General features: G+C 46.0%; 2 protein-coding genes across 2 annotated transcripts; one reads left to right on the forward strand and one right to left on the reverse strand.

Annotated features, from left to right (window-relative positions):
- Positions 1 to 204: 204 nt before the first annotated feature.
- ACSF2 (acyl-CoA synthetase family member 2) lies at positions 205 to 54,499 on the reverse strand. The gene is given in 17 exon segments (XM_049772883.1): positions 205 to 336; positions 705 to 773; positions 912 to 1,025; positions 1,153 to 1,294; positions 1,499 to 1,650; positions 2,841 to 2,947; positions 8,562 to 8,645; positions 8,820 to 8,911; positions 9,135 to 9,292; positions 9,378 to 9,473; positions 9,868 to 10,033; positions 10,147 to 10,265; positions 10,955 to 11,008; positions 11,135 to 11,263; positions 11,490 to 11,647; positions 11,650 to 11,684; positions 54,259 to 54,499. Coding segments are annotated over 17 exon segments (1,854 nt in total). The 5' UTR covers positions 54,387 to 54,499; the 3' UTR covers positions 205 to 285.
- On the forward strand, positions 4,825 to 8,295 carry CHAD (chondroadherin). Its single transcript, XM_049772862.1, has 4 exons — positions 4,825 to 5,692; positions 7,253 to 7,416; positions 7,604 to 7,749; positions 8,018 to 8,295. The coding sequence occupies exons 1-3, from the start codon at positions 4,919 to 4,921 to the stop codon at positions 7,743 to 7,745; spliced, it is 1,080 nt and encodes a 359-aa protein (XP_049628819.1). The 5' UTR covers positions 4,825 to 4,918; the 3' UTR covers positions 7,746 to 7,749; positions 8,018 to 8,295.
- Positions 54,500 to 71,564: the final 17,065 nt, after the last annotated feature.

Here is a 71,564-nt window from a genome sequence, read left to right on the forward strand (position 1 = left end):
GGATAAACAGGGCAATGTGTCGCAGCCCTCCCCCATTAGCTTGGTATCTCAGAAGGATTGATGAGGCTTAGAGTGAGTAAACAATGCACTCCAGCATGCACCATTGCTGACAAGGCCCAGGAGATCTGAAAATGCCCGTGGCCCTGCCAGCTCTTCCCTCCCCACCTCATCACAGCTGGCAAGAGAGCACGCAGTGCAAGAGCAGCCAAAGAAAACGAGCTCTTTATGCCAAATCACAAAGACAGACAAGCATAATGTGGGACACAAGGCACCCCACCCCCTTATTCACAGGTTTAGATGTTGTTCCATCTGTGCTCGAAGTTTATGTTTCTGGATCTAGAGGAAAGAGAAAGAAATGAGAGTCAGGCTTGGGATCTCTGCCAGTTCACCTTTCTCCATCTATATGGAGCCCAAGAGTTCCTCAGGCTGAAATCGGGAATGTTTGGAGTAACCCAGGATGAACTGACTGATGGTCACTCTCTGCCAGGCACTGGACAGACCCTTTTGGTTCTGTGCTCAGAGATCACTCCTAGAGGTGATCAGGGGATTATATGCAGTTCTAGGAATCAAGCCTGGGTTGGCTGCATACTAGGCAAGCATGTTACTCCCTTGGACATTTTTTTCAGACTCAGAATAGACTCATGCCTATAGCTTTCTGAGCAAGGGCCCCAGGCCGCCCTGCTCTCCCCTGTTCCTCCACGAACCTTTCCTGAGACCGTGAGCGGGTAACTGGTGACAAACACGAAGTAGCGGGGAATCTTGAAGTGGGAGATCTGCAGACGAGAGTGAGGGAGAGTGTCAGATAGGCACACCAGAGAGTGTGGAAATGGGAGGTCAGGGCAGGATGGCTTGGTAGAGATAGAGGGGTTCAAGAATGGGGCTACTGCAGCTTGGAGGGGGGCCTGAGACACCCACCTTCCCTTTGCAAAAGCCTTGAGCTCCTCGGGCGTGGTCTGCTCCCCTGTCTTCAGACGGATACAGGCACAGATTTCCTCTCCCATCCGGTTGTCCTTCACTCCCACCACCTTCCAAGGGGAGAGAGACAGAGCTCAAACATGACCTCTGTCCCCATGCATGTATCCTGCACCTGGAGACCCAGCACAGCTCAGGGGGTGTTGGGAGGACCAGGGTAGGGGGAGTTAGAGGCCTCACCTGTACTTCCTGCACCTTGGGGTGTGTGTGTAAGAAATCCTCCAGCTCAGCCGGGTAGATGTTCTCACCGCCCCGAATGATCATGTCCTTGGAGCGACCCACAATCCTGCAGAAGCCTTGCTCGTCTATGGTGGCGATGTCACTGCAAGGAAAGCCCAGAAATGACCTTTCTTCTCGGCCTCGTCAGCTGGCTGGATTGCTCGTTCATCACACACTCAGAGAGCACCTACGATGTGTGTGGTGCTGCCTTAGACTCTGGGAGAGTACAGCAAGACAAGACATTCCTTGGGACTCGAGGGAGGAGGAGACCAACACAGAGACACCCAGCCTTGCTCTGCCTTCTCACCCTGTTCGATACCACTTGTCCTGTCCAATGGCTTCACCTGTCTTCTGGGGATCATCCCAGTAGCCCAGCATGACACAGTACCCCCGAATGCACAGCTCTCCAGGCGAGTTCAACTCCATCAGTGCCCCCGTCTTCTGGTCGATGATCTTAGCCTAGGAAACCCAATTGTTTCAGGCTGGGACCTCCAACGCTCGCCTTTCAGGCCTGGGTGTTTGCGTTCACTTGCAACAGAGCTCTCAGCTTCTGTAATGCCATATTCCAGAGCAGGGAGACAATGGCTGGAGGAGACCTACTGGCCATCTACCACCTGAGTCAGCCTCAGGGCACCTCAAGGCCCAGGTTGTAAGGTGCTGAGGAAATTGCAGGCAGGAGACACCAAGGAGTGAGGAAACCAAACGGAGGGCCAGGCCAGCTGCAGAATCCAAAGCTGCTCAGCTGAAAACTGACTGAAAATTTAGGAGGAGTCTCCTCAAACCTCTGTGAAGCAACAAAGAAGCCACAGGGGGCAGCATGAGCAGGCCACATGACAGAGTGAGACAGAGTCTCGAAGCCTCATGAGAAATGTGCTGCTACCCTGGACAGGCCAATGGCAGCCTAAAGTGAGGGACATGCAGGTGGGTATCCCAGGGAATGGCAACGAGCCAGTAGGACCCTTACCCAGACAGAACCAAGCCAGGATAGGATACATGGGCTGTGACCTCTAGAGGCTGTGAGGAGACATGGGGACATAAAGGCATTGGAACCAAAGGGACAATTCGACAGATTCTTTGTCTCCCCTCTGTGTCCTTCAAGGGGCCAGGTTGCTTGGGAAATCCAGTGTTGATGACAGGTGAGAAGAGAACCTCTTGGCCTGAGGGGGGCAGCTTGGAAGTCTGGGCACAGAACAATTTGAGTCCTCAAACTTCAAAGTTCTCTGATTACAAGGAGGGACCATTAAACAGTGAGCCCAGAGTAGCCCCTGAACACCACCTGATGTGGCCCCAAAGCCCAATAGCAAAGAGGAAAAACAGGCTGTTTGGAGTCAGGGAGAGTCAGAGAGAAGCAGAAGGAAAACTCCTGCTCTGGCTCCTCTCTGGGGCTGTCCTGGCTTCCTGAGCAGACAGTGGGGTTTGGCAAAAACACCTCAGACGGGAAGGAAGGCTGCAGAGAAGCCCAGCTGGCAGCTGCTTCTATCACTGCTGCAGCTCCTCAGATCCCACCCCAGAGGAACCCTGTCCAGCCTGGGCTAGTTAAAGAACCTCTGCTTGCTGCTGGGGCAAGTGGGGCTTAGGATTTTGGGTCTGTCACTGAGAGAAGCCCAGGATTGGGGGGGGGTATGACTGCGGTGGGAGTTGGGGCTCACCTCTGTGTGAGGCATAATTCTGCCCACAGTCTCAGCTTTCTGTTCCACAGTGTCCCCAGCAAAGTTCATGAAGGTCACAGGACTATTCTCTGTGGTCCATATCCCACCTGGAGGGGGGCCAAATGAGCTGTTTGAGGGAGTAAAAAGGACCACAGAGGGATGGGGGTGTACTCAACCTTAGGGACCTTGAACGCCCTGGCTCCATTAGCTGGGCTGGAATGGAAGCGGAGCACAGGAGGACCCATTCTCCTGCCAGGCCCTCCCAGTCTCTCTGGGTCCCCAGCCCAGCCAAAGTGTTCTGACCTTACCAGCCCCTCTGCCCTCATCCCCTTCCTGATTTCAGGTCACCCCACCCCTTCCCGCCAAGCCACAGGTCCCGTCAAGTCAACTTGATGAGAAAGCCAGCTTGCCTTGGCCCAGCCAGGAACCATTCAGACCCTCCTCACACACACCAGGCACCTACTCTGCTTCAGCCACCTGAAACCAGGGACAAGTGTCTGGCCATGGGAGCGGGTGGCCCCCCAAGCTCTGGAATGCTGCCTGTGAGTTTATTTCCATCAAAATAAAAATATATAGCCAAAAGAAGGCTTTAGAAGACAGGGCGCCCTCTTCCCTCACCCCCACCCATTCTGCCCCCACCACTTCTAATGGTTGGAACATCCTGAGTAACAGAAAACCAGAAGCCAGCCATAGAGCAGCCCGAAATACCAGCCGGAATGTTCTGGGCCAGCTATAATTATTCCCATCTAGAGGCCATCTAGTGGCAGAGGCAATGTCCACACCTGCATCCTGGGAGAAGGGAGATGGAGTCACCAGAATTGGGTTTTCTCCCATCAGAGACCTCAGACCCACCCTAGTCCACTCTCATCGCCACCCCTCACACCCCACAATTTCTTCTCGTTTCTCAGGGGTGTTGAGGCCCAACTGGGAGCTCATTCCCCCTACCCCTAACCCAAATGGACAACTGGCCTAGCAGACAGTCAACCCTCCCCCCTCAATCCCCTTTCCGCAGAAATCCAACATGTAGGGTGCGGCTGCCCGCAGGACGAACCCAAAAACTAAGGTCCCTCTCACCCTCCTGATGAGTCTCCTGGGGCCACTGCCCAGGTGTGGCCTCTGCCAAGTACACCTTGGCGCCACTCTGGCCACCACCCACTAGCCCCTGGGGGAGATGGGTCTGACCACGGGGCGTGGGGGAGGAAAGCAGTGGGGATATTTTCGGGTGATTAAAGAAGGGAAGTGGAAGAGATGGTGTGACCCGCTTCGTTGCCCCAAACTCAGAGCCTGTGGTCTCAGGTGGCCTGGAGGTTTATGCCACCCTCGCATCACCTCCCAGTTCTCCCTTTTCGGGTTCAATTCTGCGGCAGGGCTAAGGGTGCCAGGAATAGAAAATTCAAAGCCAGGGTGGGAAGAGGGCTCCCTAACCCCAGGAGATGGAGGCCAAGCTCCAAAGTCCCGCTGGAACGGGGTAGCCCGCGACGCCGGGGTCCGCTCAGCTCATGCTCGGCCGGAGCAGCACAAGCGCCGCATTAAAGCGCCGCCCGCGGTGCGACCGCGGCGAGACTCGCGTCCGGCCGTCCGGCTCGGCTTCCTCCCTTGGCGGGCCAGGGCACCGGGCCGAGCGGGGATGGAGAGGCGGGGAGGAGGCTTCAACTTGAGCAAACAAACAAGTTCAAGGAACGCCTGCCTCCCGCTCCGTGCAAAAAAAAAAAATCAATGCACACACCGCCCCCTCTTCTTGTCCCGGCCCCCTACCACCCCAAAAAGCCTGGGGAAGGCGGTAGGGGACCGGGGAGAAGTTGAATGCAGAGCAGGGAGGAAGAAGGAGGGTCCAGCCCAGCAGGGTCACCGGGGCCAGATTTTGGGTGGGAGGGCCAGCCTACCTCCCCGTCGAGGGCGGAGGCGCATCCCCGCTGCGGGAGGGGTATGCGCCTCTGCTGCCTCGATGCTTCACGTAGGAGCTGGCTCGGGCTGTGCGCTGCGGTCAGGGCCGCCGTATAAATAATCCCGGGGCCCCCGAGCTCCCCGGACTTGCAGCCGACGCCGACGCCGCAGCCCCGGGCCCAGGCGTCCCGGCCATGGCCCGCCCGGTGCTCTTGCTCGGCCTCGGCCTCCTGGCCAGCCTGCTGCCGGCGCTGGCCGCCTGCCCCCAGCACTGCCACTGCCACGGCGACCTGCAGCACGTCATCTGCGACAAGGTGGGCCTGCGCAAGATCCCCAAGGTGTCGGAGAAGACCAAGCTGCTCAACCTCCAGCGCAACAACTTCCCGGTGCTGGCGGCCAACGCCTTCCGTGCCATGCCCAACCTGGTGTCGCTGCATCTGCAGCACTGCCAGATCCGAGAGGTGGCGGCCGGCGCCTTCCGAGGCCTCAAGCAGCTCATCTACCTGTACCTGTCGCACAATGACATCCGCGTGCTGCGCAACGGCGCCTTCGACGACCTGACCGAGCTCACCTACCTCTACCTGGATCACAACAAGGTGACGGAGCTGCCCCGCGGGCTGCTCTCGCCGCTCGTCAACCTCTTCATCCTGCAGCTCAACAACAACAAGATCCGAGAGCTGCGCGCTGGCGCCTTCCAAGGTGCCAAGGACCTGCGCTGGCTCTACCTGTCCGAGAACGCGCTCAGCGTCCTGCAGCCCGGCGCGCTGGACGACGTGGAGAACCTCGCCAAGTTCCACCTGGACAGGAACCAGCTGTCCAGCTACCCCGCCGCGGCGCTCAGCAAGCTGCGGGTGGTGGAGGAGCTGAAACTGTCCCACAACCCCCTGAAAAGCATCCCCGACAACGCCTTCCAGTCCTTCGGCAGGTACCTGGAGACCCTCTGGCTGGACAACACCCACCTGGAGAAGGTGAGCCCCAGACCTGGCCCAGAGCGCTGCTTGCACCCAAGCTCCACGCTTCTCTGCCTGCGGACACCGCGGGACATCGTTTCTGCCTTCCTAAAAAATGGCCTCTGGTCCAGGGGCTCTCTCCTAGATGCAGGCACTATCCCCCCCTCTGTCCCTCATCGTGTCCCCTCCCCACTCTAATCCTGACCCAGCCACCCTTACTCTCAGCCACTGCTGTCCTCGGGTTTCTGCTAATAAATGGAGCTGGGACTGCCCTGCTTCCTGCCCCCCATGGCCCCTAAACAACTTCTCCAGGGGGCCCAAAAGCCTCTGGCTATGGGCAGCATCCATCTCTTCCTGTTGGCCTGCCTTCCTCCCTCTGCTGTCCCCCCCCCCCCCCCGCCTGCTCTCTGCTAACCCTGCTACCCAATAAAGAGAGGTTTGTTTATTGAGGACCTTGTGGAGTCAGGCCCACAAAGAAACCCTGTTCCTGACAGGATGGAGAGGTGGGGCGAAGGAGCAAACATGGGGTACCTCTTTCTTCCCTGCCCAGCAGGACTCACACGCACCCTCACTACCTTCTCAGCCCAGTAGCTAAAGCAGGGGACAGGAATCAGGAACCCCCAGAGACCACAGACCTGGCACCTTCACCAGGACACAGTAAAGGCAAGAGCCTAAACCACCCTCAGCAGGATCCCAGGTATTCCCCTGAGGGAGGACAAGCATTGCCTCACTATCTCCTTCACTGCCTTTTGCACCAGAGCCAGCTGCACCCCATTTTCTGATCTTCTCTGTGATTCCAAGGCTGGGCCAGGTGGGGATGCTAGGAGCTGGGGTGGTGGCCTCCATTAATCTGAGAAATTCAGAGGCTTCAGCATGGAGGTAAGACTGGGACGAAGTGGAGAACGGACCTCAGGGGGACTGTCTAGGCTTGGGAAAACCTGGACAGGGGACGGATGGCCTCTGTCTGAGGTGGAGTCTGCTTGCTCTTGTCCTTCCGTGAACTCCTTTCAGTGTGTAACACAGTAGCTTCCAGTGGCAGAGCAGTTGATGTGGGGCAGAGGAGGCCAGGCAGGGACTATGATGCCTGTTCCAAGACATGGACACCCATGAGGGCTTTCCCATGGAGCTTTCCTATCTGGCCACAGGCCTCTCACTGCAGTGGCTCCACAAAGTCTGGCAGGAAGAGCCAGGCAGTGAGGACAGAAAGGGTGGGGTATAGTCCTAGGGATCCGGGGTGGTAGGAGCCTATTGCACAGTCCTTCCCACCCAAACTTGTGTGGGTGCCAGCTTGGCCCTGGGATTAGACTGGCAGTCCCAGCATTTATGCAGGGGCTGCAGTCATTGTGTGTTGGCTGCTGTCACCTGAACTCCTATGGCTTCCTCCTCACTTGCACTCTGAAGTCACACACCTATCTCTGTAGGTTATGGTGTGGATTAGATCAGCGGAGATCATGTGGACACACGCTGAATTTCTGCTGCCACCGCTCGTGCCCATGCACCAGCCCTGACCCTTGGAACAGAGCGGGGATCAGCTGGACAGGGCTGAGTGCTCACCTCATGCTCTTCTTGCCCTCCCAGTTCTCGGATGGTGCCTTCACGGGCGTGAGCACACTGAAGCATGTTCACCTGGATAACAACCGCCTGAGCCAGCTGCCCTCAAGCTTCCCCTTTGACAGCCTGGAGACCCTCACCCTTGCCAACAACCCCTGGAAGTGCACCTGCCCACTCCGGGGTCTTCGGAGGTGAGAACGTGTCCATGTTCCCCATCCCCAGAGCCCGGCTCAGACATTCAGACAGAACCCCCTGATCTGCTGAATAGTTGGGGTATCCCCATGTGAAATTAGGATGGTTTCCCTCATGAGTGCATTGTCCCTTCTTCCAGTGCCCGCACATCTCTTCCTGAACTCCTTCAACTCTCTGTCTCTCTAGGTGGCTGGAAGCCAAGACTTCCCGCCCCGATGCCACTTGCGCTTCACCCAGCAAGGTCAAGGGTCAGCACATCCGAGACACTGAAGCCTTTCGCAGCTGCAAGTCCCCCACCAAACGGTCCAAGAAAGCCAGCCGCCATTAAACAGGTAGGCACTCTACTTCCCTCCAGGATATCTGGCAAACGAGGAAGGGGGCCAGGCCACCCATTTTGATAGGAAGAGGGAGGAGGAGGGCTTCTGCCCATGAGTCCTCATGTTCTCTGTAAGCTTTCTGGGGAGGCTGGGGGAATGCCTGGGGAGTGGTAGGAGGACCTTCACCATTGTCTACCTCCCACCAGCCTCCACCGGGAACTGGCCTCCACCTTCTGCCAAGGGGGCTTCTGACCTCCTTCTCTCCTTCATCTTCTCCCCCCAGCCCCTGCAGCCACACAGAGCTGTCCATAGCCTGGCAGGGCCATGGGCATCCAGCACAAACGCAGCTCCTCCCAGGCGAGAACACGATCACCCCTGCCCTGCCCATCATGGTTCCTCTCAGAAAAGCTGTCCCGGGGACCCCAGGCTTTCTACACTGGGACAGGTGACATCAGCACCATCACCTTCCAGAAGGTTCCCTCCTCTCCTCCTTCCACCCCACTGTCCGGAAGCAACATCAGAGCCCAGCCAGCCCCTTTTCCAGAAATGGCCTGTACAGCTCCTGCCACCTGTTGGGACACACTAGAAGAACCCCTGGGGCGAGGTTGCCACATTCCAAATGCATTTCCTCCTACGGTTTCTAGAACGATAAATGTATGAGCGTATACTCTTGACTCCCCGGGTCCCTAGTTCTGCGACTCCCCCGTGGCTGAGATAAGACTATGCTTTCTCACGTCTGTTCCCTGAACAAGGGTGGAAAGAGAGGGTCCCCTTGGAGATTCAATCTGGGCCCCACCAATTCCTAACCCCACCCTTGCCTCGATCACCACTCACCACCAGTTCTCTCATGTTCAACTTGTTGACCATGCTTCGGACCAGCTCTGGGGGTGCAGAGGACCCTCCGATCACACCTGCATCAGAGAACTATGGACTCAGCTCCCCACTCCCTGTACCCATACCTCAGCCCATTCCCTTGGCCTTGCTCCCCTGAGATGTTGTAGGGGAGGCTCCTCCACTCCAACTCGCATGTCTGAGGTGACCTAGCCCCCTCGCTGAGAAACTGGCCTACCCCTTTCCCTACCTACCTCCACATATGGATGAGATGTCATAGTTGGAGAAGTCAGGCTGGTTCAGAATGTCCACGTACATGGTTGGGGTGCCATAGATGTAGGCGCCTCTGTACAACAGGGAGCATCTCGGAATCAGGCCTGGAAGGGAGAGGGCAGCCCCACTTCACCCCCACCCACTCTGACCCCATGCATAAACAGCAGAGACTGTTAGGTGGGAGCTCCTGGAGACACAAATTGGGGTGGGACCCCCAGGGCTCCCTGGCTGACTGCAGGAGACGTCGTCCTGAAAAAGGCTCTGGCACGGGGCCTTCTCTGCCCACTGATGCTCACCTCTCATTGTTGATGGCCTCCAACACTTTCTTGCCATCAAAGGAGGGAGAGGAGAGGATGAGGGTGACCCCATACATGAGGCTCACCATGGTGCCGCCCACGGACCCTAGGCAGTGGTACAGGGGGCAGGGCAGCACGGTCCGCAGTGCCTCGGGTGGCTGGAATAAGGCACGAGGCTGAGTCTAAAGCCAGGAAGCCAGCCTGGTGCCACCCACCACCATGCCCCCACCCCCCGGGGCCTACCTTGAGGTGGAGTCCCAGGCGCTCCCCGATCATGTTGGAGTTGTTGACAATGTTGTAGTGGGACAGGGTGGCCCCCTTGGGGTTGCCAGTGGTTCCCTGAGGAGAAAGCAGTGAAGAGCTCGGCCTCCCCAATCTGTTGTCCCCCACAGTTCAAGGGAGCTGTCCCTTCACTCCCAGACCAGCCTCCTCGAGATCCCCCTGAGCCTTTGTACCAGAAACCCCTGAGACCAGTCCTCCTGCCACCTCTAGGGGCCCTCTGCTACCCCAAATTCCCTCTTGGGGTTCCATGCTCATCACTGAGGGTTGTGGTGATTCTAACCAGTGGGTTCCCTGCACACTTGTCCTGTGCAGGGGGTAGCAGGAAATGCCATGGTCAGTCCCCAGCTGCAGAGGTGCTCAGGACAGAGGAGCCCTGAAAACCATATCTGCACACCCAGGGCAGATGTCCCTCACACTCGGGGTGGGGGGGAGGTCAGGGTGCCGGCCCTACCGAGGTGAACAGGACATTGATAGGGTCGTGGCAGGACAGGAACTTCTGTGTGTAGTGGAGGTGAGCCAGCTGCAGCTCCGAGGAGCCAGCGGCCACCACATCCTCCAGGAGCAGTGTCCCTGGCAGCCGCTCGTCCACCACGATGACGGTGCTCAGCTCTGGGACCCTGGGGGTGGTGGGATCAGAGGCTGAGGGGGCCCAGGAAACACCAGGTACATTCCTGGGGGTGATGAGTGGAGATGGGACCAGGAAGCAGCACTCGCCTGACCCAGGCTATACCTCTGACTCTTTAAGGCTCCTGGCGGGCAGGTGTCCAGCTCAGGACAAATCTGCTTCAGGATGTTGTAGTACTGTTGAGTCTTGAACTGCTTTGGAAATACCAGGGCTTTGCAGCCCACCTACAGGGAGCAGGGGTGGCCCTGGTCAGAAGGAAGCTGGGCTGGGGATCCTCACTGACTATGGCTCCCATTCATATGTAGGCATCATTGCTTAGATGTACGGCTTCTTGGCACTACTGTGCATGCGAACATGCACCCACACATGTAGCAGCACCACTTTACACACATATACATGCCCACACCAGCACCACTGCACACACATCAGAACCATTACATACACTGGTAGCACTGTACACACATACACACACAAGAACCACTGTAATATACACAACTCTAGCACCATTGCATATACACACGCATCATTGAACACACGCACACCAATACCACTGCACACAGACACACCAGCCCCACTGCGCATGCATAACAGAACTACTGACCTCATATACTCATGCACACATACTGCCCCATACAGACATTACACACAACCAAATACATACAGCCCCAGACACATGCACCACTGTCTGACAGACACGGGTGTCACCCTAACCAACACACACGCTAACCCCTCACACACACACAACCCCTTAGTCACACACACATCCCTCATACAGCCGTACATGCTGCTCTGACACACAGGTAGCCCCACCTCCCGACACACCAGCCCCAAATTTGCCCAGCCATCCTCCCTGCCTCCCCCTAGTGCCCAGAGGGACCTGCTCTGGACCCACCCACGTGTGCCCCCAACCCACCAGCTTGAGTGAATATTCCAGCTCCATCGCCTGGTAGGCTGGGTTCACGGACACCTGTGGGGACCAAGAATGCCAGTGGGATCCCCCACACGAGGCATGTGCGCTGTGTACACAAGCCTGGAGGATGCCCCAGGAAAGCCACCCTTGCCCCCACCATCAGCCGGGCAAGCAGCTCCTCACCAGAATGATGCCTGCATGGGCGGTGGCCAACTGCATGAGCACCCATGCATAGGAGTTGGGGCCCCACATGCCCAACCGGTCACCTTTGCGGAGGCCAAGACTGAGGAGCCCAGAAGCAGCTTTGTCTACCTGATGGACATAGATGATCTCAGGGCTGTGACCTCCCTAAGTCCTTCACCTGGGGGTTCCCATCAGCACTACTGGGAGCCTGGCACAGCAGATTCAGGAGCCTCAGCCAATGGCCTCTGACAGCCCCACCTCCCAACCCATGGCTAGATGCCCCCCTCCAGGCTCTGCACAGCCAAGAAAGCTTGAGCAGGCAGCTGTCCACTTTGGAGTTCAGGTCAGGACCCACCTCCTCCTTGAGTTGGGCAAAGGTCAACCTGACGTTTTCCAGGGGGACAACTAAGGCCTCCCGATCCGGGTACTTCTGTGCTACATCCTCAAGGCAGTGGCCTACTGTCTTGTTGAGGAGTCGCTGTTTGGTTCGGCCCTGGACAAAGCTGAGGCCCCAATGGGTAGGGTGGACGAGTGGTCATCTGGCGTGGTACTGTGGGAACAGGAACCAAAGGTTTGGCTGGAACCCGCAGCTAAGGCACACAGCTTACCTGGGTACATCAGAGACCTGCTCCCTCCCACCAGATCCATCACCATTTATGTGACAAAACCGACCCTGAGACTGTCTTCTTGTCCTTAGCAGATTCCTTTCCCAATTCTCTCTCTCTCTCTCTCTCTCTCTCTCTCTCTCTCTCTCTCTCTCTCTCTCTCTCTCTCTCTCTCTCTCTCTCTCTCTCTCTCTCTCTCTCTCTCTCTCTCTCTCTCTCTCTCTCTCTCTCTCTCTCTCTCTTCTCTCTCTCTCTCTCTCTCTCTCTCCCCCCCCCAAAGCCTGGGTTCTTGATGCAGAAGCTTGGGAAAGGGATACTGAGGTTAACCACAGCCCTCTTACTAAACAGAAGAGGTGGACTAAGAGTGTTGGAAGCAGATTGTGCTTTGAAACTATTTCCTCCTGATAAAAATAGAAGGCCGTGGGCATTTAGCAACACAAGAATCCAACCTGGATGGGCATGATGTGCTTTCATCCATGCCAAGATGTCAATGCCATTCCCTGAAACTGAGGCACACTACTAGGTGTGATGCCAAAACACACAGCAAACAAAATCAGGCTCCAGAGCAGTGGTCCTCAAACTATGGCCCACGGGCCACATATTGTATTTGTATCTGTTTTGTTTCTTCATTGCAAAATAAGATATAAGAATTCGTTCATAAGTTTTGTTTTTACTATAGTCAGACCCTCCAATGGTCTGAGGACAATGAACTGGCCCCCTGTTTAAAAAGTTTGAGGACCCCTGCTCCAGAGAGAGCACAGTAACTAAGGTAATTGTTTTGCACTTGATAGGCCCAGGTTTGATCCCTAGTAACATATGGTCCTGAGCACAGAGCCAGGTGTAAGCCCTGAGCACAACCAGATGTGATCCTAACCTCCCCACTCCCAAGTGAAAGGCAGAAAATCCACAGCTGAAGAGATAGCACAGAAGAAAAGGCCCAGGTTTGATCTCTGACACTGCATGGTCCCCCGAGCACAATGAGGAGCAAGTCCCAAACACAGACTCCCTGAATACTACCAGATAAACCGAAGTAAATAAATAGTGGCTGGAGTGATAGTACAGTGAGTAGGATGCTTGCTTTGCATATGGCCAGCCAGAGTTATGTCCACAACATCCAATTGAGTCCTGCAGGAATAATTCCTGAGTGCAGGAGTAACCCTGAGCATCACCTACTAGGCACAAAACAACAATAACAAAGGAAAGATGGCACTAGAGGCGTATTACAAGGGTTAAGTCAGTCGCTTCACATTGCCACCTACCCTGGTTCCAAATATGAGCTCATGTGCATAAAGCCAAGAGTAGACCCAGAGAACCACTGGATGTGTGCCTTCTCCCTTGCAGAACAAATAAATATACAAATACCCAAAAACAAAGAACAACATGAAACTTTCCAGAAGCCACATGGCACCTAGGACATCCTGTGCCCACTCTTTCTCTCTGGGTGACAGCTACTGTGCTCCATGGATACTTTATAGGTGTGTTGTTGCATTAAGCCCTTATGATGGGCTTGGATGGTGGATGGAGACCTTTGTTCTTAGGTCCCGGCCACGTGGCTCCATCCCTCTGGGTTCAGGAAATCGAAGGGTATTGAACTCACTCACAGGCAGGCTTCCAGAGAGATAACATCTTTATTTAGCCCTAGCCAACAGATGTGGCTGCTAACCATAAACGCATGCTTTAGCTTGCCCTGCATCTTAGCTTTACCTGCCATGTTTCCTCCTGTTACCTCTCCATGCTGGTAAAGACCTTAATCCTCTCAGGTCAAAGCCTTATCTAACCTTTCCAAGACCCCTCCTAGGAATGGGCGGGGTCTTGCAGATAAGATCAAGTTACCCAGAAAGAATGGGGGGATAGGGCTTCATCTCCCCCTTCTCTGAAATATAAATGAAGCTTTTGTAATCCTGACTCCGCCTTTAGCCAAAGGCGGGTAATATTTCCATAGCAACAACGTAATAAAGTGAAAATTAACATACTAGCCTTTTTCAAAAACATAACATTTCTTTTTTTTTTTTTTTTTTTGGTTTTTGGGCCACACCCAGTAACGCTCAGGGGTTACTCCTGGCTATGTGCTCAGAAGTTGCTCCTGGCTTGGGGGACCATATGGGACACCGGGGGATCGAACCGCGGTCCGTCCAAGGTTAGCACAGGCAAGGCAGGCACCTTACCTTTAGCGCCACCGCCCGGCCCAAAACATAACATTTCTACAAAATATACCATACACCTGTAACTTAAAATTTTCTTAATGCTTTTTTACCAAGCACTATCCTGGAACTTCTTTTTGTTCCTATACCTTTAAACTATTTTGGGGGAACTTTTGTTCCTATTAACCTTCCCTAAACACAAGTACTACAGCAAAAAAATGCAAAACATACATTTTAAAAACAGGCTTAATACATTAAAATACACAGTACCATTGGAAACATTAACTATGAACAACAATAAAACACATTTAAATTGGCAAGAGCATGACTTAGATTAAAGTTAGATGCAGGTGGTTAGAAATTAGTTTTAAGCCCTGTTCCCAACAGAAAACATGTGTTCCAGGCTCCAGGTCACTAAGGCATTGAACCCCCAAGGCTAATAATCATGCCAATTCACTTTTGTAGCTGTGCTGTCTGCTCCTTTTGTTCATTTCCACTCTTGCTGCATGGAGAGAATTTCTAGAAAAGACACAGTGTGTAGGGCAGGGGGACAGGGGCCCAAAGTGGGTTTCCCTGCAGATGCTAGATGTGAGGAGAATGCCCTGAAGAGGCAGGTCACGGATGCTTCGACACAGACTCCAGAACTGGGAGCTGGACTCATACTGTGGTACATTACTGCAGCTGCACAGAGCATGCACCTTCCTTGTGCATTTCCCTTTTTTGTTTTGTTTTGGGGTTATACCCAGCAGAACTCAGGAGTTACTCCTGGCTCTGAGCTCAGGTATCATTTCTGCTGGTGTCAGAGAACCATATGGGATGCAGGAGATCCCATACCTGGCCACATGTCAGGCACCTTTTCTGCATAGTATGGCTCTGCCCCTTCTCTCGCATTATTATTTTTAGAGGGAGAACTACTGTGCTCAGTGGTGTCACAGGCTAGCTTTGGTTCGGTTGTCTTAGAAACTTCTTTGAATTCTTTTTTCTTTTTGGGTCATACCCAGTGATGCTCAGGGGTTACTCTTGGCTATGTGCTCAGAAATCGCTCCTGGCTTGGGGGACCATCTGAGATGCCTGAGGATCGAATCATGGTTCATCCTAGGTCAGCCACGTGCAAGACAAAAGCCTTACTGCTTGCGACACTGCTCCGACCCAGTGAGAACTTCTTTGAATTATCTTAGGAAAGTGGATGCATGAACAGCGTATGAAGAAAATGAGAGACCACACAATTCTATGTGGGAGAAAACAGTGTTTCTAAGTTTAATGTGAAGAATAAGGGGTATAAATGAGAGTTTCTCGAGCCACAGTTTTTTCTATGGCACAAAAAAAAAAATGCACTCTTATGTTAAATTACTACATGACTCTCTTGTAAACAGAAACACAAAAACAATCCACATGGCTCCTGATGAGTAGATACATTTCAAGTAAGAATCCAGTTAAAAAGAGAAGATAAATTTTAACATCTTAAAGTAGTTCCTGTCCAGCTAGTCCTGGATATCAATACTGATTAGGGGAATTTTGCAAGGGCCAATTTTTTCTGTTTCCTGAGGGAAAAAGTTTTGTTTTAGGAGCTAATACAGATAACTAACTTCCTAAGGTCTGACTAAGAAACAAACTTATCTGAAAGAGATGCAAATCTACCTGGTGAAGGTTTTCTCAATAGTCTGGACAAAACTTTGGATATAAATTCTGAGGTAAGAATTAGTTATCAAGTGCTCAAAGTCTTTTAGAGATGTCGAAAAGGCAGAACACTCCTTTCTGTTTAAAAACCGCAAGGCATATAGAAGACAAAGAGAAATAAAGTTGCTTTTGATGCTGAATTTTTTCAGGTAAAGAGAAATCAAATCAAGGCTATATTTGCCTGTAATAATCCTTATAAAGAAGAAGGGGCCAGAGAGATAGCATGGAGGTAGGGTGTTTCCTTTGCATGCAGAAGGACGGTGGTTCAAAACCCAGCATCTTATATGCCAGGAGTGATTTCTGAGCATAGAATCAGGAGTAACCCGAGTGCTGCTGGGTGTGATCCAAAAGCCAAAAAAAAAAAAAAAAAAAAAAAAAGAAATAAAATATACACACAAAATACAGCAGAAGGGATATTCATCTTAAGGCCAATTAAATGTTTGTTACAAAGCAAGTATAATGTCAGTATCATTAACATACATCTCCTCAGCCATCCAAAATGAGGGAAAGACTTCTCAGCGGGCCTTCTGGTGAGATATTTCTCAGGAATTTTTGATCAGCTACCCATGCAAAGGTATGAACATCCTAGCGGGTCTTCTGTCTCACTTCCTCTAGAAATATTAAAATTCCTATTATGTTAATGCTGTGACACAGTGGCTACATATGGCTTAGTATTCAAGGAACCATGTGGTGGCAGGAATCAAAACTGGGGCCTCTAACTTATTAGGCCTATGCTCACTCCATTAAGTTATCTCCTCAGACCAGAGTGTTACACCCCACTCAGAAAGGGCACACACCAGAAGTGCTTCTTAGCCTTCTTAGGTGTAGTGCTCTCCTGAAAAAGAATTATTTGCCAAAAAGGCTCGCTTAGAGTAGTCAAATCAGTTGACCCTTTGCGTGGATTGTTTGGCTATAATTCTAAACGTGGCTGTGACTATCTTTCTCTTTATTTTTGACCATTATTAGAAATCAGGCCTCAGTACTTCTTTCTAACAAAGGAAGACAGTATCAAATCCCGCCAAAAGTATCCCACTGACCAGCTCTCTATGATTTCTGCTACCTTGGTGCCAAGATCATGTTTTTTCCAAAACTTAGCTCATGATGAAAGCAATTTTTGGTTTTCCCCAAAACTCTAAAACATTTCTCTCTCTTCCCACTTCCCTGAAAATTACCTGGTTTCTCCTGCTTACCCAAAACAAAAGCTAACCCACAACAGAACTTCTTTTTACCTTCAGTATCGGTTCTTTAATATGCAGATTTTAGCTATGGCCTTCCATTATGCTTCCCTGACCATCTCCCACTTTCTTTGATCCTCCTAAATTACACCCCGCATTCCAAAGCTCACCCCTTAAAAGTCACCCAGCTCAAAAAATAAATTTGTCTTCGTCTTTCCAGACGATTTATTTCTACAATATTGTTCCGTTTTTCCGTCCATTTCATGTTCCCACTCTTTCCCCGTGAAAGGTTCCTGGACTCCACGAAGAAGCGGCTTAGAGGCACTGGCATCTGCAGCAACAGAGTATGTGATTTCCTAAGCACAGTAGTGGATGAGGAGCACCACAATGGGAAGACTGAAAGGTTCTGGTGAATACTAGAACTAAGCATGTAGCCACAGGTCACAACAGTAGCAGTAGCAGCAGAGGGAAAGAAGGAGGGAAGAGAATAAAATTGAAAACATCTTTTTTAAAAGAGACTGGAGAAATAGTATGAGAGGTAAGGCATTTGTCTTGCACACAGCCAACCCAGGTTCACTTACCTGCATCCCATATGATCTTTTAAGAGTGACCCCTGAGCACAGAGCACTTACAGGAGTAAGTAAGTCCTGAGCATCATTGAGTGTAACCTCCCAACGAATAAATAAAAATTAAAAAAAAAACTTTAATTAAAAAAGAAATTTAGGACTGAAGAGATGGGCACCTGTCTTGCATGAAGCCAATCCTTATTTGTCCTGGCACCTCATATGATCCCCAAACAGCACCAAGAGTGATCCTGAGCACAGAGCCTGGCGTAAGCTTTGAGCACCGCTGGGTGTGGCCCCCCCAACAAAAGCTAACGTAGCACAGTAGAGAGTAGGGAAAGATGAAAAGGGAAAGAAAAAGAAACTTAAGGGGCTGGAGAGATAGCATGGAGGTAGGGCATTTGCCTTGCATGCAGAAAAACAGTGGTTCGAATCCCGGCATCCCGTATGGTCCCCCAAGCCTGCCAGGAGCGATTTCTGAGCGTAGAGTCAGAAGTAACCCCTGAGAACTGCTGGGTGTGACCCCAAAACCAAAAAAACTCCAAAAAATAAAATAAAATAAAAATGAAAAAGAAACTTAAGAGGTAGAAAAACATACGGATATCCTTAATAATTTTTTATCTTTTGGGCCACACCAAGTGGTGCTCAGGCATTACTCCTGGTTCTGCAATCAGAAATTATTCCTGGCAGGCTCAGAGGACCATATGGGACGCTGGGGATCAAACCAAGGTGAGTCACGTGCAAGGCAAATGCCCTACTTGCTGTGATATCACTCCAGCCTGATTCTTAATCTTTTTATTTACTTTCATTTATTATGATTATTATATAATCATACACCTTTACTTTCTTTCCCTAAAAATTTAATTTAATTAGAGTACTATCTGAACTAATTATTAATTACTATTTACTTACCCCTTTCTCATTCCTTTGCTGTGATGATCAGGGGGTACATGATTCATCTGTGATACTGGCATTTCAGAGATCACATGCTTTTTGCCATGCCAGGGGCCAGGTGGCTAGAGGCCACCATTGGCACTTGACATGGGGAACAGAGAAATAAATTCTTAGCCTCATGCCAAATGATGGGCACCCTGCCACTAATCTCCTCTGGGCACAAACATCTTCATCTTAAGGTCATGGACTCCTTAGACCCACTCATGTGTGTAGTCTTCTTGTCCCTAGACTTTTTGCTGTCAGAAGTCAATAAATGTTCTGTTTTGTTTTGTTTTGTTTTGTTTTGTTTGTTTTTTGGACATACCCACATACCCGGTGTCTCTCAAGGGTTACTCCTGGCTCTACACTCAGAAATCGCCCCAGGCGGGCTCAAGAGACCATATGGGATGCTGGGAATTGAACCCAGGTTGGCTGCGTGCAAGGCCCTACTGCTATGCTATCGCTCCAGCCCCCAATAAATGTTCTCCTTTAATTTAAGCCTGGAGGTGGGGGAGGATGACCAGAAGTCCATTGGTGGCCACACTACTGAATAGGAAGGTATGGTACTGGGTGAAATAAGCCAGACACAGAAAGACAAGCATACTCGATCTCACTCAGAGTGCAATGCATACATTCAGTGCAGTTTGAATTTGTTTTCTGTGGCTTACAACTGGTGAATCCTAAACACACAGGTGTCCCTTTGATCAGTAGTTTCACTTTTTGGGGTTTCAATTACCCATCCCTAATGGAGGTGGGAAAATATTCACAGTAGGTATTTTGAGAAAATATAAAAGATAGCTAGTTTTTGTTTTTTTTTTTTTTGGTTTTTGGGTCACACCCGGCAGTGCTCAGGGGTTACTCCTGGCTGTCTGCTCAGAAATAGCTCCTGGCAGGCACGGGGGACCATATGGGACACCGGGATTCGAACTAACCACCTTTGGTCCTGGATCGGCTGCTTGCAAGGCAAATGCCGCTGTGCTATCTCTCCGGGCCCAAGATAGCTAGTTTTATTTTTGTTTTATTATTAGTTCTAGGTTGTGAGTGTGCCTAATTTATATGTTTGTTTTGTTTTGGTTTTGCTACACCCAGCAGTGCTCAGGGCTCACTCCTAACCTTGCATTGCACTCAGGGATCACTCCTGGTAGGTTTGGGAGATCATTAGTGACTGTACAGGATGGAACCTAGATGGGCCACCTGGAAGGCAAGCATCCTACAGAAGCCAAACCATGTCTAATATATATTAAATTTTGACATAAAGATGTAGACATAGGGAAATAAAGTACACACAGGATTTGCTCTGAGACTAGGCTTCTAATATCCACTTGAAGGCTTGGAATATAACCCTGTGGGATAAGGAAGGGGCAATGGTCAGGCTTCATATGCATGGCTAATGGGTAACCAGGAGCTCTGAAGGCCTGGTAGATACCTTCCCCATGGCAGTATTTGGATTAGGAGGCAGCAAAGCACACATCTCAGTCACTCGAACAGCTTTGTTGTTAGCAAAAGCATTTAAAGGTGGAGGTACTGCATCTCACTAGACATGCCTCATTCTCACAATGCCCAGGTGTCCTATTTAGTGAGGAACCTGGCTTTTGACTAATTCACCGTAGTTTTCAGACCAGACAGTGACCTTCTGGAAAGTCTCTCTGGGATATCAGCAGATGGGTTTATGTGTATAAAAAGAAAAATCAAATTCATTTGCCATGTGTTATCTCCTTTGTGTTTACAGCAGCTCACACAGTACCATGACAAGAGATCTCCCGATCCCCAAAAGTCTCTTTCCTCTGGTCAAAGCTTTCTGAAACATTGCTCCTTCATTTCTTTCCAAGAAACCCCAAATTTAAATCGACTCTCTGAGGTTAGAAATTATTAAAAGAGACTGGCTGGGGACCGATTGATAGCTCAATGGTAGGGTGTTTGCCTTGCATGTGACTGACCCAGGATAGACCTGAATTTAATTCCTGGCATCCCATATGGTCCTCCAAGCCTGCCAGGAGCGATTTCTGAGCACAGAGCCAGGAGTAATCCCTGAGCTCCACCAGGTGTGCCCCCTCCCCCCCCCAAAAAAAAAAGACTGGCTCATTGTTTGGAGAATGTGACAACCTGTGTTGTAATCTATTGGCTCTGTTTCGGCCAAGGAGGATCCTTAAGAACAAGTTTGCATTGATAAGGACCCAGCTCACTGGCCAGGGAACACTGCAAAGTAGTCAAGTCCTTATTCCTTTTTGGTTCAGTGATCTTCAACCACAGGTCCATTGGCCAGTGTGGGTCGCAGGTGTAATGAAGTTGAAAATCTCTGGCCACCTGCCTTGGTTATAACCACCAGTCCATGGGTATATAAAAAAAAGTTGAACAAAGGCTATTTTCTTTTCATCACCTCGGTAATAGTTCTCTGCCATTTTCTGTACATGCAATGTGTGTTTATTTTATGTTCTCAACTGTTCATGCTTGCTGTTCTCCCCCAAGTATGAGTTTCCCAAAACACTGCTAGAATATCTATCAGCTGTGATGTCACATTACCTCTGCTAGTCATAAACCAGACCCTCTACCACCTCTCTTTGAGACTGTTCTTCAGACATGCTGGCGGACACCTTCCTAACCTACGTTGTTTTCATTTGTCAATAAACCCTTCTTTTCTAACCAATGATTCCTATGCATTTTTTTAGAATGACAATGTTTTTGTTGTTGTTTGAGGGCCACCATGGTCGTACAGGGGGTTATTCCTGACTCTTTGCTCAGGAGTGACAACTGGTGGTGCTCAGGGAGTACTATATGGCAAGAATCAAACTATTGCAGCACCTGCAAGCAGGACACTTAGTGGCTTACCTCCTGCATTTGCTATCTGGCCACGGGATGCCACCTAATAATTTACCTCTGAGGGGGTTAGATGGCCATTGCTATGTGGAATAAAGACCATGTTTCCAAGTTTCCCCAGCAGGTGAAGTTTTGACCAAGTTCTTGGCCAGTTTTTCAATGTGACTAAAATGTTTGTCCCAATGGATGAAAGCAAACTTCTCAAAACAATCCTTAAAGGAAAGGAGGCATCTCTGCTTGTTTTCTGCCTTGTACTGGAAAGTGACCTCACAGGGAAAGATGGCCAGCCCATCATCCCACAGAGTTGTGGATCCTTCAGAGGGTCCAGGAGCACAAGAATGCCGTCTTCCAAATTCCCATTTCCTATATACCTCTATAAAAGTGGGTGTCTCTGGACACAATAAAACTAACCTGAAAAATTACAGGTGGGAATTAGAAACTCCCAGCCTAGAGAGCTGAGCCTGATGTTAAAGAATCCTTATAACCTGCCAGTCCTTTGCCTAACTCTCCCCAAGGCTTTGGATTAATCCCCCAGATTGATGGCCAACAGTTGCCTATCTTGGGTGTAGTTTATTTCAACAATAGTTACCTAATTGAATCCAAGAAATTGAGTTAGTGAGTAGGGACACATATCTTAAATATAAGAACATTTATTATTTCAAAAGTCCCAAAGATTAGGAGCCAAAGAGATAGCACAGTGGATAGGACATTTGCCTTGCATACAGCTGATCCAGGACAGACTCAGGTTCGATCTTCAGTATTCTCATGATTTCCACCTCCCCAGCCTGCCAGAGCGCAATTCCTGAGTGCAGAGCCCAGGAATAACCTCATGAGTACTGCTGGGTGTGGCTCCAAAATCTAAAAACAAAAAATAAATATGTCCAAACATGAAGGCCGGTGAGATAGCATGAAGGTAAGGCTTTGCCTTGCATGCAGAAGGACGGCAGTTTGAATCCCCAGCCATCCCCATATGGTCCCCTGTGCTGCCAGGGTGATTTCTGAGCATAGAGCCAGGAGTAACCCAAACAATTAAAGTGCTGTCTGGTAAGCACAAAATTATAAACTCAAATCTCCTTTGCTGTGACAGCACTGGATGGCCCTGTAGTTGTAGAAATCCCATTCAAAAGAGCCTGGAAGGGTTGGGGAAGCTCTGAGGCAAGGCAGAGGGGCTAAGCACCATGCTACTGGCACATGAACTCAGGAGATTCTGATGACCCCCATTAGGCCTGGGATCTCCTACATGGGAGGAGGGAGTTCAAAAGCCCAAACAGAAGAACAGAACTGATTCTATTTCTCCTCCGCTGTTGACCACCCACTCAAATGCCTCAAGCAATGGGGATACCATATTTTTTGTTTTTGTTTTATTTTGGGGCCCATACCTGGCAGTGTTCAGGGTGTACACTTGGTTCTGTACAATGGAACCACTCATGGTGGGCTGGGAAACCACATGGGGTGTAAAGAATAGAACCTAGGTCAGATGTCTGCAAGGCCCTACCTTCTGTACTATCACTCCGGCTCCTCTAGGTTTTGTGCAGAGCCCCATATCTGGTGGTGTTCAGAGCAACTCTTGGTTCGGCACTCAGGAATTAATCTGGTAGTATTTGGGGGACCATATAGGATGCAGTGGATCAAATCTGGATCAGACTTAACCACTGTGCTATTTTTCTGGCCCCTCTTTTATTTATTTTGCTTTTTGGGTCACACCCAGTGGTGCTCAGGGGTTACTCTTAGCTCTGTGCTCAGAAGTTTCTCCTAGCAGGCACAGGGGACCATATGGGATGCAGAGATTCAAACCACTATCCATTCTGGTTCATCTGATTGCAAGGCAAATGCCCTACCGCAGTGCTATCTCTCTCTCTGGCCCCTCTCTTTATTTTGGTTTTTGGGCCACACTCGGTGACACTCAAGGGTTACTTCTGGCTATGTGCTCAGAAATCATTCCTAGGTTGGGGGACCATATGGGATGCCAGGGGATTGAACAGTGGTCCATCCTTGGTCAGCACGTGCAAGGCAAAGGCCTTACCACTTGCACCATGGCTCTGGCCCTGACCCCTCTTTTTATATTTTAAAAACAAAGTGGCAGACAAAATTCATTTTGTGCCTCTGTTGCCAACATGGCACTGTAAAAGAACATGTGGCAAGGTGGGAAAAAAGTGTAAATTTTTTTTTTAAGCAGGTGTCATTTTTTTAAAATAATATGAATGGAGAAAACAAGAATGAGATTTGGTTTCAGGAAAAACCGTCTATGGGATTTTTGTTTTGTGTTTTTGTTTTGGGGGCACGTCCAGAGATGCTAAGGGTTAATTCCTGGTAATACCTGGGGAACCATTTGATGCTGGGGATCGAACCTGAGGTGTGTGTGTGTGTGTGTGTGTGTGTGTGTGTGTGTGGTTTTTTTTTTTTTTTTTTTTTGGTTTTTGGGCCACACCCGGCGGTGCTCAGGGGTTACTCCTGGCTGTCTGCTCAGAAATAGCTCCTGGCAGGCACGGGGGACCATATGGGGCACCCGGACTCTAACCAACCACCTTTGGTCCTGGATCGGCTGCCTGCAAGGCAAACATGGCTGTGCTATCTCTCCGGCCCCCCGAACCTGAGGTTCTTGCATGCAAAGCACATATTTAAGCCCTTTGAACTGTCTTCTTTATGCAAGTGTTGATTAGGGTTACTCTTGGCTCTGCACTCAGGAATTGCTTCTGGCAGTGCTTAGGGAATCATATAGGATGTCAGGGATTAAACCTGGGTTGGCCACATGCCAACATGGACAAGACAAATGTCCTTCCTACAGTGCTATAACTGGCCCTTCTGCTCTCTCTCTTAACAAGATAATACTCATTCTCCTTACACCAGGTCATTTGGAAGGAGAAACAGCCAACTAGCTTGCGGCAACTATCAGCACAGAAAGAGGCCTTTGGTTCTAATGTAACTGGGATGCTCAGGAGGAAGGAGTTCACAAAACAATCAGGGAAACAGAGAAAAAAAAAAACAGTCCAGCTCCTCTACCAAGTTCCAAAAGAAATGAGTGAAAAAAAGAAAAAAAGGAAAGAGTAGCTACTGGTTCTTCACAGGTAGTTCAATATGGTTTGAAACCTCTGTGGCATTCTCAGAATAAGTGAAGGCAGATTTCCCTTTCTGCATGGAGTACAGCAGCCCAGTGCTACACCCTTTGAGAGAAACCACCTAGCTCCACAACTTAACCTTATCAAACTACCAAGCTGTCAAATTTATTTCAGATTTATAGATCCTGGCCCTACACGGCCTCTTGACCCTCAAAATTTTATAGTGTTAGCCCAGAAGTATCAGGAAATCTGATGCTGATGGGAAAGTTTACATAGTAATCTACCAGGCACAGTGAGCCTAAACAGAAATACAGAAGGCTAAACTAACACCAATCACAGCCCAATTAATCCTTAGACACTGAACTTAGTAACAAAGCAAACACCATGAAGATATGCAATTATTTCATACTGACCCTTGTTGATCTAAGCTTTCATAATTTATTTGCCTTTGTGTTGTAACAACCAATATGAAGTAAAATTTCCTGTGCTTGCAGGGGGGCAGGTTAGGGTGGTGGGTGAGAAATTGGGGACACTGGTGAAAGAAAGGTCTCACTGATGATGGGGTTGATGTTTGAACATTAAATACCCAAAATGACTGTATTATGAACAACTTGGGGAAAAAAATCATGGTTATAATTAAAACATTTTTAATTACTTAAAAATAAAATCCTCAAGGAAATATTTGCTGCAGGTTTCAGCCACTCCTGGACTGGGTGAGGGAAAAAACAAGGGAAGCTACATAAATCAGCCTAGTTGGAAAAACAGACAGAGCACAGCCCCTGCCGAAGGGGTTCCTAGAACCTCAGCGCTTGAGCATCAAGGCCTATCTCAGCTGCCAGATCTGACTTCATAAAGAAGTCAGAAAAAAAAGGAATTCGAAAGAAAAAGAATTATCTTGCCTTGGCAAACTCGTTATCCGTGGGTCTGAAATGACAGAGGTGCTCATTTGAATAAACAAATAAATTCTAATAGCAATGACCCAATTTAAACATAGGCAAAGTGTTTGAAGAGACATTTTTCCAGACAATATAGAAATGGCCGACCAGCAGGTAAAATGCAAATTAAAACCTTCTAGAGGTGCCATTTCACACCCACTCTAAAATCCGATAATCAAAAAAGCAAGAGAACAAACGGTTGCGAGCAGGTGGTAAAATGGAAGCCTCAGAGCCCTGCAGGAGGAGAAAGGCTTGGCCATTCTCCAAAATGCTAAACACAAGAGTTACTGCAAGACCCAGTAAACTCATTATATGCATGTACCTGAAATCACTAAAAACAGGTGTCCAACGACTCTTGGTGAATGCTCACAGTACAACTAGAATGAACAGGACACAATAACAAGAGCTGCAAGGTGGGGACAGTCCAGGTTCTATCAGGGGATGGATGATCCATCCAGTGATGTATGATACGTGCTACCACACAAGTGAACCTTTAAACCATTATGCTACGTTTTGCTAAGTCAAACCCAAAGCCACACATTATGTATTCCACATATATGAGAAGTCAAGAAGGCAGGTCCACAGAGACAGAAGTAGGTGAGAGTGCTGGGGTTAAGGCACTTACTTGCCTGGCATGTGGCTGACTCCTGGGTTGGTCCCTAGCACCATAGGGTGTCTCAAGCATTGTAGAGAGTGGACTCCATCCCAGCATGGATTTTAGAATGGCCCTCAACCACAGAGCAGAAAGTAAACCTAGACCACAGAATAGTCTCGTGTGGCTGGGTGTCACCCAATCTAATTTCCCCCACATAGTCAAAAGAAAGTAATCAGGAGCCAGAGAGACAGCATGGTGGTTCGAATCCTGGCATCCCATATGGTCCCCCAAGTCTGCCAGGAGTGATTTCTGAGTACAGAGCCAGGAGTAACCTATGAGTTCTGCTGGGTGTGCCCCCCCCCAAAAACAAACAAACAAACAGTGAGGTGGCTTGGGAGATGGAGTCTGGGGTTTCTTTCAGAGGAAATTAAATGTCCTAAATTTGATTGTGGAATGGTTGTCTAATCCACAAAAAAAAAGTAAAAACAATCGAGAAAAGGGAGTGATAGTACAGCAGCTTGCCCTGCATGCAACCTGCCCAGGTTCAATCTTCAGTACTCCAAAATGTCTCCCAAAATCTGCCAGAGTGATCCCTGAGCACATAGCAAGGAGTAAGCCCTGAGCACTACTCAGTGTGGCACCTCTCAAAAAAAAAAAAGGCAATGTGTGTGTTCTACTGCTGGGCATTTGTTCAATAGAACTTATTTCTAAAGAATAGAAAGTACTGAGATAAAGCACTTACTTTGCATGCTACTGACCCTAATCTCCAGCAGTACATATGTTCTCCTGAGCATTGCCAAGGGTTCACTGTGGAACACACAGAATCAGAAATAGCCCCTGAGCACAGATATGACACAACCCTGGTTCCCAATTACTCAAGTGAGGCCAAGGATGGGACTTAGTGGTCAAGCATTTGCTTTGCATCTGTGAAGCCCTGAGCTCAATAAATAGCCTCAAAAGGGAGAAAATTACTCAATTTGGACGCTGGGTGTTTGCCTTTCACATGGCCAATCCAGCTTCTATCCCCAGCATCCCATATGGTTCCCCCAAGAATGACTAGATTGGTCCCTAGCTATTCAAATCCAGGAGAAAATCCTGAGCACCATTGGGTGCCACTCCAAAACCAATAAAAGACATAAAGGAAAGATAAACGAGAAGAAATCATCCCCATTGCTCAACTAGCTAGGTGTAGACTTTGCACGCAGGAGACCTGGGTTCCATCCCTGGTTCCATAAACACGCCCAGCACATTACCAGGAATAGCGCCACAACCACCACCAACAAAAAGAAATTATCTCAGTTTTGATTGTAGCGAGATTTCCTTCCGAAACGTTCCAACTAGATGGTAAAGCAGTTTATAAGCCGCTATGCAGTTATAAGGAGACTATTGTCCCAACCAACCAATTTCACACATGGATGCACCCTCCTCCGCTCCGAGCCCAGAGCAGCTCACGACTCTTTGCTTATTGTTCAGGATATGGCTCCCTGGGCAGAAGGCTTTCATCCAGGATGCGTCCAGTGGAAGACCAGGATCCACCCAATAACTATCTGATTCACAATCTAATTTCCAGGAACATCTACAGAGACTTGTAATGACGAACTGGGAGGGTAATGGTTCTGCTTTATGGAGACATGGGAGTGCTCAGTGCAGAAAGACAGACTGGGGTGTGCACAGGTTGTGGAGGGGGAGGTCAACATCCAGTATCTCCTCTTTAATGCTGTCCTGAGGGTGCTCCCAGGTAATTGTCCCTAGAGCTTTAATCTGCTTGACACAAGGAGAAAATTGCAGAGAAGTTAAGCAATTCGTCCAAGGTGCTGCAATAAAAGCTGATTAAAACATTCCCATCAACTGAATCACAAACAACTTTCCTCTAAAACAGATTACGAGTTAGATAGTATAGGGGTTAAGTTGTTCACCTTGTATTCTGCTGTCCTGGTTCAAATTCCCGGTACTACATATGGTCTCTTGAACACCACAGGAGTCACTTCTGAGCAGTCAGAAATAGCCCCCCCCCCCCACTTCCCAGTAATTCCAGATGTGTCCCCCTAAAAACACACACACCAAAAAAAAAAAAAGTGGAATCCAGGATAACTCAGTGGTAGGGTACCTGCCTTACAGACATGAGGCCCAGAGTTGGATCCCTGGCACCACAGCAAAGTACAGTATGTGAACTCCTTTGGTACACAACTGTGTGCAATATTACAATTAAGTGTGTGTGTGTGTGTGTGTGTGTGTGAGAGAGAGAGAGAGAGAGAGAGAGAGAGAGAGAGAGAGAGAGAGAGTAGGTGGGAGGGAGAGGGAGAGGGAGAGACAGACAGAGAGAGACTCCTGTCTTTGCCACAACAACAGAGGGAATTGAAAGGGGGAAGGGGAAATAACCATAATAAAAAGAATAAAAGGGGCCAGAGCGATAGCGCAGTAGCAGGACATTTGCCTTGCATGTGGCTGACCCAGGATGGACCTGGGTTCAATCCCCTGCATCCCATATGGTACTCCAAGCCAGAAGCGATTTATGAGCACATAGCCAGAAGTAACCCCTGAGCGTCAGTGGGTGTGGCCCCAAACCCCAAAACAAAACAAACAAATAAAGGCCAATAAGATAGTGCAGATTTCATGTCTTTTATGTGAAAGGAAGAGCTTCAGGTACATCTCCGCACCCCATCCCACCGAGTCAGGCCCTTGTGGGCCCTGAGCACAGCTGGTATGGCCCTATTATGCTGCAAAAAGAGATCTGCTGTTAGTTCAGCTGGTCAGTATTACTGAGAGTAGTCCCTAGCTGGGAGTAGTCCATAAGAACTTGCTGGGAAGACCCAAAAGAAAACGAACTAAAACAAATTTAAAAATAGTAAATCAAGGGGCCGGGAAGGTGGCACTAGAGGTAAGGTGTCTGCCTTACAAGCGCTAGCCAAGGAACGGACCTCGGTTCGATCCCCTGGCGTCCCATATGGTCCCCCCAAGCCAGGGGCGATTTCTGAGCACATAGCCAGGAGTAACCCCCTGAGCGTCAAACGGGTGTGCCCAAAAAAAACAAACAAACAAAAAAAATAGTAAATCAGGGCTTGGAGTGATAGTATAATAGGTAGGGTACTTGCTTTGCATGTGACCTCCCTGGGTTCCCTCCCCCAGCATCTCATATGGTCCTCTAAGTCTACTAGGAGTGATCCTTGAGTGTAGATCCAGGAGCAAACCCTGAACACAGCCAAGTGTAGTTCAGAAACACCAGAAAATTTTTAGTAAACGGGGTTAAAGAGAGAGTGAAAGAGGAAGGCACTTGCCTTGCATGTGACTGCAGTGAACCTGGTTCAATCCCTTGGCATCTCATATGATTATCCCAAGTGCTACCAGAGGCCAGTCCTGAGCACAGAGCCATGAGTAAACTCTAAGCACTGCCAAGGTGTGTCCCTACCAGAAAAAATACATAAGCCCAAGTGTGGAAAGATAACACAATAGGCTGAGCACTTGTCTTGCATGCAGAAAATCAGCATTTAATCCTTGGCACTGCATGGTACCCCAAGTCACAGGGAATGACTACAGGGAGTCACGGCTGCTTTGTTCTCAAGATCATAAACATAAAAAACAAAGAAACAAACAAACAAACAAAACCCACCAGACTAGGATCAGAGAGACAATATAGCAGGTATGGCACTTGAATAGTCAGCCTGGCTTCAATCCCTAGCACCCTATATGGTTCCCCAAGCACAATCAGGAGTGACTCCTGAACTCAGAGCCAGGAGTTAGCTCTGAGCACTGTGTGTTCCCCAAACAAATAAAATTTAAAAAAGGAAAAGAAAAGAAAAGCAGGCCAAGTGACAATGACACATGAAACACAGTTATGATCAAATTTGCCACTAAGTTCCCTTAGAAGGAAGATAAATGGCCAATACATATAGGAAAAGATACTCAGAGAACAAACCAGAGCAAGTCCACCATGTCTTTGTCCCCAAGAAACCTCCAACCCTTTAACAGTTAAAATTTCAAATTTTTAAGCTCATTTTTATTCATTCATTCATCCAAATTATTATGCTACCAAGCTCCCAACAGTTATTCATACCCAAAATCACCTTGCTATGAACTGATAGCTTGATATGTATAAACATATCTTTACATCTCTATGTTATATAATTTATTAGAGTATCAAAGAAACACAGACAGAAGCAGAGAAGTAATTAAATGGCTGATACTCAAATACAATTTCTCTAGAGGGAAAATAATCAATCACTCTCTATCCAATAAAGATTAATGTCTAAGAGTCCATGTTTTCCTTTTTGGGTTTTTTTTTGGGGAGGGGGCTCAGGGAATCACTTCTTTTTTTGGGGGGGGGGTTTGGGTTTTTGGGTCACACCCGGCAGTGCTCAGGGGTTACTCCTGGCTGTCTGCTCAGAAATAGCTCCCGGCAGGCACGAGGGACCATATGGGACACCGGGATTTGAACCAACCACCTTTGGTCCTGGATCGGCTGTTTGCAGGCAAACGCCGCTGTGCTATCTCTCCGGGCCCTCAGGGATCACTTCTGACTTTGCACTCAGGGATCTACTCCTGGAAGGGTGCAGGAAATTACAGGTAGTTCTGGGGATCGAACCTGGGTCAGCTGCATGCAAGACTAGTACCCTACCTGCTGTACTATATCTCTGGCCCCAGGAGTTCACATTTAACTTCAACCTTCTTTGAAGGGTGTTTGTGTCAAAGAGCCCACCCAGCAGCTTAGAAGTGTGCATGGGAGCCTAAGGACACTGTGGCACCAGTGAGCGTGTGTCATCTTCAGTCTTGTGGACCTGCGAGAGCTCATTCTAGGAGAAGTGGGAGATGCTGCAGAGTGTACCCAGAGTCCAACAAAGCCCTCACCACTGCAACAGAGAGCTCCCCCACTAGAAATGGCTACTAAGGCTGCTGCTGCATTTAAAAACATCAATGCAAAATTGATTAAAGATTTCAGATGACACTATTTCAAAAGAACTGTTTATAAATTGGAGAAATGGCATGACACTGAATAGTCCTTGAAAGGTTCTTACTAAGAAAGCAAACCCTCTGCAAACTACATTTCTCTCATATAACAAAAAAGTGTCCTTCCTTCCTCTCTACAACAGCTACTTCCTAAAGGAATGGGGGGGGGGCGATTATGTGCATGGGGGGCGGTGGCTGGGTAGCTGGGTGGAACTAGTACTGTTTTTGCTACTTCCTTAAGTTTTTATAACATTTTATATCCTCTTATTTTTTTTTACATATACTTTTTTATTTTACTTTTTTTATAATTATCTTTATTTAAACACCGTGATTACAAACATGATTATAGTTGTATGATTACAGTCATGTAAAGAACACCCCCCTTCACCAGTGCAACATTCCCACCACCAATTTCCCTGATCTCCCTCCTCCCCAACCCCCACACCTGTACTCGAGACAGGCTTTCTACTTCCCTCATTCATTCACATTGTTATGATAGTTTTCAGTGTAGTCATCTCTCACAACTGCACTCATCACTCTATGTGATGAGCTTCATGTCATGAGCTGCACCTACCAGCCCTCATCTCTCTTGTCTCTGAGATACTGTTAAAAATGTCTTTCATTTTTCTTAAAGCCCATAGATGAGTGAAACCATTCTGCGTCTTTCTCTCTCCCTCTGACTTACTTCACTCAGCATAATAGATTCCATGTACATCCATGTATAGGAAAATTTTATGACTTCATCTCTCTGACGGCTGCATAGTATTCCATTGTGTATATGTACCACAGTTTCTTTAGCCACTCATCTGTTGAAGGCATCTTGGTTGTTTCCAGAGTCTGGCTATTGTAAATAGCGCTGCAATGAATATAGGAGTAAGGAAGGGATTTTTGTATTGTATTTTTGTGTTCCTCGGGTATATTCCTAGGAGTGGTATAGCTGGATCGTATGGGAGCTCGATTTCCAGTTTTTGGAGGAATCTCCATATCACTTTCCATAAAGGTTGTACTAGGACGGCATTCCCACCAGCAGTGAAAAAGAGTTCCTTTCTCTCCACATCCCCACCAGCACTGCTTGTTTTCCTTTTTTGTGATGTGTGCCAATCTCAGTGGGCGTGAGGTGGTACCTCATAGTAGTTTGATTTGCATCTCCCTGACGATTAGTGATGTTGAGCATCTTTTCATGTGCCTTTTGGCCATTTGCCTTTCTTCTTTTTCAAGTGTCTGTTCATTTCTTCTCCCCATTTTTTGATGGGGTTAGTTGTTTTTTCTTGTATAGTTCTGTCAGTACCTTGTAAATTTTGGATATTAGCCCTTTATCTGATGAGTATTAGCCCTTTATCTGATGGTGAAATAATTTCTCCCACTCAGTGGGTGGCCTTTGTATTCTGGGCACTATTTCCTTTGAGATGCAGAAGCTTCTCAGCTTAATATAGTCCCATCTGTTTAATCTCTGCTTCCACTTGTTTGGAAAGTGCTGTCTCCTCCTTAAAGATGCCTTTAGTCTCAATGTCCTGGAGTGTTTCACTACATGTTGTTCTATATACTTTATAGTTTCAGATCTGATATCAAGGTCTTTAATCCATTTGGATTTTACCTTTGTACATGGTGTTAGCTGGGGGTCTGAGTTCGCTATTTTGCAAGTGGCTAACCAGTTGTACCACACTTGTTGAATAGGCTTTCCTTGCTCCATTTAGGATTTCTTGCTCCTTTATCAAAAAACTAGGTGGTTATATGTCTGAGGAACCTTCTCTGAGTACTCAAGCCTATTCCACTGATCTGAGGGTCTGTCTTTATTCCAATACCATGCTGTTTTTATAACTATTGCTTTGTAATACAGCTTAAAATTGGGGAAAGTAATGCCTCCCATATTCCTTTTCCCAAGGAGTGCTTTAGCTATTCGAGGTTATTTATTGTTCCAGATGAATTTCAGAAGTATTTGATCCACTTCTTTGAAGAATGTCATGGGTATCTTCAGAGGAATCGCGTTAAATCTGTACAATGCTTTTGGAAGCAAACCCTCTGCAAACTACATTTCTCTCATATAACAAAAAAGTGTCCTTCCTTGCTCCTCTACAAACAGCTACTTCCTAAAGGGATGGGGGGGGCAATTATGTGCATGGGGGGCGGTGGCTGGGTAGCTGGGTAGCTGGGTGGGACTAGTACTGTTTTTGCTACTTCCTTAAGTTTTTTTTTTTTTTTTTAAGGAGGAAGAGTTGGGGCCATACTCTGCAATGCTCAGGAGTTACTCCTGGCTCTGCACTCAAGAATTACTCCTGGCAGTACTGAGGAAGTTTGAGGGGAATGCTATATGGGATGCCGGGGATCCAACCTGGATTGTCTGGGTGAAAGTCAAGTGCTCTATCTACTATACTATTTCTCCAGGCCCTCCTTAAGTTCTTAAGAAAGGGATTTTAGTTATCAAGATAAGGACCAAGATAAGGACACTTGATAATACAGAATGTTGGCAAAAATGTGGTGCAATGGGCCAGAGACAATGATAGCTGTAAATTCTGTTTTCTTATGAGGGCTATACAAGATAAAGCTGGGGGGAGGATTGTCCCCCTGGGGGAATTATGTGGTGTTGGGAATAAAACCCAGGTTTCCAAATGAAAAACATCTGCTTAGCCATCAAACTCTATCTTGCTGGCCCAAAAGGACTTCAAGAAAAATACTTAAGAAAACCCATGGGGTTGACAGATCCCAGATGTGAAACTGACACAGGTCCCAGCAACAGCACCAAGAAATTCCGAACACCGCCTTGGCACCAACTTGCACCACTTATATCATGGCATCCTGACATGAGGAAACGGTAACAAATTGAGCTAGGAGAGGCCCGCCCTATCTCACCATCCTTTGCCCTAAGCAAAAACCAAATTACTATTTACAGAAGACTGACCTTGACAAACAGGGGACTGGACAAAACCTAGCAAGAGACCAATGAGGAAGTTCCCTTGACTAAACCTGTTTCAGATTCACACAAAAACCATGATCTTCACACAAAAACCATGATCTCTAGTCCCAGAGGTCTGACTTTGACAACTGCAACTGAGCAGAACATCTGGAACCATACTGAAAGACTATAGCCTAGACTCCTGACCTAGGATCTGAGCAAAAACCAAGTCCACTAACCACAGAAGACTGACTACAACAACAGTGATGAAACAAAAATCCTAGAACCATAAAAAAAAAAAAAAACCCCAAACAAGGAAACAAACAAACAACACTGGTGGTGGGAATGTCCCTCATTCATTACTACTATGTACTTTAAATATTACTGTGAAAGATTTGTAATTCACTTTGCCCACAATAAAAAAATGAAAGAGAAAAAGAAAGAAAGAAAGAAAGAAAGAAAGAAAGAAAGAAAGAAAGAAAGAAAGAAAGAAAGAAAGAAAGAAAGAAAGAAAGAAAGGAAGGAAGAAGGAAGGAAGGAGGAAGGAAGGAAGGAAGGAAGGAAGGAAGGAAGGAAGGAAGGAAGGAAGGAAGGAAGGAAGGAAGGAAGGAAGGAAGGAAGGAAGGGGGCCCGGAGAGATAGCACAGCGGTGTTTGCCTTGCAAGCAGCCAATCCAGGACCAAAGGTGGTTGGTTCGAATCCCGGTGTCCCATATGGTCCCCCGTGCCTGCCAGGAGCTATTTCTGAGCAGACAGCCAGGAGTAACCCCTGAGCACCGATGAGTGTGACCCAAAAATCAAAAAAAAAAAAAAAAAAAAGAGAGAGAGAAGACAGAACGAAAGAAAGACAGACAGAAAGAAAGGACGGCAGGCAGGAAGGACGGACGGAAGAAGGAAGGAAGGAAGAAGGAAGGAAGGAAGGAAGGAAGGAAGGAAGGAAGGAAGGAAGGAAGGAAGGAAGGAAGGAAGGAAGGAAGGAAGGAAGGGCCCGGAGAGATAGCACAGCGGTGTTTGCCTTGCAAGCAGCCAATCCAGGACCAAAGGTGGTTGGTTCGAATCCCGGTGTCCCATATGGTCCCCCGTGCCTGCCAGGAGCTATTTCTGAGCAGACAGCCAGGAGTAACCCCTGAGCACCGATGAGTGTGACCCAAAAATCAAAAAAAAAAAAAAAAAGAGAGAGAAAGAAAGAAAGAAAGAAAGAAAGAAAGAAAGAAAGAAAGAAAGAAAGAAAGAAAGAAAGAAAGAAAGAAAGAAAGAAAGAAAGAAAGAAAGAAACCATGGGGTTGAGACTCTTAGCTGAATGTTGCTATTCCTGGCAACTGCAGAGAGCAGGCTGCTTACCAGTGGGGAAGCACTTAGGGGGCTGGAGAGAACACAATGGCTGAGTGCATCCTTTGCATTCTGGGAGGCCTGGATTTTGATCCCTGGGACCCCTTGGTCTCCTGAGCACCACCAGGAGTAACCTCCAAGTATATAGCTGGGAGCTTCCCCTGAGCACTATGGGTGTGAGTGACCCCCAAAACCAAAAGAAGCAGGTAGGGGCCTGGATGTAATTCGATTGCACCTTACATGTTTGATGTATGAGTCTCTGGGCTTCATTCCCAGCAGCAGGAAAAAAAAAATGATGAAGGAGGTGGGGGAGAAGAAGCATTTATTTCCATGTCAACATATTTAACAAATTTCCCAAGAAGTCTAGAAGATCCAAAATCTCCCGTTTCTCACAATTTATTGCAAATTATTTTCCCATTCTAAATTAACATTCAATTTGTATGTATTATGCTATTCAATTTTTGGTTAGTTAGTTGGTTTCGGGTCCATACTCAGTGATGCTCAGGGATTATTCCTGGCTCTGTCTCAGGGATCACCAGTGTCAGTTGCTCACAGAACCATCTAGGATACTGGAGATCAAGCTCAGGTTGGTTATGTGCAAGGAAAGCACCTTGCTATCTCTCCAGGCCCTTCAATTTCTTTTTTTTTTTTTTTTTTTTGGTTTTCTGGGTCACACCCGTTTGATGCTCAGGGGTTACTCCTGGCTAAGCGCTCAGAAATTGCCCCTGGCTTGGGGGGAACCATATGGGACGCCAGGGGATCGAACCTTCCTTGGCTAGCACTTGCAAGGCAGACACCTTACCTCTAGCGCCACCTCGCCAGCCCCAGGCCCTTCAATTTCAATATTCAAGCTTGAGTTTGTAATTTTATATTTTTTTCTAAAGAAGGTGCCCCAAATTGTATAAACTTCAGGACCTCCACATTAGATTCCTATTAACATTTGAATCTATTAACATTTGAATATGCAGACCATTTGACAACTAATTCTTTTAGGAACCTGTTCTTTTGTTGTTGTTGTTGTTGTTGTTGTTATTTCGGGCTACACCTGTTTGATGCTCAGGGGTTAAATTGCCCCTGGCTTAGGGGGACTATATGGGATGCCGGGGGATCAAACCACGGTCCTTCCTTGGCTAGCGCTTGCAAGGTAGACACCTTACCTCTAGTGCCACCTCGACAGCCCCAGGAACCTGTTCTTAACAATATAAGCCAGGCACTGGAGCTGGAGCTTAGGGGTTCAAAGTTTGTGTCACATGTGTGATGCCCCAGGTAGAACCCCTGGCATCACAAATGCATCATATACTTGTACACACACACACACACACACACACACACACACACACACACACACACACAGTTATAAAGAGGGGCCCAGGAATAAATCAGCAATAGAATGCTTAACTTGTTGACATAAAACTGAGAGTTCAAAACAAAAAAAAACAAAGAACTGAGAATTCAAGCCCAGTACCACCTTGCATGCCCAAGAACCATATCAGCAGTTCTGCTATTTGGGATTCTTAACACCACAATCAAGTGTGTGAGATTCCCCCCCCCACCCCCAAGTCATCACAGTAACAAGAAAAGGGAAGTAAGGAAAAAAAATTTGGGGGGCCGGAGAGATAGCACAGCGGTGTTTGCCTTGCAAGCAGCCAATCCAGGACCTAAGGTGGTTGGTTTGAATCCCGGTGTCCCATATGGTCCCCCGTGCCTGCCAGGAGCTATTTCTGAGCAGAGAGCCAGGAGTAACCCCTGAGCATCGCTGGGTGTGGCCCAAAAACCAAAAAAAAAAAAAAAAAAGGGTTTCCTTGGGAGAGAGAATACAACACTGTTGACCTAGGTTCAGTCCCCTTCATATGGTCTCTTGAGCATCACCAGGAGTGATCACTGAACACAAAATTAGGAGTAAACCCTGAGCACAACCAGGTGTGGTCCAAAAACCAAAATCAGAAATAAGGGCTTCTTTAGGCATAGTGCTGTGAATTAGTGGGCTTATCTTGCATGAATTGGGCCATGAGTACAAATCTCCAGTGTCTCGCATATGCCAAGCACAATCCAGCATGCTGTCTGAGATCCTGGCACTGGTAGCTGTTTCTGGCACCACCACAGCCCAGTGTGTGAGAGCACAACTAAGAGGGGTGTGATCCCTGGCAAGTGTGAGCACCGTAGCAAGTCAGTTGCTCTGGAGAGCTCCTGTGAGCCCTACAGGAGCTCCCTGGTGAGCACCACCATGGCTATTGGCATGCACATCTCCCTGAGCACCACGGGGTGCCCTACCAATGTGTGTGTGTATGTACATGTGTGTGTGTGTGTGTGTGTGTGTGTGAGAGAGAGAGAGAGAGAGAGAGAGAGAGAGAGAGAGAGAAAGTGAGAGAGAGAGTGCACTATGAACAAGCACTTGCAACCCCGTCATCACAACAGAACACACAAAAGAACACAAAACACAAAAGAACAACAAACAGGAAGGACTTTGTTTGGGGAATCAACCATTTGTATGAAGAATTAAAGAGATTCATTTTTTAAGGTCTTTACTGTGGGAGGGCCACTGGGCCCCTTTCTTAATGCACTACTCTTTACACTATATTGCATGTCCAGGCCCCCTCATGATCCCATGGGTGCTGACACAGCACACCCTAGAGTTCATGGGGCCCTCTGAGAGCCAGAGATATCCAAAAGAGCCCCTCCTGGATGGCTATCCCCAGGTTAAGGAATTCCCCCACCCCCAAAGTATCAGTCAACCCTCAAGCACATGCTGGCCCTTTCCAGTAATGTTCTGTGTTATCTGATCTTCCCCTTGGCTATCTCTGTTCTCACTGCCCTTTCTATGGTTCCAGATCTCTCTGGGCTTCACATCTCAGCCTTGCTACCAGTTCTGTAACAGCTCCCCATTATACCAACCTAGAACCCTTCATGCCCTGTGGTTGGCCCTGCCAGTCCAGCCTGGCCTGCCAGTAGAACCTGGATGGAGAGCATGGCAGGGAAGAACATGGAGCCAGAGCAAGAAGAACATGTAACAATGACCAGTACAATACAGAGCTGACTAAGGGAAGAATTTGTTTCTTTTACCTCTTACTACACATTAATGGGTGTGTTCCTGGGTCAAAAGTTTGCAGGTGGACCCTGTCCCTTCTGCAGACTGAAATCCAGGGGTCTCAAATTCAATTTACCTGCGGGCCACAGGAGGCAAAGTCGAGGTGATCCTTGAGTGCAAAGTCAGCAGTAAGCCTTGAACATTGGGGGGTGTGACCCAAACAACTAAAACAAAACAAAACAAAAAGATTCCTCTAGGGCAGGGCCACAAAATGTTGTATGGAGGGCCGTTTGCAGCCCGCGGGTCGCGAGTTTGAGACCCCTGGGCCAGGGTTATTTTTCCTTCCATAAATCACATGGGAGGAGTGTAATTCCAAGGCAAACAAGCCTTAAAAGCACAAGGATGTCTTCTACAGTGCCGATGACCTCAGCTCCTCAGGACAATGTGCCATGCCAGCCATCAGTAAGGTGGCCTTAAAAACAAAACTGGGAGCTGGAGGGGCTGGAGCGGATAGTACAGTGGATGGGGCATTTATCTCACACATGGCCGACCCGTGTTGGATCCCCAGCATCCCATATGGTCTCCCTAGCCTGCCAGGAGTGATTTCTGGGCACAGAGACAGAAGTAACCCCTGAGCGCTGCCAGGTGTGTGGCCCCAAAACAAAAACAAACAAACAAACAAAATCTGGAAAGAGAGCACAGGCATTTAAGTGCTTGCCTTGCTTGTAGCCAACCAAGGGTCAATCCCTGACACTACATATGGTCCCCGAGTACCTCCAGGAGTGCTCCCTGAGCATGAAACCAAAAGTCAACCCTGAACACAGCCAGGAATGACCTCAAAACAATAATAACAAAAAGACAGAAACAAAACTAAAGGCAGATGCTACTATTATTCCAAGTGTGGACTGGTCCTCTTCCTAAAGCTAATCCTAGACTGGCAGAACCACATCATGGGGCAGGAGGAATGGCTCAAAGGGCAGAAGCACAGGCTTTGCATATGGGAAATCCAAATTTAATCCCCAGCAGTGTGTGGTCCCATGACACTACTGGAAGTAATTTCTTTTTTTTTTTTTAGCAGAACATATTTTTATTGTACTTATTATACATTCCATAATATAATTAACATTTTGGTAGTTTAAATTCTAGGATGAGATATAGGCTGAGAGGCTATAAGAAGGCAAGTTGTAGAATAAATGTCTTTGTAGGTTAATACCATGCCAAAGCACAACAGAATAGTCTCTGGATTTTTAGAGCATCAGAGCCAGTTATCCTGAAGCTTACATAAATTTCTGACATAAATAAACCTCTACTTGTTATATAATCATATAGGAATAATATCACCCTGCTTTGATTTTGTTTTATTTTTATTTTTAATTTGTTTTTATTTTAATTATGACAACAAAGATGCAAAGAAAGAGGACAGGGTAAAATTACAGTGGAAGCCCAATCACCCATAAACAGAATTCTCGGTAGTCCCATCGATGATATCCCAGCCTTGAACTTTCAGCCAAAGAACATTAGGAAAAACAAAACTGAACCCATGTACAATACAATTACTTTGTCCCTCAAATCCCCAGTTGTAGTACATACTATTTCTTAGCAGCACACCATATAATCTAAAGACATTAGACTTATGTAACTCCTTAAACATTGAGGGCAAAGTACATTTATCTAGTTCCATGCACATGCTTACTAGTTAAAGTTAACCTCAAAAGTTTTAGTGGGTTGTTTTTCTTAAGGATTGGAGTCAAGGGAACATAGTAAAAAACGGTATTAAAGTGGCATTTGTTTGCATAGGCCCACCAAAACATAAGGAACATGTAAAGAAAAATTATGGTCTAAATACAAGGAGACCCTACCCCTGAAGTTTCCTGGCACAGGACTGACTCTAGGCTCCAGGCAAACTAGTTTGTCCAATTCAAGTCATCGTCTGTAGTGGCAATACACCTCCATTCCTCACATAGTCTCTGTTGTTGGTATCATGCTTCTGTATTAAAGATCCTGGATTCTGCATATCCCATATTGCAGTCAGGATGGTGCAGAGCATCCTCTCGTTTCACCTCACACTTAAGGGGCAATAGAGAGAACCATGTCCTGTAGAGCAGTCATTGTTGTTGTCAAGTCTTCTCAGTGTAAACGGAAGTCTCTTTTTAGGAGGTCCATGTCAGACCCTTGGTAGTGTCTTTCCTGGTAGAGGACTGCTTCCAGCTGTTGCTATAAAAGACCTTGGATGTTTCGTAGATAGCTTGCCTGGTTCCGGCATGAATGGAAGATGCCCATTCTTCTGAGGCCTGTGCCAGGTCATTATATTAATGTTCAGGGTGTAAGGTACATTGTACTGAGATTTATTAGATAAGAACTTATCTGTATGTATAGTGTTTTCCCATTTTAATGTGTCTATGCAAACAAGGATCAATGCCATGAAGCGTTATTGGTGCATCTGGAGGCAATAGGAACAAGACCAGCAATTTCCATGACATAGTTCAATCATAGGCATCAAACTGAGGGACAGTTTCACCAACAATCCTTATTGAACAGCTTACAAAGAAAAGACAAGATGAAAAGTGGATAGAAACATCATGGTAGAAGAATATTTAGAGAGTTACAGCAGTTAAAGAAAATACCCATAAAATATTCAAAAGATATATGTGTTCCATATGTGTTCAATTTGTGTCCTTCTAAATAGTTCTGGGATTTGTTAGATCTACTGTATGTCTTTGGTCAGAGATTAGAACTGTGTGTTACTGAAGTTAAGAAGGGTAAATCTGGTGGTACTGATGGTTGGGAGGAGTATATGTTCGCGCGGGGGCAGCAATTTCTAAAGCACTGAGTTAGGAGTAGTCTCTGAGCACCACCAGATGTTGTTCCCTCACACACACAAAAAAGGGGGGACTATCAATTATTTAAAAAGGACAAGGAATTCAATTTTGATTGTGTTCTAGAAAAACCAACAATCCATAAGGACAAATAATCTAATTTCAATAAAAATGAGTCAAAGACCAGAGAGAAAAATGACCTGGCTCCTCCACAAAACTCCAAAATAAAATAATGGCTGCCAATATTTCCCTGGTAGTCGGATCCTGACTGAGACCTCGGTGGCATTATCAAAAGGATGGGGGACAGATTCCCCTTTCTGCATAAACTACAGCAGCCCAGTACAACACCCTACACCCTCAAAAAAGAAATATCCCAGTTCCTCGACTTAGCTTTAAGAAAATTCCAAGCCACCAACTTTGTTTCAGATCTATAAGTTCTGGACACCTCAATATTTTATAGTACTGTCAGCCCAGTATTATCACAGGAGGTCTGCTGGGAAAGTTACATTATAATCTGCCTACTTCATTCATTACCTACATTGTACTCTGCCAACCTCATAAACACAGAAAACACACTAGCATCAACCAAAGCCCAGTAAATCATTAGACACTGCTTTAGTAATATCACAGAGAGACATAATGATCATGTCAAATATTATCTGTGCTGATCTAGGTGTTTGTAATTCACTTTGCCTTTGTGTCATAACAAAAAATATGAAGTAAATTTGTTTGTGCCTGTAAGGGGGCAGGTGAGGGTGTTGGGTGGAAAATTGGTGACACAGGTGAAGGGAAGGACATACTGGTGGTGACAATGGTGTTTGGACATTTAATGCCTGAAATGGCATTAAATGGAGCACATGTGAGAATCCTGGATTCTCACCAGGGATTGACCCCTGGTACTGCTCTGTTCCCTAAGCACCACCAGGGGTGGCCAAAAAGAAAAGAAAAAATCAGAACAGAATATTCAGAGAAGATGCTTTCAAAGATGTTCCATCTCATGGGTAATCACAGAAATGCAAAGCAAATCACAATGGATGTGGCAGGACACTTGAATTTTCAACAAACACTGAGTCTTAATTATCATTGGTTGATTAAGGTCTATTTTCTAGAAATACTGAGAAAGACAACTCACTAAAAAGTATATGTATAAGGCCCAGAGAGATAGTACAGTTAGTACAGCGTTAGCTTTGCACATGGTCAACCCCAGGTTCAATCCCCCAGCACTCCACATACCACTAGGAGAGATCCCTGAGTGTGATGTCAGGAGTAAACCCTCAGCACCACATGGTGTGAACCAAATATAAACCAAAAAAAATTCTCTATGGGTATAAATATGGGAATGAAGGGCACCAATTGCACAACAGGTTCCTAAGTGCAGTTTACGCATTCAGAGACATTTTAATAACACAGAGTATCACAGAACATTACATTTATGACAGGTGAGGAGGCCGTGTGAGTCTTAGAAGGGCACTTCTACTGGATCTTTAATGTTTTATTTATTTCCTTCATTTCTAATTTTCTGTGATAGGCACACAGATGTTTGCTATTTTATCATGTGACTGTGTTTAAGCTTTTTTTTGCATGTAATTTTTTTCAGTACTGGGGCTAAACTCAGAACATTAGAAAAGCAAGGCACATGCTCTCCCACTGAACCACATCCCCAGACCCAATATGAACTTTTTTATGTTACTTGTTTTGGGGCCACAACTGCCAATGGTCAAGGGTTACTCCTGGCTCTGCACTCAGGAATCACTCCTGGGGTGCTCAGTGAACCATATGGAATGTTGGGAATAGAATCCAGCTCAGCCACGTGCAAGGCAAGAGCTAACCCACTGTACTATTGCTCTGGCCCTAAATATGAACATTTTTTAGAAGAAAAACACACAAGAGGCTTGATGACTGACTGAGAAGAGTGGACTGTGCATGTGACAGCAATTTTTCTGGCCTGAGCAGACTGAGACCCACAGAACCTGTTTTGTAAAGAACATGGGCCAAGACTTACATTTCTGCTATGGCCAAGAGACACAATATCCTCTTGCTGGGCTCCCAGGTACGCAATAGCCAATAAATATGCTTTAGGGCAAGACATAGTTCTCATTAAATATGCCAGTGTATGTCCTAGCTAGTGGCAGATGAGAGGCAGCCCCTTCATCCCTCTCCAGTGCAAATTTCTCCAGTGTTTATTATCCAACACACCATTCTTCCAGCCTACAGCTCATTCATTGACTCAGAACAACCTCATTTCTGCTTCCTGTTTACCCAAAGACAGACAGAAGGAGAGTGAGAGACCCAGAAGAGTCCTCAGTCAGGAAGTAAGGATGGCTGATGCTGGGAAAGGGAAGGCCCACCGTGAAGTCCTGCTTGTGAATTTGTACTGTAATGTCTGTTTTATCCTGAAATACAATAAAAATCTATATGTACCTATAAGGAGAAGCAATGTCTTTTGGGGTTTGGGGATTGAAGAGAGATGGGTCATACCCTGCAGTGCTCAGAAATCAGTTCTGGTGGTGCTTGGAGGACCATGTGGGGTGCCAGAGATGGAATCAGGGTTGGTTGTGTGCAAGGCAAACATCTTCAACTTTGGACTATCTCTCCAGTTCTCTATTGATGTCCACTTAAACACATGGAGGGACCATATAGTAGAGCAGGTTGGGTATTTGCCTCGCATGTGACAGACCTGGGTTTGATTCCTGGAACTCCATATGGTCCTCTCAGCCAGCCAGGAGTAATTCCTAAGTGTGATTCAAGTGTAATTGCTATGTACCACCAGGTGTGGCTCAAAGATAAACAAATACACAAAACAAAACAAAAAAGAAAGGTCCAGATGACGAAGAGTGCTTAAGGGTCTGGAGCTCATGCACGTCAGACATAACCCTCCCAAAAAAAGTTCTCAGCAGAAATAATTTTTTGACCAGGGTTCCTAGAAAAAAAATCATCCAAAATAGATAACCGATTTACATGCAGAACATAAAACAAAAACATTTTTTTAATATATGAGAAAAACTCCAGGATTTAAGGCTAAGCAAAAACATTTTCAATCTTGATACCACACAAGCAAAATCTATAAAAGGAAAAAGAAAAAACTGAACATCATCAAAATTTTAAACTGGCCCCAGTCAACAACTGCGAGTCATCATCAGCATAAGATCTTCCTGTTTTCCCTCAAATAAAGGGGCCATGCCTGAAACTGGGAAACTGGTTTTGTTTTTACTAAATAATCTCTATTCCTCTCTCTTTCTAAAGCAATAAACTTCTATGTGGATAACCCATCTTCCGCCAATAAGATGGCCTACTGCCATCTTATTTTTGTTGTTGTTGTTGTTTTGTTTTTTGTTTTTGGGTCACACCTGGCAGTGCTCAGGGGTTATTCCTGGCTCTATGCTCAGAAATTGCTCCTGGCAGGCTCGGGGGACTATATGGGATGCAGGGATTTGAACCACTGACCTTCTGCGTGCAAAGCTGAACCTTTCTTCCCCCTTCCCTTTGTTGTGTCAATGGGGTCTCACACACACTCTCACAATGCTTGCAGGGAAATACACACTTCTATCATATAGCACATTTGGCATGGAGGGTGATGTGGGGATGAAACTGTAGCTACAGGGCTTTCAGGCAAGCTCTCTACCATAGAGCTATCCCCAGCACCTCTAAATGCTTGTATTTCTGGATCACATCCAGAGTATGGCTCAAGGGTCACTCTGAGGGGGGAGGGGGGGACCATGATGGTGCCAGAGAAACAAAAACTGAGACTCCTGAAGCAAAGCATATGCTCCAGTCCCCAAAGTTATCTTTAAGGCCATGGATACAGTTTTGAACAGAAGCCATGGTCCCATGTGGCTCTCTCTGAAAAATGACTCCTTCAGATTGAGGTGTTCTATAAGTTACACACCAGCTTTGGAAAACATTATGAAAGAAATGTAAAATAATCTCTTTAGTGGTTTTTGAAAGACTGAATAAATGCTGAAATGATATTTTGGCTCCACTAAGCTAAACATCAGGCTTCTCCCCCTGGCTCTCCCTAAATGCCTATTTCAAGGGGCAGCAGGCTAGTCCCAGAGAGAAGGTGCAAAAGGTTATTGTGCACGCAGGAATTCTGGGTTCTATCCCTGGAACGACATGATCCCGTAGCACCAGCTGAGTAACCGCCTAATACTACACTGGGAGTAACCTCTGAACACGTTGAACAAATCAAAATGAAACCAAATCAAGCAAACCAGACATTAAGATTAGTGTCATTAATAAATCCAAGGGAGGACAAATCCAGATGATTTCACTTATCATTCATCTCTGGCACACAGAGAAACAAAAGATAAGACGATTCAAACCATGACAAAAAAAAAGGGGGGGGGGTGGCGCAGTGATAGGGCATTTGCCTTGCGCCTGGCTAACCTAGGATGGAACCTAGGTTTGATCCCCAGGCGTCCCATATGGTTCCCCAAGCCAGGAGTGATTTCTGAGCACATAGCCAGGAGTAACCCCTGAGTGTCACTCAAACAAACAAACAAACAAACAAAAAACCACCAAAAAGCAAAACAAAACAAGGATTACTAGTGCAGCAGGGAGAGAGGATAGGAGGAAGAGGCAGATAAGAATATAAGAAGTAACACAAGGACATAGACATAGGATAGTTGTGTATGGTATCACTTCAGGAGTGATAAAGGTGCATGACTTTGGGGGCTAGAGTGATAGCACATTAATTAGAAAATTTGCCTTGCAGGGGCTGGAGAGATAGCATGGAGGTAAAGCATTTGCCTTGCATGTGGGAGGATGGTGGTTCGAATCCTGGCATTCCATATGGTCCCCCAAGCCTGCCAGGAGCGATTTCTGAGCATAGAGCCAGGAGTTAACACCTGTGTGCTGCTGGGTGGGATCCCCCCCCCAAAAAAGAAAATTTGCCTTGCATGTGGCTCACCCGAGTTCAGTCCCCAGCATCCATATGGTCCTCCAAACCTGCTAGGTTTCTCTGGCAGAGCCAGGAGTAACTTCCTGAACTTCGAGTGTGGCCCCAAAACAAAACAAAGGTATGTCAAAGCCATAAATATTGACACTGTGACACCTATGTTATCGAAACATCAATAAAAATTAAAATTAGACATAGTACAGTGTAGATAAAGGTCTTTTGAATTAGTCTTCATATGTATCTCAGTTGATTTCCTTTGGTTTTGTTTTCCCCATTGCCTTTTCATTGGCTTTGTTTTGATCTCAATAAAGGCTAATCAGGAGGCCTTGAGCTGGGAGCTGCCATCTAGTCTTTTAGTTTTGTTTTGTTTTTAGGCCAAACCCGCTGACACTCAGGGGTTACTCCTGGCTAAGCACTCAGAAATCGCTCCTGGCTGGGGGAACCATATGGGATGCCGGGGGACCAAACCTCGTCTATCCTAGGTCAGCTCATGCAAGGCAAATGCCCTACTGCTTGAGCTACCTCTCCAGCCCCACCATCTAGTCTTGTGGTTCCCCATGGTGGAGTGACTGGCTGTGGGTAACAGCTTGCAGTGTGAGTTTCTGGCCGGTAAACCTTCATATCTGTGTGGATTATTTACTGTGGGGAATTGCTACCAGACCAGGCTTCTCCTATCCTACTCAGAATAGGTATCATGGATTACCTTCTCCCCTCTGGGGACTGTGGAACGCAGTCTACAGTACTGAAAATAAGGTACTTGCCTTACATGTGGTTGACTTGAATCCTAGTACCCAATCTGGCCCCTTGAGCAATGCCAGGGGTGATCTCTAAGCACAGAGCCAAGAGTAAGCCTGAGAACACAAACAGGAGTGAACCCTGAGCACACAGCACGAGTAAGCCCTGAGCACGCAACCAGGCATAAACCCCAAGCACTGCTTCGTATAAACCCAAAAAATAAACACAAAAGCAATCAGAATTAGAGATGGAGAGATTAGTTTGATAGGCTAAGAGCCTGCTTTGCAGTCAGGAGGCCTAGGGTCTGTCCCTGGCACTGCATGGTTCCTAGAACACAGTCAGGTTTGGCCCCAAAGCCCCAAAAGAGATATAAATTAAGTAATTGATTAATTAATTAATTAATTAAAAATATAACTAGGGGGGCCCGGAGAGATAGCACATCGGTGTTTGCCTTGCAAGCAGCCGATCCAGGACCAAAGGTGGTTGGTTCAAATCCCGGTGTCCCATATGGTCCCCCATGCCTGCCAGGAGCTATTTCTGAGCAGACAGCCAGGAGTAACCCCTGAGCACCGCCGGGTGTGGCCCAAAAACCAAAAATATATATATATTACATAATTAGGGACTAGAAAGATAGTACAGCAGGTAGGGCGTTTGCCTTACACAGATCGAACCCAGGTTTGATCCCCAGCATCTCAGATGGTTCCCAGAGCCCTATCAGGAGTGATTCCTGAGTGTAGTAGAGGCAGGAGTAACTCCTGAACATTGCCAGGTGTGCCTCCCTTCCAAATATCTAATGAATGCTATTTTATCTTATAACTTTCAAAATATCTTTAGGAACCAAACAGAATTAGTGTGTGGCTGTCATATTTTTAGTGTATAGCCATTATTCTTTTAGTCTTTCAGTTACCAGGAGCTGGGGTTGTGGTAGGAAGGAGGCAGAAGTGGGAGTCCATGTGAGTTGTATCACTTTCTGTTTTGTAGGTACCAGGGATGAAGTCATGGCCCACACTGAGCTCTCCCCCAATTTCTCCCCCACCACATACCTGTGTGCACAAATCACAGGGAAGGGGTACAGTCCTTCAGGATACCCTCCTACTGATTTTCAGTTTACTTCTGGGGGAGAGTTGGTGGTGCTCCCAGTGAACCCAAATTGATTCTTTTTTCATTCTTGGAAGCTATGTGAGCTCTTAGTGTGATTAATATGCCCAGTATGCACCTTAATTCTCTTAGCAAGAATCTTGCCCCTGACTTGTTTCTTTATAACGGGGCCAATAGTGTACCAGAGAGCACTGCAGACTCTTCCAGCTTTGCCATGGCAACATGGGTGGAACATTCATTCCCTTCTGAACAGCACCCATGCCTTGAACTTGCAAGTTATCGTCCTGTCCTGTGAGTTAGACTGCCAGTGGCCAAAGGGCCCACAGACCAGTGGGGATCTATCTCTTCTTTCTCCCTCTGCAGGGTCTTTCTGGTGACTTACTGAAAGACCCTCCTGGCCAACAGGTTGAACAACTATTTTTAAGAGTGATGAGGGGCCAGAGAGATGGCATGGAGGTAAAGTGTTTGCCTTTCATGCAGAAGATCGGTAGTTCTAACCCCAGCATCCCATATGGTTCCTCGAGCGTGCCAGGAGTGATTTCTGAGTGTAGAGCCAGAAGTAACCCCTGAGTGCTGCGGGGGTGAGCCAAAAACCAAAAAAAAAAGAGTGATGAACAAGAAGCTGGGAAAATGGTTGAAAGGATAGGATACATGCTTTGCATGCTGAGTCTTGAGTTTGATTCCTATGTATGCTCCTTGTAGTACCCCCCAGGAACAACTGGGAGGCAAGTAGCACCCTGAACACTCCCGGGTTATGGCCCCAAAACAAACAAAAAGAATGATGGACAAATTCCATATCTTGGAGTGCAGAATATGAGATGTTTAATAATCTACTAACATCCATCAAGGGGCACACTTAAGATGGGGTGCATTTCATGTATGCAATTATGCAAACAGAAAGTCCTGCCATCCTTCTACATAGCAGCTGTACCCTACAAAGGGCACAAACTACAAAGAGTTCCTGAGTGCTAGAAAATGCAATAAAGATCTGGAATGAGGCCCTCCAGACAGAGGGACGCTTCATTTCCACAGGGCTTTGGGCCTCTGCAAAGGAAGTTTGCCAAGATGCAGAGCACTCCTGGTTGGAGGGATATGGTACACACTGCAGGGATCTCCTTGGGTCAGAGCTTATGTTCCCCTCCCCATAAAAGAAAACACAGGAGGGCGCTGATCAATACAGCAGAATGGATGGGGATTTCTAAACTGTAGGTCTGAGCTTGTCTTATGGAAAAGCAAAACCTTTCAGGTTCTCTGTTTGCAGGGAGAATTGGAGAAAAGCAGAGAGTTAAGAGGTGTTCCAGAGAGTTCAAACACAAGGTCAAACTGCATTTAGGAGGCTGGGGAACTCTTGGGAGGCCCAGATTTGATCCCTGGTGCTCAGCACTCCCTTGTGTGTCCCCCATTCTTGAAGGAAAAAAAAAGCTTCAGGGGGTCAGAGTGATAGCACAATAGTAGGACAATTTGCTGGCATGCAGATGAACCCCGGATATAAAACTGGGTTCAATCCCCAGCATCTCATATGGTCCCCTGAGCCTGCCAGGAGCAATTGCTGAGCACAGAACCAGAAGTAACTCCTGCGCACTGTCAGGTGTGGCCTACCCCAAAAAAAGGCTTCAGTATGAAGAAGTCACACTTCAAATACCACTCTACTGGGTTCAGAAATTGGCTCAAAAAGCCCAGCTTCCCGAGGGCTTAACATGTCTAAGGACATATAAACTTTGGATGCCCATGCAGCTGGTATAACAGAAGAATCAAGGTCATGAGAGGAGAAGGCTTGCCTGATGACATATGGAATGAAAAGTGGTTGAGTGTAACCCCCTTTCCTTGTGTGAGCACTAGGTTCTCAGACTGATTGGTAAGCTCCCACCAATTTGGTTTCCATCTGAAGAGAGGTGCCTGACAGAGTTGTCACTCCCTGTCATTTATCAGGTTGCTCCCCATGAAAGGCCCTCTCAAAACAGGAAACAACACACTGCAATTGGGTTGTTTCAACCTACAATACTCCAAACTGAGAAATCAGTTCTTTAAGTCAATGATTGGCATAAACATAACCTGTCAATTTTCCTGAGCAGCCACTGTCAGGTTCAAGGAATACCACCCTCCATCCCACTCCTGCCCCGTTTGTCTTCTCTCACCAGTAAACTATAGCTCTAGGGGTCACCTACAGGAATGTGCAAAGCCATTGTTATACAAGCTCTGTTTGGACAGGAGCTGGGCACTGCAGGAAGTGAAGACCTCCTTTGTACCAAGCTGCGGATTAAGCATTTTCTGGGTGACCTCATTTAATCCTCATAACCACATAGTTTACTTCTTAGAAAAATCAAGTTCAAATTTCATCCCTGAGGAAACAGTTAGAAAATGGACATTGTGTGTTAAATGACACCCTGCTTTTACCCAGAACATACCGGTAGGCTTTCCCCCAATTTCCTCTTCTTTTCACCTTTGATAAGTAAAGTCAACTTGGATCTCACTCTTCCCTCTCCAGCCTGGTTGGATTTGTACTGGGATAGTAAAGTCTGGCTTGTTGTGCAAAGAGGCCATGAGGCAAAAAGCCACTGACTCCATGATTCTCTCCTGATTGGCTTGGTTTATTAATTCTTCATGGCTACTTGAAGTTGGAAATACGGCACATGGGGTGAATTCACAATTGTGAGTTCCCACCATCCCTATCTCTCTGGCACTGTGGATAAGAGAATAAATCATAGAGGGGAGGAATGAAGATGTGTCAAAGGACTGGAACAGAAGTTCTATGTGCAGGAGCTCCAGGTCTGAGCCCCCACCACATATATATTGTTTGTGAGTCACATCTGGCTGTGCCAAGGAGCTACTTAGCTTTGTGCTTGGAGGGGATGTAACTGGCTCACAAATAGCAAAAACAGAAGGAAAAAAAAAAGGAGGACCAGAGATAACCAGAGATAACCTTAACCAGGGGTTAAGGTGCTTACTTTGCAAGAAGTTGACTCTGGTTCAGTCCTTGGCACTGTATATGGTAGGAGTCACTCCTGAGCACAGAGTCAGGAATAGATCTGAGCACCACTAGATAGTGCCCAAAAAGAAAAAGGAAGTTGGGGAGATCAAGAGGCTTTGCACTCAGAGTTCTTAAGAGTCAGAGTATAAACACCCCTCCATACAAGTCTGGACTTCATCCTTCAAACTACCACTTTAAAGAGACTCAGGCTCAAACCCCACTTCCTTAAACAGTTTTGTCAGTCCCTTTCCTACCAATCAGATTCTACCCTGGTCTGATTGACAATCTTATTGGCAAAGCATTTTTTTTTTTTTTGGCAAAGCATTTTTAAGCCTTGATTTAATAGGTTTAAGGTCTATCAATCATAGTCAGGGAACTCTGCAAGAAAATAAGTTTATTCATGTTTCTTCCTTCTTTTTTTGTTTGTTTGTTTTGGGGCCATACCTGGTGAGGCTTAGGGATTACTCCTGGCTTTGCACTTAGGTACTACTCCTAGCAGTGCTTGGGGGACCACATGGGGTGCAGTGGATCGATCTTGAGTCAGCACATACAAGGCAAACATGCTACTTGCTGTACTATCATTCCAGTCCCTCACTCATCTTTCTCAACCACAGCAAACCCTCCACACTTAGGTCTAGATTGCATAACTAGAGGAAAGGGTAATAACTCATTAGATGACTACAAAGTCCAAGTGTGCATTTTGACTTCTATTGTTACATGTGTTTATATATGTGTGCATGTGCCCGAGGTAAAAAAAAAATTCTGCTTGAGAATATTATTACCCAATTATTCAACTTTTCAGAATTATGGGAAAAGTCCATTTGGGGGGCTCATAATACACTCCTGGATATACACACTTTGTCTTCCTTATGTAGGAAAGCATTTTCAGCTTCTGATGCTAGTGTGACTACTCAGACATCCCCTTGGAAGGTGGCTCATAATGCCCATTTATCCCCCTGCTCTGACCATCAGTCTAAAGTTCTTGTGTTCATCCTCTAAAGATCAAACTCGGTTCTGAGAAGCTTAAATCACATTTCTGCCTGCTCCTTATTTTGCAGTGCTAGAGGAATGAAGCCCAGTGCTATGCTTCCTGCCACCTTTCCTGGCTCTCCAGATGTAGCTGCATGGAAGGCAGCCCCAGGAGCTGCAATCGGTTCAAGCTCCGGAAATCAGGTGGGATTCTTTTTCCAAGATTTCCTGAAGGCTTGGACCAGCCCACCTGCCTTCCCTGGGTGAAAGAGTTGGGACTTGAGGAGATACTTGAAGGGGAAACAATACTCAGAATCTTTTTCCCCCACTGTGAAAAAAACCTGCAAGCAATGACTTGTATGGAGAGGGGAGTGACTAGCAGGACCAGGAGTTGGACCAGGGTCTGAAAAGAGACAACCACCTTGGCGGCTGTCCAGGAAAGAGAAGCAAATATTAAAAAAAGATCTTTGCAGGGAGGCTCTCTTCAACTTTCAAATCAGTTGGAGGCCCTATCAGGCAATGTAGGAAGGTTCTCAGGGGCCAGTCCTGATCCCAGGAGCCAGATCTGGGACAGAGCAGCAAGTGAAGCAGCAAGAGGCAAGCTCAGCGAACTAGCCACTAAGAACAGTGGTCAAGGTTCTCCTGCAGCAGGCACAGATGGAAGCCACAACTGTGATTTAAGATAATCTGGCTTCAAAGTTCTAGCTTGCTCCAACCATCAGATACATAAAAGGCTAGACTATGTCAGAATCACAAAGAGTCAGATGTTCAGAAGCTTCCCATGCATCACCTTCTGGAACACTGAGAAGTGAACCCCTTAACAATCCCTACCTGAAATTCCAGATGCTACAACAGGTAGGGTATTTGCCTTGCATGCAGCCAACCTGGAAGGGATCTGGGTTCGATCCCCAGCATCCCATATGGTCCCCTAAGCCCTCCAGGAGCAATTTCTTTTTTTTCTTTTTTGTTTTGGTTTTTGGGTCACACCCGGCAGCACTCAGGGGTTACTCCTGCCTCTGCACTCAGAAATCCCTCCTGGCAGGCTCTAGGGAACCATATAGGATGCTAGGATTAGAACCACTGACTGGGTTGGCTGTGTGCAAGGCAACACCCTACAGCTGTGTTATCTCTCTGGCCCCAAGCAGGAGCAATTTCTGAGCGCAGAGCCAGGAGTAATGTCTGAATGCTGCCAGAAGTGGCCCCAAAATAAAACAAAACAAAACAAAACAAAAAACTAAAAAAAAAAAAAAAGAAAGTCAGGTGCTAGAGTCACAGTGTCTGCCACAGACTGATCTCTGATCTCTTCCAGGAATGTTGGTCTATTGAATGTCTGAATCAAAACTTTCTCAAAGGCATTGTGGGAAAGAATCTGTCTCAGTAACCATAGCCAGCTGGTGGGCAGCATTCAAACACCAGTAGGAGGAGATTGATGGGACGACAAGGGCTCCAGCTCCGAACATCTTATCTTGATTGGATATGACACAGAATTTCTGAGGCCTGGGCTTCTGCCCTCAGATGTAGCAGGCCTCCAGCCAACAGTTAAGAGTTATTGTTAACACACAAAAGGGTCCAAGGTCAGGAGAAGACAATGAGCTGACTTGTTTTGAAATGGGTATATTTTGGAGGTAACTCTAAGGGAGCTCCCCTAGAGGGATGGGAGGAGTTTCTGAAAAATCCATCAGAACCCTAGTGAAGCTGCAAGCTTCCTGGCTGGCTTTCAGAAGCCTGCCAGTTCCAAAAGCCTGTGAACTTGAACTTCAGGCCAAAAAACGAATTTACTTCTCCCTCCAACTTCCTCAATTAAAAAAAGAAAAAAAAAAAAAAAGAAAGAAACAAAGAAACAAAGAAACAAAGAAAACAAAAACAGGGGTTGGAGCCAGAGTTCATACAGTGGACAGGGCGTTTGAGATGGCCAATCCAGATTTGATACCTGCCATTCCTGGAGTTGTCAGGAGTGATCCTTGAGCACAGCCAGGAGTAAGCCCCGAGTTTGTGATCACCACAAACAACTAAAAGACCAAAGTGAGTTTTCTCAAAGAAGAAGAAACCAGAGTAGACTTCTCCCTTTTCCATGCCCAAAGCTTAACCTTCCACCCCCAATCTGGTGCCCAACTTCCTCCAGACTCTTCCAGACTTAGTCCCTAGTCCAGGTAGAGAGGGTCAGGCAGTTGTGGACACCCACATCTTTTGGGCTGGAGGCTAAATAGCACATCGGTGGGAGGTTAAATTGCCCGCCCATGGGGGTTGAGGAGATAGCATGGAGGTAAGGCGTTTGCCTTTCATGCAGAAAGTCAGTGGTTCGAATCCCAGCATCCCTTATGATCCCCTGAGCCTGTCAGGAGCGATTTCTGAGCATAGAGCCAGGATTAACTCCTGAGCGCTGCTGGGTGTGACCCAGCCCAAAAAAAATTGTCCGCCCATCTTTACCACTCAGGGGAAGCGGATCCGGGACTGGGATTCGGGATTTGGGGCTGCTTTGTGGCTGCAAAGATAGTGTCAGCACCATCCCACTGGCTGGGGGCAGAAACCAGAGCCAGAGCAGAGGGAGGACAAGAGTATTAGCACCTGCCCAGAGGCTGTTGGAGCACTCCCCAAGTTTCTCTCTGAGCGAGGGGTACAGCTCCTAAGCAGTAACCTGGGCTTCAAGCCCAGGCTTTGCGCCGGCCCTTCCCCCTCGGGCCAGGCTGTCAAAGACCCACACTTGGGGCTCCTAAGAAAGAAAGATCCAAGGCCTGGCACGACGGTCCGGTCCGGTCTGAGCCAACCCCAAACTACGCCGCATCTGTTGCAGAAGTGCTCGGGTTACCATCTACTGCACACGCACCCGGGCCCCCCCAACCCAGGGGCGTCAGGGCCAGGACCCCCCCCCTCCCAGAGGCTCTGCAGGTCATGTCCTAACTCCCACCAAACCACCCACCCAATCCCTGGGGACAGGGCCCGCTGCTCTGTCCCGGACCTCCTACCTTAGCAGCCGGACGCCCTGCCACCTGGTTGCCTGCCAACCCCGCGAGAGGACGGCCCGGGTCCGCAGCACCCCGGAGCCCCCAGTGCACAGCCTGGCGAGTCTCAGCATCCCCGTGCACACGGCCATGGCTCCGGGTACCGGTGTCCTCACCCGCGCAAGTAAACTTTTAAAGCGAGCCGAGGCGGGGCGAGCGTGGAGCGGGCGCGGGGCGGAGTGGGGTGCCTCTGCCTATGGGGTGTGGAGGCCTCGCGCCGGCGGGGCGGGGCGTGGAGCCAGCGACCCGGGGCTCTGGTCCCCTCCCCCGCTCCAAGATCTGCCCGGGTTTCCTTCCGGCTCCAAGATCCGGGCAGCGGCCGCACTTGGGTCCCCTGCCTGCGGCCACCAGGGGCAGGGGAGAGAGACCGTGGACTTGTGCATGGGGGATGGGGGACATCGAGGCACCGCGTCCACGAGTCCAGATGGACTTGGCCTGTGGGTCACACGAGGGGCGCGCCCCCACGCCACCCAAACCCGGATTTCCAGCGCCCCATGAGTTGTGCCAGCTGGAGCAAAGGGCCCTCGGGGTTTGCAATGCAGGGTCGCTGGGACAAAGGGTGCCACCGGTGTGAGTCCTCTTCCTGCAGGCAGGAACTGGGTATACCCTGCTCTCCCGCACGCTGCTGTCTTGCATCTCGAAGCCACCGAACTTCTGGCAGCTTCTATTGCCAGCCCAATAGCTCTTTCCAGCTCTGTGAGCACAGAGTTTGGGAAAGTCGCTGATCTTGGCGCGCTCCGTTCTTTCTAAGGGTCCACTGAGGTCCCAGGGATGATGGGGTAAGAGAGTGAGTCCAGCTGAGCTGCAGGACAGATGGAAGATGCTCAGGGCCTCGCTCTGGTGCTGTCTGGACCACATAAGCATAGTCTTGACTTTCGCCCCAGAGGGCAAGAGGAGGTCGGTGGGGAAAAGGTCCTGGCCTGGAACTCTGCTGCCTAGAGTCCATCAGCCCTGAGCATGGATGTTGTAAGCTGGGTGGCAGGAAGGGCGGCCAGGGTGGGGGCTGGCCTTACTAGACCTTTGTCCTTCTCGTGCACTTTGGATCCCATGAAGTCTTGAGGAGATAGGTGTACTAGATTCTTTTTTCTTTGTAGAATTCCAAGTGCCTCGCTCTTTCAGAACTCTTGTTTTCAAAGCAAGCACCTTACTATCAGTTGCTTTCTGAGCCATACCAGATGGTGCGCAGACTTTATTTCTGGCTCTGCACTCAGAAATCACTCCTGGCAGGACCATATAGGATGCCCAAGATCGAACCTGTTTGCAAGGCTAACACTCAACCAGCTGTGCTATCGCTGAGCCTGGCAGCACTATATTTTGAGGCGTGGGTTTGATACCACACCCAGAAAAATGCACTATTTTTCTATTCCGGGCTTTGTGCTCAGGAGAGAACCCTGGCTTGAGCTCAGAGCACTTTACTCAGTGCCTGAAACCAAACCAAGAACTATCTGTACTATTTTTCCAGCCCCATAGCCCCACACTTTTCCTGACTGTAGTACTCACACATCTTTTTCGTTGGGGTCCTCCCATTGCACCCTTTTTATGCAGTACACACACTCCTAAGTGTGGTAAAGCTAGAAATCACTGATGGAGAAGGTGGTCACAGGCAACTGGGCAACGAGGCTCAAACTGAAGTGCTGCTAGGATCAGGCTGAGCGCATGTGGAACACCCAGGTTTCAAACTCTTGACCGAAGGCTCTGAAGGCAAGAACTCTCAGTCATGATGCTATTCTTCCAGTGTCCTTTTGCAGTGCTTCTTGAGGGTTCTGAGAAAGACCTCAGAGTCTCCTCTGAGACCTTGACTCTTAGGAAGGGTTTCAACACCAGATTGTGCCTGGAAGGCTAACAGAAGAACAGAGATATGAGGATGAGGCAATGGAACCACTTTCAGAAAAGTGGAGCAGTAGAGAAGATCCTAAATTCAGATTTCCAAGTCAGAGCAGCCAGCCCTGAGGCAGGCCCTGCTGCTTGAGGCCTGTGTGATCTGGGAAGTAGCAGAAGAGCAGATGCTGCTTCCATGTTCCCTGTCTCTCTGGGATCAGTGCTGAAGGAATAGACATATATTCCCCCTTGAACTTGACTTCAGATACTTTGCTTCCGGGGCTGGAGCGATAGCATAGTGGTAGGGCATTTGCCTTGCACACAGCAGACAGACCTGGGTTCCAATTCCCGGCATCCCATATGGTCCCCCAAGTCTGCCAGGAGCAGTTTCTGAGTGCAGAGCCAGGAATAATCCCTGAGTGCCACCATGTTTCGCCAAACAAAACAAAACAAAAACAAACAAACAAAAATGGCCACATTTTTCCACTGGATGCTTTCCACCTCTTCCTGGGCACAATGAACATAGAATCTCAGCCTCCTGTTTTCAGGACAAGACAAGCATCTTACCAGGAATCAGCATGCTTGATAATGGCTTATTAAGGGGTCCTCAAACTTTTTAAACAGGGGGCCAGTTCACTGTCCCTCAGACCACTGGAGGGTCTGACTATAGTAAAAACAAAACTTATGAACAAATTCTTTTTTTTTTTTTTTTTTGGTTTTTTGGGCCACACCCGTTTGACGCTCAGGGGTTACTCCTGGCTATGTGCTCAGAAATCGCCCCTGGCTTGGGGGGACCATATGGGACGCCGGGGGATCGAACCGCGGTCCTTCCTTGGCTAGCGCTTGCAAGGCAGACACCTTACCTCCAGCGCCACCTACCCGGCCCCATGAACAAATTCTTATGCACACTGCTATATCTTATTTTGCAATGAAGAAACAAAACAGATTCAAATACAAATGTGGCCCACAGGCCATAGTTTGAGGACCACTCTAGAAAGTAAAATAAAATAGAGCTTACCTAAGATCAGCCTGGGCCATGATGAACACAGGTCATGGTTCTAACCATACTTTATGGTCTTAAGCAAGTCACAGGCCCTCTCCAGCTTGAGTTTCCACTTTTAGAGTATTTCTTTTTTGTACAAACGTCACACCCACTTGTTCTTGTGGAACTCCTGGCCCTGACTCAGGATTGTTCCAGGCAGTGCTTGGGAAACCAGGCATTAATGATCAAACATATACCTCCTTGCTTTCTCTTCAAGTTCATGTTCTCCCTTGAATATGTATCTTGCTTGCTTGTCTCTATATTTCTTTGCTTGCTTTTTCAAGAGAGAAGCCCAGGTTCTCTCTTGAGCATCTTCCCCCTCTTTATCTCCTCTCACATCTTTATAAGCAATTTATAGTCAATAAAAATCACCTTGCTTCATACCCACACACAAAGACAAAACATACCAAAAAACCGGGATGTCCTGCCTGTCAAGTATAAACTCTTATCCTTTGGAACCATCTCCCTGGCCCCTTTAAGCATTATCCAGCCTTTTGGATGAGGCCTGAGATCAGGGGCACAGAATTGGTTCTGGACAGATTTTAGTAATCATTCTTTCCTTTCTCCATTGCCTCCTTCCTTTTGCGTTCACACTCCGTGATTTTGCTTTGTATAATATTGCAGACATTTCCAGGAGGAAGAGTCACTTTCCTCTGCAGAGATTTGAGGTCCTTACAATTCCAGGGGCTTGGGGGAAAGAAAGGTGAAGAGGTCTGAGAAAGGAGTGTTGGGAGTTGGGTGGGGTGCTGGGGAAGCACCTTCCATGTCCTCCAACATTTCTCCCTGGCCAAGTGTGACCCCAAATCCCCCTCTCTTCAAAATTGAAATTGTTCTTATGGAACAATAAGAAATTGGTCCCTCTTTCCCTGTGGACTTGAGCAAATGCTGTGAGCTCTCTCTAGTAGTAAGATGAGTATGACTTCTTGGGGAAGACCTTTACCTAGTGGTGCTCAGGGCTTACTCCTAACAATGCTCAGAGGACCGTATGGGATGCCAAGAATAGCCACAGACAAGGCAAACATCTTATCTGCTATACTTCAGCCCAAGTATGTGGATTTTTGCCTCAATATGTAAATCAATTTATCTCTGTCTTTGTGTGGTAATTTATGCCTGTTATCTCAAGGGGCTTGGGGCAGGGAGATTTCAGAGTTTGAGAGAGCAACGAGAAAGGGAAATTTTGATTTTCAAGATACCTTACATATTTGAGAACTCTGGAAGGTTGAGACCAGATAAGCATCTGAAAGAGAAGCCTTTATGTTCAGATCTGTTTGAACTAGTTAACAATTAAGACAAGCTGCAATGTTGCTGGAGTAATTTAGCAATTTTAGAGGCCTAAGTGACACTTCGCTAAAAGAGTTCTACCCACCTGTCAATGTCTTTTGCAACATTCCCCCTTCTCTTTACCCTCACACAAAACATTTAGAAGGACTGGGGTTAGGAAAAGCTTAGTCTGGCCTGAGGTTTATCATTTGAAGAATTTGATAGCCTTTCTATGGGAGCAGCTGCTCCTTTTTGTTCTTTGATTGAACCAAAAGTGTTTCAAGAACCCAGAAAGATAGAATAGCAGGTTAATGTGCTTGCCTTGTACACGGCCAATCCGGGTTTGATCCGTGGCACTACGTGGTCTCCCAAGTCTTGTAGCAGGAGTGATCATTGAGCACAGAACCATGATAAGTCCTGAGCACAACTGGGTATGGCCCCTAAACAAACAAACAAAAAGTACAGTTTGCACTAATGAACCCAGGCCATTTCTGGCCAGTGTTAACTGTGCAGTAGAAAACCCACTTGGACATATAGTTTCATTGGTCTCCACCAAGATGTTTCTTCTATATTTTCTGTACTTGCCACTTATATTCTTTGTAATGTTCTTCAATCGCTCAGACTTGTCAATTTTCTCATGAATATGGATGTTTTCTGAAAACAATTGGAAAGTGTAAGCTATCCCTGCTGGGTATAAAATCAGGAACACTTGCTGTCCCACCAGAGCTTAAAACCAGAACAGTTTCTCTTTGGAGCTGTTCTCCAGCCTATTCTGTAGGACACCTTTCCCTTCCTAAATTTCTTCTTTGCTAATAAAGTCCCCCTTTTCTAATCAGCTCTTCCTATGCTTTTTCTGGGACACCCCTTGGCCTTCGCCATGTCAAAGCCATGCCTGCTGCACCCAGCACACACAATCACTGCTTTGCCTATTTGCCTCACCATTCCTCTACAGCTCTCTGCAGAGACAACAATCTTAACAAAATGCCAGATTTTGAGCTAATATCACCAGGACTTTTTTGGAGTGAGTGTGGACACCCTCCACCACCACCTTCATATACTTCTGGAAGACCTGGCAGCCAAAAACATGCCACAAACGCCACAGAATCAGCAATAGTACTTGAAATTCCTTGTCTATGTGGCCAAACATGTAACAAGAGCTTAACGGACTTTCTGACAATGTCTTAATGACCTCATTGGAGATACAATAATTTTCACAAAATTGCTAGTTGTTGTACATCATTTTTCCCTTTTTCTTCTCTTTCCTTTCTTTCTTTCTTTCTTTCTTTCTTTCTTTCTTTCTTTCTTTCTTTCTTTCTTTCTTTCTTTCTTTCTTTCTTCTTTCTTTCTTCTTTCTTTCTTTCTTTCTTCTTTCTTTCTTCTTTCTTCTGTCTTCTTCTTTCTTTCTTTCTTTCTTTCTTTCTTTCTTCTTCCTTCCATCTTTCTTCCTTCTTTCTTTCTTCTTCCTTCCATCTTTGTTCCTTCCTTCTTTCTTTCTTCCTTCCTTCCTTCTTTCTTTCTTCCTTCCTCCTTTCTTCTTTTCTTCCTTTCTTCTTTCTTCCTTTCTTCCTTCCTTCCTTCCTTCCTTTCTTTCTTCCTTTCTTTCTTTCTTCCTTCCTTCCTTTCTTCCTTTCTTTCTTCCTTCCTTTCTTCCTTCCTTTCTTTCTTCCTTTCATCCTTCCTTCCTTCCTTTCTTCCTTCCTTCCTTTCTTCCTTCCTCTTCCTTCTTCCTCTTCCTTTCTTTCTTTCTTTCTTTCTTTCTTTCTTTCTTTCTTTCTTTCTTTCTTTCTTTCTTTCTTTCTTTCTTTCTTTCTTTCTTTCTTTCTTTCTTTCTTTCTTTTTCTTTCTTCTCTCTCTCTCCCTTTCTACCTACCTTCCTTCCTTCCTTCCTTTTCTTTTTAAACAAATTTTCTCTCACTTATCTAGAAACAATGTAAACAATGTGGTGCATGCTCTTTAAATAAAGTAAATTCTAAACATTAATAATGTAAAAATAGGGGCCGGAGAGATAACATGGAGGTAAGACATTTGCCTTGCATGCAGAAGGACGGTGGTTTGAATCCCGGCATCCCATATAGTCCCCCGAGTCTGCCAGGAGTGATTTCTGAGCATGGAGCCAGGAGTAACCCTTGAGCGCTGCCGGGTGTGACCCAAAAACCAAAACAAACAAACAAAAAATAATGTAAAAATATTGTGTCGAATAATAATTGGGAATGATCACTGTGGACAAGATCTGGTGCTGAAAGGAGGTAAAGTGATATGCATAATACCCCTTCCGTAACTATATTGCAAATCAATGTTTAAAAGAGAAAAAAGGGGGGGGAGAGAGCGAGAGAGAGAAAGAGAGAGAGGTGAGAAATGTGCACTAGTGAAGGGATGGATGTTGAACATTGTACAACTGAAACTCAATCATGAACAACTTTGTAACTGTATCTCATGGTGATTCAAAATTTATAAATAAATAAATAAAAGAATATTCTGTTTAACAAAGCGCTATTTTAACACCTGAGATCAAACAGGATCTGATGGTTCAAGGTCACAAGAAAGACAAACAAAAATCAAAACCAAAAAATAAAAGAAAATCAACACTGGTTTTTGTTTTGTTTTATTTTGGGACCACACTAGTACTCAGGGATTAATTTTAGATCTGCATTCAGGGATCCTTCATGGCAGTATTCAAACAACTACTTGTACTGCCAGGAATTGAACCAGAGTCAGCATGACCAACCTACCTCTATCTTATCTTTCTTTTTTTAAAAAACTTCATTTTTATTAACTGATTGATTGGTTTGGGGCCCACACCCAGCAGCACTCAGGGGTTACTCCTGGCTCTGCACTCAGAAATCATCCCCGGCCCGCGACCATATGAGATGCTGTGAATCGAACTGGGTCCCTCCTGAGTCAGCCACATACAAGGCAATTGCTCTACCACTGTGCTATCTCTCCGGCTCCTATCTTATCTCTTGACCCTCCAAAATTGCACTAAGTTTAAAAACACAAACCTAAATGAAAAAAAAAAAATGAAATGGACCTAGGAACTAGAAAAAGTAAGATATAAGATCTATGTATCTTCTTTTTATTTTTACTTGTTTATTTTTGGGTCACACCCAGCAGCGCTCAGGGGTTACCCCTGGCTCTATGCTCAGAAATCGCCCCTGGCAGGCTCAGGGAACCAAATGGAATGCCGGGATTCGAACCACCATTCTTGTGCATGCAAGGCAAACACACTATCTCCATGCTATCTCTCCAGCCCCAAGATCTATGTATCTTCTGATTTTCCAAGAGCTGTCTTCATGAAAAGAAAACCATGAGACTGGTTTTCCTTGGTTGACTAGAACTTGATTTGATACCTTGATCTCAAAAATGATTGAAGAACTCAAGGACTTATCTGAAAGGCCAAGACTCAAGCACTACTAGGTACTTTTAATCAGCCTGGAGGCAATTAGAAACTAGGCTGTTTTTACCTCACAAATGAAGGTATTTCAACAACATTAATGAGAAACATCTTGAAACAGAGGCACAAAACTATTGAAATTAATTAAAGTTCTTGTTTATTTTTTAATTAAACCTTGGTGGTTCAAATATTTTCCTTACAGATAATTAAAATTTTAATGAAAACTGGAATACTACTTTTTGTGTCTGATTGTGTCCCATAGTTTTGCTTTAGTTAGAATTGTTAGAATATCTGGCCTAGGGGCCCAGAGCAATAGCACAGAGGTAAGGCATTTTGCCTTGCATGCGGCCAACACAGGATGGACTCCGGGTCGAATCCCGGCATCCCATATGGTCCCCCGACCTGCCAAGAGCGATTTCTTTTTGGATTTTGGGCCACAACCGGCAATGCTCAGGGGTTACTCCTGGCTCTATGCTCAGAAATCGCCCCTGGCAGGCTCGGGGGACCATATTGAATGCCGGGATTTGAACCACTGTCCTTCTGCATGAAAGGCAAACCTCCATGCTATCTCTCCGGCCCCAAGAGTGATTTCTGATGTAGAAATCTGGACTTCTGAGCCCAGAATCTGGAGTAACTCCTGAGCGCCGCTGAATGGGTGTGATCCAAAAAACAAACAAACAAACAATATCTGGCCTAAAATGCTGAGATCATTTTGATGAATGAAAGCTGATTGGAAATGTAGTGGTTTAGTTTTAAATATGCAGGACTTTAGAATCATAAATTGGGATGCAAAGATTTTTATTCTACAAGTTTATGAATCAGACTTTGTTCTGTTACTTAAATAAAATAACTGAATGATTCTTTTATTATGAAAATAATGTTTTCATGTTTGTTATTAAACACCTTCCAAGGTGTTTGACTAGTATGGAGACAAAACGGGGTTACTAGTGTTATTATCAATGGAATTCCAAATCAAGTAGACATACTTGGAAGGTCAATGATTAACCCAAATGATAGAAATCTCTTGAAAAGTTTGGTCTGTTTCTTTTGTAACTTAATTTTTTTTAAGCTCCTTAATCAGACAGTAAGTAGTGAATTTTTTCAGGCAAGATGATGGTTTCAGGTTGACTGAATCAAGCTTCTACCCTGAGAAAGCTGAAATCATAACAAAGATTCTCAGTAACTATTTTGAAGGTATGTCTTACATTGTTTTCCAAATCTCATGGGAAAATCAGATTGTACTAAGTTTTGTAATGGTGTTTCATTGTTTTGTTTTGTGTTTTTTTTTTTCAAAGAAAGAGTTAAATCTATTGTGTCATTTAAAAGAGTACAGATGTGCATTGCAAGAAAGATAATGAGGGCCTGGAGAGATAGCACAGCATTTGCCTTGCAAGCAGCCCATCCAGGACCAAAGGTGGTTGGTTTGAATCCCGGTGTCCTATATGGTCCCCTGTGCCTGCCAGGAGCTATTTCTGAGCAGACAGCCAGGAGTAACCCCTGGCCATCGCCGGGTGTGGCCCAAAAACCAAAAAAAAAAAAAAAAAAAAAAAAAAGTCATGTCAGTGTTTTCACCAGGTATTTAAGTAAATCTAGTTTGGGTTTTAAGTTTCAACTATGTTGAAATCTTTGCAACTTTGTTTAAACAGGTAATCAATCAGTGTTTCATGGGTTGTTGTGGGGCGTGTGTGTGTGTGTGTGTGTGTGTGTGTGTGTGTGTGTGTGTGTGAGGTTTTTGTTGGTTTTTTTCGAGGTGTCATACCCGGTGGCATTCAGGGGTTACTCCTGACTCTGCACTCAGAAATCGCTCCTGACTCGAGGGATCATATGGGATACCAGGGATAAAATCCACATCCGTCCTGGGTCACCCCTGTGCAAGGCAAATCCCCTACCGTTGTGCTATCAGTGCAGCCCCTCATGGGTTATTTGGTTGATTTTTATTATGTTTGTTTGCTTTTTTTGGGGGGAGGGGTTACACTCGACAGCACTCAGGGGTTATTCGTGGTCGCACTCAAGAATTACTCTTGGTGGTACTCAGGGGACCATATTGGATGCCAGGGGATGAACCCAGGTTGACCGCAAACAAGGCAAGTGTCTTATCTGCGGCACTATCTCTATGACCCCAAAAATGAGAATACTAAGAAGGAAAACATTCTTGTTGGCTAAAGGGAAAGTAAATATGAAAGATCTTAGATCTAAGGCAGTCCATAATAATTATTTTCTCCCTCTGTTGAAAGAAAAAAAAGACATACCAAAATAAATTTGCATATTATGTCTTTTTTTTTTTTTTTTTTTTTTGGTTTTGGGCCATACCCGGCGATGGCCTGTCTGCTCAGAAATAGCTCCTGGCAGGCACGGGGGACCATATGGGACACCGGGATTCGAACCAACCACCTTTGGTCCTGGATCAGCTACTTGCTATCTCTCCGGGCCCCTGCATATTATGTCTTTTTTTTTTTTTTTTTTTTGGTTTTTGGGCCACACCCTGTGACGCTCAGGGGTTACTCCTGGCTATGCGCTCAGAAGTTGCTCCTGGCTTCTTGGGGGACCATATGGGGCACCGGGGGATCGAACCGCGGTCCGTCCTAGGCTAGCGCAGGCAAGGCAGGCACCTTACCTCCAGCGCCACCACCCGGCTGCAGATTATGTCTTATTATAAAATTATTTTGTCGCTAGAGGTAAGGTGCCTGCCTTGCCTGCGCTAGCCTAGGACGGACCTCGGTTCGATCCCCCGGCGTCCCATATGGTCCCCCAAGCCAGGAGAGACTTCTGAGCGCCTAGCCAGGAGTAACCCCTGAGCATCACTGGGTGTGGCCCAAAAACCAAGAAAAAAAATTATTTTGAAATCTTGAAGGCTTCTATAGATCTGATTAATTTTGAATATTTCAGGAAATTATGTCACAAAATTGAGCAAATTCCTTGTCAACTGTGTTGTAGGAACAATAATTGTAAATGTTCTAAAGTCTTTTACTATTTGTAGAATTATTCTAAAGTCTTGTTCAAAGTTGGTGAGAAAAACGTTTTTGATAGATGTTCCAGAAGTATACTTGTTGTTGTTTTTTTTTTTTTCAGAAGTACACTTGTCATAGAACTCAAGATAAAATTATAGAGCTTATGGAAAATGGGACATATGAAATGGGAGTGGTGGTGATGGGGAAGTAGAGAGATAGTACAGCAAATAAGGTGCTTTCTTTCTTTTTTTTTTGGTTTTTGATTTTGGAGTCACACTCGGTAGTGTCAGGGGTTACTCCTGGCTCTATGCTCAGAAGTAGCTCCTGGCAGGCTCGAGGGACCATATGGAATGCCGGGATTCAAACCACTGACCTTCTGCATGCAAGACAAATGCCTTGTCTCCATGCTATCTCGCTGGCCCCATAAGGTGCTTTCTGTTAGGTATTTCCCAACCACTAAGCTCACCCACACACCCCAAAAAGAAAAAAAAAAATAAAGACAATTGCAATATATCAAGATTTTCTACATGGAACTAAATGGACTTAAAAATGTATTTTTATCTACAGATAATTGAGATAAATTGCATCTTACCTCAAATAGATCTGAAGTATTTGTTTTTCTCTCTTCTTGACACCATTAATATTTTTCACTACTTTATGGTGATATGTTTGCATAAATATAGGAAGACACAACGCTTTGTCTTTGTAACAGATAATTTGGAAATTGATTATAATTCTGAGAATTTTATTTGCAATGTCAAAGGCTTTACTTTAGAAATTAAGATTAACTTCAACAAAAATTAATAGGTTAATGCATTGTTTAAAGGATTCCAGTCCACTAGAAGGGTGACAAAGTAGCACCTCGCAGACTTTGGAACTCCAAATACAAATATTGCAGGTAGAATCTGATGTTAAATAGTGTTTGCTTAAAAAAATCTCAAGCATGGGCCCGGTGAGATAGCACAGTGGTGTTTGTCTAGCAAGCAGCCGATCCAGGACCAAAGATGGTTGGTTTGAATCCCGGTGTCCCATATGGTCCCCCATGCCTGCCAGGAGCTATTTCTGAGCAGACAGCCAGGAGTCACCCCTGAGCACTGCCGGGTGTGAACCCCCCCACAAAAAAAAAAAAAAAACAAAAAAAAAAACCCAAAAAACTCAAGCATAAGAAGGCCAGAGCCATAGCACAATGGTAGGGTATTTGCCTTGCACGTGGCTGACCCAGGATGGTGATTGCCAATTCAGGTTGGATGGTGGTTTGAACCCCAGCATCCAATATGTACCCTTTAGCCTGCCAAGAGCGATTTCTGATACAGAGCCAGGCGTAACTACTGAGTGCCACCGGGTGTGAACCAAAACCAAAAACAAACAAGTAAACAAAAACAAACAAAAAAAAAAAACTCAGCAGTAGGCCAGAGAGATAGCATAGCAGTAGGCATTTGCCTTGCACGTAGCCGATTGAGGACTGACAGTAGTTGGAATCCTGGCATCCCATATATCTCCCTAATCTGCCAAGAGCAATTTTTGATACACAGCAGGTGTTACCTCTGAGTGTTGCCGGGTGTGACTCCCCTCCCCCCCCCCCAAATCTCAAGCATTTGTCATCTGAGCATAATTTAAGCCCTCACTAGCTCTAAAATTTTGTCCTTACTCCTTAACATTCAGATGAATTCCACTGTGGGTCTAGAGGAATCTGGAGCTGGTTGCTTCATCTCTTGTTATAATATTGAAGAGCTAGATGACTAAAAATTTAGTTTGGCTTTTGTTTTGTTGTTACTGTTTTGTTTTTGTCTCATGAGCTTTGAACCAGATGGAGGCCATATGATGTTCCTTCTCTCCTCTAAAATCTAAAAGGAGTTTTTGGACTAAGTAAATTAAAACACACTGGTCTGTGGCCCATAGTTTGGAAAATATGACAAAATGTCCCATGGGCAAAAGCCCCACCTTGTTGTAGCTTACTCCTAAGTCCAGACAGACTAGTTTAATTCAATCTAACTATTCATGTTAAAGAAATCTGTATGATTCTTATTGTGCTTCTGTTCAATGATTGGCCATTTTTATCCCAGATAAATAATATTGTTGCTATAATTTTTTTTTTTGTGGTTTTCGGGTCACACCCGGCAGTGCTCAGGGGAAACTCCTGGCTCCATGCTCAGAAATTGCTCCTGGCAGGCATGGGGGACCATATGGGACGCCGGGATTCGAACCGATGACCTCCTGCATAAAAGGCAAATGTCTTACCTTCATGCTATCTCTCCGGCCCCTGTTGCTATAATTATTTAGTAAATCAACAGTGAAGGTGGAGAGAAAAATGTATTTCAATTACACATTATTTTGTGGAAATCTGAGTCTGACAAGAAGAAAATGGTCCTTTTGATCATTTTTTAGAAGTTTTTACTTTCAAAAGTTACCTTATAGGAATGGATTGTGTTTTTATGCTTACATACCCATCAATAGTGGGGTGAAGTTTCCTTTTTCATGTATATATGATGTTTATATACATACTCATCAATACTTGTTGTTTCTGTTCTTTTGGGGGGCCACACCCAGTGATGCTCAAGGATTACTTTTGGCTATGCACTCAGAAATCGCTTCTGGCTTGGGGGACCATATGGGACATGGGAGGATTGAACCCCGGTCTGTCCTGGATCAGCCTTGTGCAAGGCAAATGCCTTACCGCTGTGCCACTGCTCCGACCCGTGTTCTTGTTAATAGTTATTCTCCAAGTGATGTAAGTAAATCATGTATCAATGTATGTCTGTATACATTCATGTGTCAAATCACAATAATCCTAAATACCTTAAATTATTATATAATGTTGTAAATAAGTGTTACTTTAATAATTTTAAAAGATGTTGGGGCCAGAGCAGCGGCACAAGCGGTGGGGCATGTTTGCCTTGCATGAGACTAACCTAGGATGGACTGTGGCTCGATTTCCCGGCATCCCATATGGTCCCCCAAACCAGGAGTGATTCTGAGCACATAGCCAGAAGTAACCCCTGAACATCACTGTGTGTGGCCCAAAAAGCAAAAATAAGTAAATAAAAGATGTGCCTGGAATTTTTAAATAAAAATACTATATATTATAATATTTCTGGGGCTGGAGAGATAGTGCAGTGATAAAGTGCTTGCCTCGCATGCGGCTTACATGGCTCAATCCCCAGATATACTCCCCTGAGCCCTCCCAGTAGTGATCCCTGAGCATAGCGCTGGGAGTAATCTCTGAATATTGCCAGGTGTGGCCTAAAAACAACAAAAGGCTGTCTAATTTTCACAAATGTGTTTGCAACTGTATTCTTTCTTTCTTTCTTTCTTTCTTTCTTTCTTTCTTTCTTTCTTTCTTTCTTTCTTTCTTTCTTTCTTTCTTTCTTTCTTTCTTTCTTTCTTTCTTTCTTTCTTTCTTTCTTTCTTTCTTTCTTCTTTCTTTCTTTCTTTTTTTTTAAATTTTTTATTTTTAATTATGAGAACAAAGATGCAAAGAAAGAGGACAAGGTAAAGTTACAGTGGAAGGACAATCACTCATAACATAATTCTCAGAAGTCACCTTGCTGATATCTTAACTTTGAAATTTCAGCCAAAGAACATTAAGATAAATAAGACAGAATCCATGTACAATTACTTTGTCCCTCAAGTCCCAGATTGTAACACATTATAATATTTCTTAACAGCACACAAGGCAATCAATCTAAAGCCATAAAACTTACGTAACTCCTTAAACATTACAGGCATAGTATTTTTTTTTTACTATTCCATGTACATGCATATTAGCTTAAGTTAACCTCAAATTTTAAGTGGGTTTTTTTTAAGGATTAGAGTCAAAGGAGCACAGTAAAAATGGTGTTAGAGTGGCAATTGTTGTTTGCATAGGCCCACCAAAATATGAGGGACATGGAAAGGAATAACCTTGGCCTAAAAACCCCTAAAGTTTCCTGGCACAAGACCAACTCTAGGCTCCAGGCAAGCTAGATTGTCCAATCCAAGACATTGTCTATAGTGCCAACACACTTTTATTTTTCACACAGTCTCTGTTGTTGGTATCATGTTTCTGTATTAAAGATCCTGGAATCTGTATATCCTACATTGAAGTCAGGATGTGGAGCGTCCTCTCGTTTCACCTCACAATCAAAGGGCAATGCAGGGAGCCCAGTCCTGTAAGCAGGTCGTTGTTGTTGTTAAGTCTTCTCAGTATTAAGGGAAGTCTCTTTTGAGCAGGTCGATGTCTGAGCAGTGTAGGGTCTTCCGTGGTAGAGGATTGCTTCCAGGTGATGTTATAGACAAGCCTGGATGTTTCGTGGATGGCTTCCTTGGTTCAGGGGTGAACGGAAAATGCCCTTTCTTCTGAGGTCTGTGCCAGGTCGTTATGTCAATGTTCAGGGTGTAAGGTCCCTTTGCACTACAAGATTTGTGTGTTCCAATCTCTATTAGATAGGATCTTATTTGTACGTATAGTATTTTCCCACTTTAATGTGCCTATGCAAAAAAGGAGCAATGCCACGACCAAAACTACTTATTAAACAGCTCATAAAAAGAAGATAAAAAGTGGTTAGAATCGTCACTGTATAAGACAACATTTAGTAAGAATTATAGCTGTCAGAGAAAAAAGACAAAATATTTTAAAGAAATACGTGTCCATTTTATGTCTCTTGAAACAGTTTGGGGTTGTTACACACAATGCACGGCTTTGGTCTGTGATTAGGATTGTACAGTACTGAAGTTAAAAAGAGTAATGTAGATTAGTGATGTTTGGGAGGGGGGGTTAGAAAGTTAAGGAGTAAAAAAGAGCTTTGTAGGGGTGTGGGAAAGGGCAGAATACAAAATGAACATTCTGGATACACAAAACATAACATAAGGATAAGGAACACTCTTAATACATGAAGTGCATCCAAAAACTACAGAGGCAGGGCTGGGCTCAGAACACTCCACATGCCAGGACTTCTGGGTATCTTCGACTGGTATGTTGGGGGCTCTGGGAAGGACAGCTAGCCATAGGCCCCCTGGGCTGACCACTTGGTCCAGGGGACTGAGATCCCCCCACACCAGGCGGGTCTTCAGGGCCACGCCTGGTTAATCGGGCCCTGGGGGGAGGGGTGAGAAATTCCTCCCTATGCATCCAAAAACTACAGAGGCAGGGCTGGGCTCAGAACACTCCACATGCCTGGACTTCTGGGTATCTTCCTTCCTTCCTTCCTTCCTTCCTTCCTTCCTTCCTTCCTTCCTTCCTTCCTTCCTTCCTTCCTTCCTTTCTCTCTTTCTTTCTTTCTTTCTCTCGCTCTCTCTTTCTTTCTCTCTCTCTCTTTCTTTCTTTCTTTCTTTCTTTCTTTCTTTCTTTCTTTCTTTCTTTCTTTCTTTCTTTTCTTTCTTTCTTTCTTTCTTCTTTCTTTCTTTCTTTCTTTCTTTTCTTTCTTTCTTTCTTCTTTCTTTCCTTCCTTCCTTCCTTCTTCCTTCCTTCCTTCCTTCCTTCCTTCCTTCCTTCCTTCCTTCCTTCTTTCTTTCTTTCTTTCTTTTCCTTTCTCTTCTTTCTTTCTTTCTTTCTTTCTTTCTTTCTTTCTTTCTTTCTTTCTTTCTTTCTTTCTTTCTTTCTTTCTTTCTTTCTTTCTTTCTTTCTTTCTTCTCACCCTTTTTATTTTATTCTTTCTGTTTTTCTTTTAATAACTTTGCTTTCACTTACTTGGAAAATGTATTATGATTAACTATGTCAATGGTGTCAACTATGTGATGCATTTTTTTAAACACTTTTTTTTGTTTGTTTGTTTTTTGGGTCACACCCGGCAGCTCTCAGGAGCTACTCCTGGCTCTATGCTCAGAAATCGCTCCTGACAGGCTCAGGGGACCATATGGGACACCAGGATTCAAACCACCATCCTTCTGCATGCCAGGCAAATGCCCCACCTCCATGCTATCTCTCTGGCTTTAAATACATTTTCTTGTTTTGTTTTTTGGATCACACCTGTCGATGCTCAGGGGTCATTCCTGGCTCTGCACTCAGAAATTGCCCCTGGCAGGCAAAGAGGACCATATGGGATGTGGGGATTCGAACCACCGTTGGTCCTGGGTCGGCTGTGTACAAGGCAAATACCCTACTGCTGTGCTATCTCTCCAGCCCATAAACACATTTTTTAAATTTTTTTATTTTGAATTATGAGAACAAAAGATGCAAAGAAAGAGGACAAGGCAAAGTTACAGTGGAAGGACAATCAGCCATAACATAATTCTCAGAAGAAGTCCCCTTGCTGATATCTTAACTTTGAACTTTCAGCCAAAGAACGTTAAGATAAATAAAACAGAATCCATGTACAATTACTTTGTCCCTCAAGTCCCCAGATTGTAGCACATTATAATATTTCTTAACAGCACACAAGGCAATCTAAAGCCATAAAACTTACGTAACTCCTTAAACATTAGAGGCATAGTATTTTTTACATTTCCATGTACATGCATATTAGCTAAGTTAACCTCAAATTTTAAGTGGGTGCATTTAACCTCAAATTTTAAGTGGGTGCAGTTTAAGGATTAGAGTCAAAGGAGCACAGTAAAAACAGTGTTAGAGTGGCAATTGTTGTTTGCATAGGCCCACCAAAATATGAGAGGCATGGAAAGGAATAATATTGGCCTAAATACAAAGAGATCCTACCCCTGAAGTTTCCTGGCATAAGACCAACTCTAGGCTTCAGGCAAGTTATCGTCTGATTTAAGACATTGTCCATAGTGCCAACACACTTTTCACACAGTCTCTGTTGTTGGTATCATGTTTCTGTATTAAAGATTCTGGAATCTGCATATCCTAAATTGAAGTCATGATGTTGTGTGTCTTCTC

Source organism: Suncus etruscus, chromosome 1, assembly GCF_024139225.1.
Source record: "Suncus etruscus isolate mSunEtr1 chromosome 1, mSunEtr1.pri.cur, whole genome shotgun sequence".
Classification (NCBI taxonomy): Eukaryota; Metazoa; Chordata; class Mammalia; order Eulipotyphla; family Soricidae; genus Suncus; species Suncus etruscus.

What these genes read in the sequence shown, in the direction of transcription:
- CHAD (XM_049772862.1), top strand. Translation starts at nt 4,919, where the DNA reads ATGGCCCGCCCGGTGCTCTTGCTCGGCCTCGGCCTCCTGGCCAGCCTG. An exon ending in ACAACACCCACCTGGAGAAG is followed by an intron (nt 5,693 to 7,252) that starts GTGAGCCCCAGA and finishes TTGCCCTCCCAG; the next exon opens with TTCTCGGATGGTGCCTTCAC. An exon ending in CCACTCCGGGGTCTTCGGAG is followed by an intron (nt 7,417 to 7,603) that starts GTGAGAACGTGT and finishes CTGTCTCTCTAG; the next exon opens with GTGGCTGGAAGCCAAGACTT.